The sequence below is a fragment of the Uranotaenia lowii genome, chromosome 3, assembly GCF_029784155.1.
Source record: "Uranotaenia lowii strain MFRU-FL chromosome 3, ASM2978415v1, whole genome shotgun sequence".
NCBI classification, from domain to species: domain Eukaryota; kingdom Metazoa; phylum Arthropoda; class Insecta; order Diptera; family Culicidae; genus Uranotaenia; species Uranotaenia lowii.
Window position 1 is genome coordinate 21,248,834 of NC_073693.1, and position 72,089 is coordinate 21,320,922.

At 32.4% G+C, this 72,089-nt stretch overlaps 1 protein-coding gene and 2 non-coding genes across 3 annotated transcripts; 1 reads left to right on the forward strand and 2 right to left on the reverse strand.

Annotated features, from left to right (window-relative positions):
- Positions 1-16,213: 16,213 nt before the first annotated feature.
- Trnav-aac (transfer RNA valine (anticodon AAC)) lies at positions 16,214-16,286 on the reverse strand. Its single transcript has one exon. It is a non-coding gene; the product is annotated as a tRNA-Val (tRNA).
- An 11,477-nt stretch (positions 16,287-27,763) lies between these two features.
- Positions 27,764-48,817, reverse strand: LOC129755044 (uncharacterized). The gene is made up of 2 exons (XM_055751344.1): positions 47,671-48,817; positions 27,764-30,405 (listed from the first exon to the last, which is right to left on the reverse strand). Exons 1-2 carry the CDS (start codon positions 47,716-47,718, stop codon positions 28,900-28,902), a joined length of 1,554 nt encoding a protein of 517 aa, XP_055607319.1. The 5' UTR covers positions 47,719-48,817; the 3' UTR covers positions 27,764-28,899.
- A 21,784-nt stretch (positions 48,818-70,601) lies between these two features.
- Trnay-gua (transfer RNA tyrosine (anticodon GUA)) lies at positions 70,602-70,735 on the forward strand. The gene is made up of 2 exons: positions 70,602-70,638; positions 70,700-70,735. It is a non-coding gene; the product is annotated as a tRNA-Tyr (tRNA).
- The last annotated feature ends 1,354 nt before the right edge of the window (positions 70,736-72,089 follow it).

The window sequence follows — 72,089 nt, forward strand, 5'->3', positions numbered from 1 at the left end:
CTTCAATTTATAATAGAAACATTTCTCGTATCCAAATACCCTCACATTCCAAATATGGTTCAATTTGCTCGATCAACTCTCCAGTTATACTGAAACTTGTAAGTGAGGTCTCTCCTTCCCCGTTTAATCCACCTTTTTGAAGGATTGAGGGATACCAAATATGCATAGAAGCATTTCTCCAAATATCGTTCCATGCCAAATTTGGTTCAATTTGCTGTTGTAGTTCTCGATTTATGCAGTAAAAACTGTATCAAATTCCCCTCCCTCCTTCATTTCTCCCCGCTGGAAGAAGGAAAGTGTCTCAAACAATCATTAGAACATATCACGTTCCCAAATAACCGCCCACGCAAAATTTGGTTTCATTTGCTTAATTAGCTTTTGAGTTATGTAAAAAATTATAAGAGAGGCCCCTCCCCCCTTTATATTTCCTCACTGGAAAGAAGGAGGACTCTTAAATAATCATAGAAATATTTTTCGTATCCAAATACGCTCCCATGCCAAATTTGGTTCCATGTGCTTTATTAGTTTTTGATTTATGTAAAAAAATATAAAACAGGCCCCCTCCCCCTTTCTATTGGAAAGAGGGAGGGGCCTCAAACAATCATTGAAATATTTTTCGTATCCAAATAACTTCCCATGCCAAATTTGGTTCCAATATCTTGATTAGTTTTCGAGATATATGAAAAATTGTAAGGTAGACCCCCTCCCCCCTTTCTATCACTCCACTGAGAGGAGGGAGGGGTACCAAATATTCGTAGAAACATTTCTCATATCCAAATATCACCACATGCCAAATTTGATACCGTTTACTTGATTGGTTCTCGAGTTATGCAATAAATTGTCATTTATTTGGGAGGCCCCTCCCTCCTTTCATGAGAGAGGGAGGGGTCTCAAACTATAATAGGAACCTTCACCGGCCTCCAATACCCCCACCTGCCAAGTTTCACGCAAATCGGTTCAGTAGTTTCCGAGTCTATAGGGAACAGACAGACAGACAGACAGACAGACAGACAGACAGACAGACAGACAGACAGACAGACAGAAATTCATTTTTATATGTATAGATATTTTATAACATGAAAAAACACACTCAAACCCAGAAATCAAAATTGTTTTGAAGATTTTAGTATTAGAAAATGACATAACATACATTAAAAATGATTTTAATCTTTAAAATGACGATTATAAAGAAAATGGTCAAATTAGCAAAAATTACAAGAGATTACAAAAAGGAAGTATGAAATAATAATGCTGTCAATTTGAATTCTCAAATTCTCAAAATTTCCGGTTATGAAACTTTCAAGTATTCAAAGCATAGAATTGTTAATTTTGGATTTGTCAATCCAAATTTTGTAATTTCATGTTCAATGACAATCTTTTTGAAATTTATTATTTTGAAATTTTCAACTCTTAAATTATGAAATTTTCATCCTATCTTTAAATGAAGCTCAATTAATAAAATCCAAAAATTTCAAATCAAGTTATCGAATTCTTGGCTTTTTAAAGGTTTACGTTTTAAAATTCCCAAATTTTGAATGCTTAAATTAAAAATCGCGAAAACATAATTTATGTCATTTGCTGATTACCTAATTTTACAATCCTCGAAACCATAAATAATAGACTGAGTCGATTTGGAGTCATTTTTGAATTTCTCAAACCCTGGGGTCTTAAAAGCTCCGTCTTAGTCCAAAACTCATCCACGATTTTTTGTAGAATTTTTTAGTAACGTTTACATGAGTAAATTTGAACTTTTAGGTTTGTATGGGAAAATTTAATATTTTATACTGAAAAATCAACATAATTTTTGTTTCTTCTGTGGAACCGAGCCAGTTCCTAAGCGATATTTTCCGCTGAACCACTTTGTCGAAGACCGTAACTTCGTATTCTTTTAGGAAAAAAAAGTTATTAGCTGTTTAACAGGGGTATGTCTTCTCACATTGATAAACAATAAATTCAATTGACATTACTGCTCGAGTCTCGCGAATCATTGCTTGGAAAGTAGTCATGAAATATCTCGCTAGGCACCCTGCAGTGATGTCAATTGAATTTATCGTTTATCAATGCGAAAAGACATACTCCTGTTAAACAGCTAATAACTTTTTTTCCTTATAAGATATGAAGTTACGGTTTTTGACAAAGTTGTTCAGCAGAAAATTTCCTATAGGAATTTTAAAAATTGGCACAAAAACCATACGCTGGCTCGGTTCCACAGAAGAATCAAAAATGATGTCGATTTTTCAGTACAAAATATTCAATTTCCCCATACAAACCTAAAAGTTCAAATTTACTCATGTAAACGTTACTGAAAAATTCTACAAAAAAAAGTGGACAAGTTTTGGACCAATACGAAGTTTTTAAGACCCCAGGGTTTGAGAAATTCAAAAATGATCCCAAATCGACTCAGTCTATTAAATAACTTATTTCTAAAATTCTTCGAAATTCAAAACTTTCAAATTCTTTAGATTTTAGTTCCAAGAACATAAATTTTCCAAATTTCAAGCTCTCAAATTCTTAAACTATCAAGACTTTAATAAAAAAAAATCTCCCAACTCCTAAGCAATAAATTTTAACATTTTCTAATTTCAATTTCTCGCATTTCAGCTTGTTAGTTGTCCAATTCTAAAATTTTTTGTTCACATATCCTGAATTCTAATATTATCCTCAAGTTTCCACATTTTTGATTTCTTAAATTTCAAAATCCTTATTTTTCAAATCAAGTAACGTTAGTATGAAACTTTCAAAATAAAACATATTTAAGGTAATGAATAGTCATTTTTTTTTTTTAGATTCTTAGATTCTCAAATTTCCAAATAATCAATATTTTATTTATCAAATTCTCAAAGTCGTAACAACCGGAGGGGGTCAAATGACAATTTTTAAAAATGTCAAAATAACTAAGATTCCACAAATTACAAAAATTTGAAAAAATAACGAAATTGACAAAAATTACTAACATTACAAAAATTACAAAAAATAACAAAAATTACAAAAGTTACAAAAATTACAAAAATAACAAAAATTACAAAAATTACAAAAATTACAAAAATTACAAAAACTACAAAAATTATAAAGATTACAAAAATTATAACAATCACAAAAATTGCAAAAATAACAAAAATTACAAAAATTACAAAAATTAGAAAAAAGACAAAAAATTACGAAAATTACAAAAATTTCAAAAATTACAAAAATTACAAAAATTACAAAAATTACAAAAATTACAAAAATGACAAAAATGACAAAAATGACAAAAATTACAAAAATTACAAAAATTACAAAAATTACAAAAATTACAAAAATTACAAAAATTACAAAAATTACAAAAATTACAAAAATTACAAAAATTACAAAAATTACAAAAATTACAAAAATTACAAAAATTACAAAAATTAAAAAATTACAAAAATTACAAAAATTACAAAAATTACAAAAATTACAAAAATTACAAAAATTACAAAAATTACAAAACTGCAAAAATTACAAAAACAACAAAAATTACAAAAAAAAACAAAAATTACAAAAACTACAAAAATTAAAAAAATGTCAAAAATTACAAAATTACAAAAATTACAAAAATTACAAAAATTATAAAAATTACAAAAATTTTAAAAAAATTACAAAAATTACAAAAATTACCAAAAATTACAAAAATTACAAAAATTACAAAAATTACAAAAATGACAAAAATTACAAAAATTACAAAAATACAAAAATCAAAAATTACAAAATTTTCAAAAATTACAAATAATACAAATATTACAAAAATTACAAATATAACAAAAATTACAAGATAACAAAAATTACAAGATAACAAAAATTACAAAAATTACAAAAATGACAAAAATTACAAAAATTACAAAAATTACAAAAATTACAAAAATTACAAAAATTACAAAAATTACAAAAATTACAAAAATTACAAAAATTACAAAAATTACAAAAATTACAAAAATAACAAAAATTACAAAAATTACAAAAACTGCGAAATTACAAAAATTTCGAAATTACAAAAATGACAAAAATTACAAAAACTGCGAAATTACAAAAGTTACAAAATAATGATAAAACTTTTATAAATATCAGAAAATAGAAAAAGTACAAAAGTAACTTAAGTTTCAAAAATTACAAAAATGAATAAAATTACAAAAAATACAAAAATTACAAAAATAAATGTATGTATATTCTGCAGCTCTTCATTTTGAGGGTTTTGCAATATTCTTTTATCGCGGGTAACGCTTTTTTGTTTCTGAATTAAATATTATGATTTTGAAAGATTTTAACGTCCAGAATTCAAATATGGTGTTACATTTGAACTATGAGCTCAAGTTTTCGTGTTATAGCATTTCAAAGATGAAAAGTTCGTTATATTAGAGGAAAATTAGCTGCTCATAACTAATAAACAAAAATTGACCAAGGGAAAACAAAAACTGTGTTTTATTTAGTGCATTATTCTTGATGCAAATTACGTTTTAGTTTTGGATTAGATGTTTACATTTCAGAGATATTCTGTTTTGAAAATATTTTACTATAAAGTTCAAGTAATTATTTTTGGCATCACTGAAAATCATTTTTGAGTTTTCAATATTTAAGATTATATCTTACTCAGCAACTTTGTTGAAGTCCGCTAAACGTTTTGACTTATGGTTTAAAAGATATTAGAAATTCATTTTCAGTTTTTATGCCATATTTTGCTTCGAAATTCTAAACGACACAAAACATTACAAAAAAAAACTTCTTTAACTTAGCCATAATTAGTTGTGGTTTTCAAGAAAGTTGGTTCTTGATTAGAAATCGTTAATTCGAAATAATTCTACTATAGTAATATTCTATAGTTTTGCTTTTTTTTCACCCCTCAAATTGACGGGTTCCCGTAAAGATATGTAGGTATAGCTAAAAAGCATGTAAACCTAGTGTTAAACATGTTTTCGGGTAAATTGAAAGATTTATATATTTACTTTAAAGATGTCAATATCTATCATCAAGATATCCAAGCCAATTTGTAAGCCAAATCTTCAGTTTTACCAAGCCAAATCTTCAAGATATCAATGATAAATTTTCGAGATAATAATTGCCAATTTCTCATAATTTTAAAGTTTCAAAATACCCAATTTCCAAGATGTCAATTCCCAACCAACTTTTTTTTAAATTAATCCAAAATCTTCGAAAAATCAATGTCGCTCCTGCAAATAAAACACGGAATTTTCTACACATTAATGCCAAACCTTCAAAATATCAATTTCAAAACATCAAGATATTCTTAAGATACATATCAAAGCCATATTTCCACGATGCCATTTTTTAAAAATATTCAAAAAAAAATTGGCTAATTTAAACAGCGTTTTGTACGGAAATTTGTCGTGTTCCGGCTAATAGTCAAGTTTACTATAAAAAAAATTATCCCAAAGTAATCCAAATGGTTTCGACAGTTGCCTCCATCAAAACCTTGTTTTACAGGTGGTTTTCGAAGATAAATGTTCTCCTTTTGTAGCACGCTATGTTTATATTGAACAATGGGTTTGTTGTTAGTTCCTTGAACTAAAAAAGAAGAGTAGGAAGTCCTTAAACTATGTTTCAAAGCAATTGTGGTGGTTCCAATAGATGAAAAAACGACGCAAACTTAAATTGTATTTATCGAAGTGAAAAAAGCGAGCATAGAAAAAATTCTCAGTGTCGCTATTTTGTATCACATTTTTCGAGTTGAGTTTAAATGAGTTCATCGACCGATAGTCTTCAACGAAATTAAAAGTTATTGCTCGTTCTCAAAGAAATTTGGGGCAGGAAGTCCAATTCAAAACCAGAAGTTCCTTTCCCCTTTTTTGCTAACTTACTATAATCTTAAATTTTTATTGGTGGGGTAGTGAATTCCAAATTCAATCCACCCTAGGGGATTATCAGAAAAAGAACGGAAAAACAAACGCCAACTTTCCACACATGTGAAACTACTTGTTCGTTTCGAGAGGATGGGAAATTTTACTGAAGGCTTCTCCTCGAAAGTCAAACTTCAAACTCAAGCCGGGTTTGGTTCAGTTTCACGTTAACGCTTTTGAGCAAAAGCTCGTTACTACCAAACCATATGAGCTCCTCGTATTGCCTCTTAGCCGATCTCAGCAGAGTGGATAAATATTGAAAAGAATGGATGAAAGAAAGAAAGCAATCGTCTGGTGAAAAAAAAAACTGAACTCCAATTGGGGTGGGTTTGGAGCTGAAAAGCTGCCTGAAGTTTCGAGAAGTCCTTCTTCTTCGGGTGGATATATTAAATGGAGGGAAGCATTCCACCGGATCGCAAAATGCTCCAGTCAGGCAAGCATACATTCGAAGCCAAGCGCCATCCAAGTTGGAGCCTCGAAGATGCCGGCGCAATGAACGGGTAGATATCTGGTTTCATGTTTACTTTCGATGTTGTGCATTCCTGGAATTTTCGGAACATTTCGCAATACAGAGCCTACAGGGAAAGTTAAACCATGCATCTTCTCGTAGGAAATGAAGGTCGACGAACGATAGGCTGTTTGGGATTAACGATTGTTTTTTTTTTTAATGTTGATTTGACGTTCTCAAGAAAAATTGCGTGGATTAATGGAAATTGAATAACGTTATATGGCGACCATAATAAATACATTCCTATTTTAATTTGGAGTATCCATATTCAACTTCTAGAAAGAATCCTGTTTATGGAATTTGTACTAACCATAGTACAAATACTAACCATAGTACATACTAAATGATCATTTCTGCAGTATTTTTAATCCAAACAAGAAACGTTCATATCATATTATGATTTAGTCAAGCTCGAGAAGCGATCATTTGAAAAATACGATTGCTATGGTGATCATGATAAATTTTTGAAAGCATAATTGATAATTTTCAGGTGCATAAAGTTAAGGGCCTCAGCGTTCAAACATACTTAATGCTTTATAGCCAACGAACAACAAATTTCGGATGGAAATCGGCAAAGATCCACGCGACGAAAAGGGACAAGCGATTGGAAACTTGGAACATGGAACTGCCGATCTCTAAATTTTGTGGGCAGTACCCACGGGCTCTCCAACGAATTGAAGAGCCGCAAATTCGACATCGTAGTGCTGCAGGAGGTATGCTGGAAGGGCTCCACGGTACGAACGTATCCAGATGGTCGTGCCATCTACCAGAGCTGCGGCAACACACACGAGCTTGGAACAGCTTTTATAGTGATGGGAAAGATGCAAAAGCGCGTGATCGGGTGGTGGCCGATCAACTCACGAATGTGCCGGTTGAGAATCAAGGGCCGGTTCTTCAACATCAGCATCATCAACGTGCACAGCCCTCACCTCGGAAGTACCGGTGACGACAAAGACGAATTTTACGCGCAGCTGGAGCGTGAATACGACCGTTGCCCAAAACATGATATCAAGATCGTCATCGGGGATTTCAATGCTCAGGTCGGCCAGGAGGAGGAATTCAAACCGACAATTGGAAGGTTCAGTGCACACCAGCTGACCAACGAAAACGGCCTCAGACTTATTGATTTCGCCGCCTCCAAACGAATGGCTGTACGTAGTACCTTTTTCCAGCACCGCCTCCCACACAAGTACACCTGGAGATCACCGTACCAAACTCAATCACAGATCGACCACGTTTTGATTGACAGCCGGCACTTCTCGGACATCATCGACGTCAGATCCTGTCGGGGCGCCAACATCGAGTCGGACCATTATCTGGTGATGGTGAAGATGCGCCCCAAACTCTCCGTAGTGAACGACACGCGAAACCGGCGCCCGCCTCGGTTAAATATCGCGCGACTGAAGCAACCTGAGGTCGCGGCAGACTACGCGCAATCGGTCGAAGCAGCGCTGCCGGCAGAGGGCGAGCTTGACGAAGCCCCTCTCGAGGACTGTTGGGATACCATCAAAACAGCCATCAACAGTGCTGCGAAGAACGTCATCGGTTATGTGGAGCGATCTCGACGGAACGACTGGTTCGACGAGGAGTGTAGGAGGGTGATGGACGAAGAGAATGCCGCGCGGGCGGCAGTAGTGCAGAGAGGCACCCGTCGAAATGTGGAAAATCACCGACAGCGGAAGAGGCAGCGAGTCCGACTTTTCCAGGAGAAAAAGCGCCGCCTGGAGGAGGAGGAGCTCGAGGAGCTGGAGCAGCTGCATCGTTCCCAAGAAACACGAAAGTTCTATCAGAAACTCAACGCATCCCGCAAAGACTTCGTGCCGCAAGCCGAAATGTGCCGGGATAAGGACGGGGGTATCCTGACGGACAATCGTGAGGTGATCAAAAGGTGGAAGCAGCACTTCGATGAACACCTGAACGGCGCACATGCAGGAGATCAAGACGATGGGGGAAGGTACATCGCCGGCGTAGCCAACGACGAAGAGGAGCCACTCCCAACGATGAGTGAAGTTAAGGAAGCCATTCGCCAGCTGAATAGAAACAAATCGGCTGGGAAGGATGGCATCGCAGCTGAACTCATCAAAATGGGCCCGGACAGGTTGGCCGATTGCCTACACCGGTTGATAGTCCGGATCTGGGACATAGAACAGCTACCGGAGGAGTGGAAGGAGGGGGTAATATGCCCCATCTACAAGAAGGGCGACAAATTGGACTGCGAGAACTACCGAGCGATCACTGTCCTCAATGCCGCCTACAAAGTGTTGTCCCGAATCCTACTCCGCCGCCTAACGCCACAAGCAAACAGATTCGTGGGAAGTCATCAGGCCGGCTTCATGGAGGGACGGTCAACGACTGACCAGATATTTACATTACGGCAAATCCTCCAAAAATGCCGGGAACACCAAGTCCCTACGCACCATCTATTCATCGACTTCAAAGCCGCATACGACACGATCGACCGTAACGAGCTATGGAAAATCATGGACGAGAACGGCTTTTCCGGGAAGCTGATCAGACTGATCAAGGCGACGATGGATGGAACGCAGTGCTGTGTGCGGATTTCGGGTGAATTGTCGTGGCGCTAGAAGGTGTTATTCGACGAGCGGTGGGCGAAATGCGGGGCACGATTTTCAACAGATCCAGTCAACTTATCTGCTTTGCCGATGACATTGATATAGTCGGCAGATCATCTGCGGCGGTGGAAGACATCTACCGCAAACTGAAACGCGAAGCAGGAAGGATTGGGTTGATGATTAATACGTCCAAGACGAAGTACATGCTGGCCTGCGGATCCGAGACCGACCGAACCCGCTTGTCCAGTAATAACAAGGTCACGATCGACGGCGACGAGCTGGAGATAGTCGAAGACTTTGTCTATCTCGGCTCACTGGTGACCGCAGACAATGACACCAGCCGTGAGATCCGGAGGCGAATTATCAGCGGAAGTCGTGCCTACTATGGACTCCACAAGCAACTGCGGTCGAGAAGACTTAGCCCTCGCACGAAGTGTAAACTGTATACGACGCTCATTAGACCGGTTGTTCTCTACGGGCACGAGACATGGATATTGCTCGAGGAGGACCTGCGTACACTCGGGGTATTCGAGCGACGAGTGTTAAGAACCATCTTTGGCGGCGTACAGGAGAACGGAGTGTGGAGGCGAAGGATGAACCACGAGCTCGCGCGACTCTACGGCGAATCCAGTATCCAGAAGGTGGTGAAAGCTGGCCGGATACGCTGGGCGGGACATGTTGCGAGAATGCCGGACGACTGTCCTGCAAAACAGGTGTTCGCTACGAATCCGGTAGGAACAAGACGAGCGGGGGCGCAACGAGCGAGGTGGTTAGACCAAGTGGAGCGTGATCTGGCGAACGTGGGGTGCCCGAGAAATTGGAGAACGGTTGCTATGAACCGAGTGAATTTTAGGAATTATGTTCGTCAAGTTATGTCGTAAGACGGAATACTATGTAAATAAAAATAAATAAGAAGTTTAATTTTCAATCTTTAAAAGCTTTAAATTTTACCTTTTTACCTACATTTTAGTTATTTTTTTTATTTTATTTCTTATTTTCATTTTTGTCTTTTTTTTGTCATTTTTGGCATACTTGTATTTTTTTTCGTGCTGTTTTTTGTTATTTTTGCTATATTTGTCATTTCTGCCATATTTTTCATTTGCAGGTTCTTGTTTTTTGTCAGTTTGTCTGATTTTTTTTATGTTTGTCGTTTTTGGATTTGGCATTTCTTTGAAATGAACGTTTTTTTTTGTTTTATTTTTTATTTTTCTATCTGAAATGTGCGAATATATAGATATTGTACTTTCACTTTTAAAGTTTAATTCGGTTTCTGTCATAATTTTATAAAGGCTTTCATATCTTAAACATTTAGTAATCTTATCAAGGAGATTTAAGATTGACATCTTCTTGATTTCACATGAATAGCTTGAAGATTAAACATGACCAAAAAGTTGATTCCCTTGAATATTTGGCATGAATATCTTGAAGATGTAGTACGGATGTCTTCAAGATTTTGCATGGATATCTCAATGATTCGGAATTAACATCTTGAAAATAATACACCTTGATATTCACTACGGACATCTGGAAGATTTGGCATTAATTTCGATAAAATCGTTATCTATAACACCCTGACAACTTTGAGACAATTTGGGTACAATTTGGGAAAATGTTGGGTTAATTTTTAGACCGATTTGTTATTGATTTTAGACAACTCTTAGAGCATTCAGGACTATATTAAGACATGTGAAGACAATTTTGAGTTAGCTTTAAAACATTGTGAGACAGTTTCAGAGAATATTCAGTAATACTTTTGAGAAACTTTGGAAACTTTTTTGAAAGTATTTTGAAATTATTTTAAAACAATTTAAGACATGTTAACACTATTTACAGTCGATTTTCGGACAATTCAGACAGTTTTGCGATTGTTTTGGAACAATTATATGCCAGTTAAGAGTATTTTTTTTTTTTTACTTTTTAAGATTTTTATGAGAAAGATACAGGCAGGCTTGTGCGAAGGACCCGTCCATGGGGGGAGCTTTCGAAATTCAAACTAAGCTTAAAATAATAACCATAAAGTCTGCTTCATTTAATATTGGAACAAATTCTTTTGCTCATTGTGGCGCTCCTAGTGGACGGATTTGAAAACTTTTTTCACCCACGTGTCGGGAAATTCATTACCTTTCACCATGTATTTATGTCATAACACCAAACGATAGCATTTTGTAAACAACCGCCATGGAAGCCGAACGGAGAGATCAAATTGTGCACAGTTTTCTTGAAAATCCATTGTTGTCGGCATCGAAGCTAGCTAAACAGCTTAAAATGCCCAGAAATACCGTATGGCGTGTTATCAAGCAGTACAAGGAAACATTGACGACGGCTCGGAAGCCGCATTCGAAGCGTCGGAGTGGAACTGTCGACCGGAAACTGCGTGGGAAAGTCATCAAGGCCGTCAAGAGGAATCCCAATCTTTCAGACCGCGATTTGGCCAATAAGTTCCAGGCCGCTCACAGTACGGTGCGACGAATTCGTCTCCGGGAAGGAATAAGGTCATTCCGAGCCAGCAAACAGCCAAATCGGACGCTGAAGCAGAACAATGTGGCTAGAATCCGTGCTCGAAAGCTGTACGACCAAGTGCTGACCAAGTTCGACGGATGTATTCTGATGGACGATGAGACCTACGTGAAGGCGGACTTTGGGCAAATCCCAGGTCAAAAATTTTATTTGGCGACGGCTCGGGGGGATGTACCTGCCAAATTTAAGTTCGTGTTTGCGGATAAATTCGCCCGCAAGTACATGATTTGGCAGGGGATATGCAGTTGTGGACAGAAAACCAAAGTCTTTCTCACTGACAAGACAATGACATCAGAAGTCTACAAAAAAGAGTGCCTACAGAAACGGATTCTGCCGTTTATTCGTGCCCACGACCGTCCAGTAATGTTTTGGCCGGACCTCGCAAGCTGCCATTACAGCAAAACGGTTATGGAATGGTACGCAACGAACGGGGTCAGCGTAATACCGAAGGACCTCAACCCCCCAAACTGCCCCCAGTTCCGGCCGATAGAGAAATACTGGGCAATCACGAAGCGGAGGCTTAAGGCAAAGGGAAAACTTGTTAGGAACATGACTCAAATGAAGAACTGGTGGAATCAAATCGCCAAAACGGTGGACGAAAAGGGTGTGCGCCGCCTAATGTGCCGTATTACGGGAAAAGTACGAGAATTTCTTCGAAACAGCAATGAATAATTTTTTTAATTTTTTTTTATGAAAGAGTAAAGAAAATGCTACATTTGTATGAAAAACAAATTATGAATTCGTTAATAAATGACTGAACTACACGCAATTGTTTGTGTTCCAATATTAAATGAAGCAGACTTTACCAAAAATGCACATGAAATAAGTTAATGGATTTCTTTCATCATTTTCTTACTCATAATCATCTCACAAACTCAAAAATTAATTAATTATACTGATAAAATAAATCAAAATTTCCAAAACATTTCACAATGAAAGTTTCAAATCAACAATGTTTCCGGAAAATCATAAAATTGACAAAATTATGTTTCCTATTCTGATCTAGAAATTGGCTTCAAAATAATTTCCAAGCAGACTAGTTTTAAAATTCGAAAAAAATATTCCCAATACACAGATTCAGAAAAAAATAATTCTAGATCAGGTAAAAAATAAACCTTGATTAGTTGTTGAGGAAATAATGATAATTGTTATTTATAAATCATCTAAATTTACATTTCTTTTCTCCATTTTCAACTGAAGAGTTGATTGAAAAAATCAGCTGTAGTGTTTTAAATTTAATAAAATCAAAATTACTGTGTTTTTTAAATGTGAATTTTTGGTTAGGAAAATACCTAATTAAAGCTTTATGTTTCTAGAACACCAAATTCGGTAAATTTACTTAACAGTTGAAAACTTAACTAAAAACTTCGGTAAATTCATTTGAAGTTTAAGTTTTATACCACTTAAAAAGGATTTTTATTTTAGTAAACACGTCCATTATAAAATTTTATTCATAAAATTTAATTGTGAATGTTGGTTAATCGCTGCGATGAATTTTATCGACGTTTTTTGACGAGTTTTACAAATTGAAAAAACGGTTTTTTACCAGTTGTCCAGACGTTTCGAGCTACATTGGCATTCGCTCTTCTTCAGTGGACAAAATTACTGGCTTTCGTTCATACTTATTTGTTCTAGCTCGAATCGTTTGGACAACTGGTAAAAAACCGTTTTCAATTTGTAAAACTCGCCGAAAAACGTCGACAAAATTCAACAATAAAATTTAATTGATAACTCAAGGGAGAAGCATTTTGGTGCTGGTGTTTTAATGATTGATTTGGTAGATTTAAGCATCCTGAACTCGAATCTTTTGTCAAATTTGGACAATCAAATTCAGTTTTGGGGATATGGAGTTGTAAACTTTAGATACACTTTTTAATGAAAACTCATTCTAAAGACGAGGTAGGGTTTTTGTATGTGAAGTTTAGAGTTTTAATACAAAAGGTTAATTGAATTGCAAATCGAAATTTACAATTACAAATTAGTTTCCCTCCGTGAGCGTCATATAGTGTCGAAAAATGAAATATCTCAAACCTAGGGCTATTATATACTAAATTCCGCCAGAGGCGAGCCAAATTTGTTAGCAAGTCACACTTATTGACACTTATTTTTAAAAGATCAAATAATTTCCTGATTCTGCGATGATAATTTTACTTGGAAATGATCTCCATGGGGGAGCGGGGGTTAAACATCTAAATCCCCCCCTTTCGCACGACCTTGGCATACAGGGCTATTTAGAGATAGTTATGAGACAATTTCAAAGAAAATTTTATAATAATTCAAACACATTAAAAGACTGATTTAATAATAAGTCAAAATCACAACCAGTTACATCTTTCTGCACTAACTAGTTATTCAGTTTTATTTTTTTTGTTGAATTCCGTAATAGTAAGCAAATCAAAGATACAATTAAACCTTCCATTCGGACACAACTAGGATGAAATAATTTCAATATCGAGACAACTGTTACAGAATTTTAAGATCTTTCACTATTTGGAGACTTTTTGAAAACCATTTATACTTACTTGAGAAACTTGGAGGCAATTTGGAGACAATTGTGGAAAAATGTTGAGATGATTTTGAGACTATATTGATGCAATTTTGAAGGCAATATTAGAACAAAAAATTACGGGATACAAAATACAATTTTGAGAAAAAAAAAACAAATATTTTTATGGTCTTTTTAGAAACGGTTTTGAAAATGTTAACAACAAAAATTGAAAAAATTTTGGAACCATTGTAAGACATTATTGAGACTTTTTAATAGCTTTTCAGGACATTTTTGGAACCATTTTGAGACTTTTTCAAAGGAAACTTTCAGACCATTTGGCAACACTTTTAAAATTTCATATTTTTTTTATTGATCTAACAATTTAATTAAATTAGTTTTAAATATTTTGACAACAATGAAAATTTTGTCATTTTTGTCATTTTTGTCATTTTGGTCATTTTTGTCATTTTTGTCATTTTTGTCATTTTTGTCATTTTTGTCATTTTTGTCATTTTTGTCATTTTTGTCATTTTTGTCATTTTTGTCATTTTTGTCATTTTTGTCATTTTTGTCATTTTTGTCATTTTTGTCATTTTTGTCATTTTTGTCATTTTTGTCATTTTTGTCATTTTTGTCATTTTTGTCATTTTTGTCATTTTTGTCGTTTTTGTCATTTTTGTCATTTTTGTCATTTTTGTCATTTTTGTCATTTTTGTCATTTTTGTCATTTTTGTCATTTTTGTCATTTTTGTCATTTTTGTCATTTTTGTCATTTTTGTCATTTTTGTCATTTTTGTCATTTTTGTCATTTTTGTCATTTTTGTCATTTTTGTCATTTTTGTCATTTTTGTCATTTTTGTCATTTTTGTCATTTTTGTCATTTTTGTCATTTTTGTCATTTTTGTCATTTTTGTCATTTTTGTCATTTTTGTCATTTTTGTCATTTTTGTCATTTTTGTCATTTTTGTCATTTTTGTCATTTTTGTCATTTTTGTCATTTTTGTCATTTTTGTCATTTTTGTCATTTTTGTCATTTTTGTCATTTTTGTCATTTTTGTCATTTTTGTCATTTTTGTCATTTTTGTCATTTTTGTCATTTTTGTCATTTTTGTCATTTTTGTCATTTTTGTCATTTTTGTCATTTTTGTCATTTTTGTCATTTTTGTCATTTTTGTCATTTTTGTCATTTTTGTCATTTTTGTCATTTTTGTCATTTTTGTCATTTTTGTCATTTTTGTCATTTTTGTCATTTTTGTCATTTTTGTCATTTTTGTCATTTTTGTCATTTTTGTCATTTTTGTCATTTTTGTCATTTTTCTCATTTTTCTCATTTTTCTCATTTTTCTCATTTTTGTCATTTTTGTCATTTTTGTCATTTTTGTCATTTTTGTCATTTTTGTCATTTTTGTCATTTTTGTCATTTTTGTCATTTTTGTCATTTTTGTCATTTTTGTCATTTTTGTCATTTTTGTCATTTTTGTCAGTTTTGTCATTTTTGTCTTTTTTTTCATTTTTGTCTTTTTTTTCATTTTTATCATTTTTGTGATTTTGTCATTTTTGTATTATTTTCCAAATCGACAAAAAAAGGTGTTTTGATTTGACTATTCAGGAAACCATAAAATGTTTCTGGATGCTTCTAGTCAGCCAGATGCTATCAGGGATAAAATTTTGGATTTTGAGCTTTAACGCGTTTTAACACTTCATCGCAACAGCACGTGCTAGTCGTGTGAATCCTCATAGAAAGAAGGAGAAAAAAAACCGTACAAACGTGATTACCGCAAAAATAACTTCGCAGAACATTCTGTCCGAAAACGAACCAAATAGGAACAACCGGAGAACGAAGAAAAATTAACACCACCCAATAACAACCTATATCTGTGGGAAAACTTGAAAGAAAAAGGGTGTGTGTATGTGATGTAGAAATCAATGAAAACAAAGTTTTACGGAATAAATACGTGAGCGCATTAGGTCGGTCTTCGACGATCAACGGGTGAAAAATAACATCGAAAGGTTGAAAAGACCCCCAGCTCAGCTCAAAGCCATAAAGTGGCGTGGGAGCATCTGCTTGTAATGTTTATGGGGAGACAGGAACACATCTTTGGAAAGTGTGGATAGGGAAATTCCGAAGCATAAGGAGTATGTTAGAAAGTTTTATGGGAGCTGTGTGGATTAGCTCATTTCACTCAACTAAGTTTAGGTTTACCAACAAAATCGAAGCTAAAGTTGTAAAAGAAACTAACAATGGACAAAAAAGAATTCCTGTTTCCGCCCGGGATCGAACCGGGGGCCTTCCGCGTGTTAGGCGGATGTGATAACCACTACACCACGGAAACAGTTGGGAAGAGAGGTAAATAGTTAAAAACAGTCCAATTTTCAATAAAATTTTCTCAAAAAAATCATCAGTTGGTTGAGTAAGCCTCATTATTCTGTGTTGGGATTATTTAGGGTTATCAAAGCATTTTTTTTTCTCTACATGTGAATTCCACCCAAAACAAATAATGAAATTTAAATTCAGTTTTGGGATGTCGGCTTGTTGAACGACTCATTCTTTTCGAAAGTATTCATCTCCTACCTTATCAACTAAGATGGGAAAAATGACGACACACCCGAAATCATCCTCATCGATATCTTATCGAGACTCGAGAGTGGTTTGGTGCCCCATTTTACGACCGCGACGCGTTACACAACCATCATTTGATCAGGTTAAATATTATGACACCCTGAGGTCAATGTCATTCTCCGTCCGTCTGGTACCTATAGTTTTTTTTTTCACGTGTCACCACACCAAACGAGTTTCTCGTTTTTTCCCACAAATTGATTGAAGGGAGTGAAGAGACAACTGTTGGGAATTATACGAGCTAACTGAACCCACACATTTCATGTCAGAATTTCTCATTTTCAAAGCAATTATTTAATCTTAAATTATCGTTTGAGGTCTGATACAATATAAGTTAGTGAACAAATCAAGTTCAATATGGTAGTAATGTAGGAAGTTCAATTTTTAAGTTTGGCTAAGAAAATTGAAAAAATAAACAAATGTTCGACAACTGTTAGCAAACAGAGTTGAGAATTTATCGACCTCCTACAGGGAAAATTTCGGCAAACAAACAGCAATATGATCACGTTCGTACCAACTTCTTTCAATCTATCCGGGGAAAACAAAATCCAAAAATAAATTTAAGTTGATCTAAATGTATGGTTTGCATGTTGCAGTGCCATTATGCGACAACGAGCTCTGTTTATGATTTGCGAGAGTTTGCCAATGCCTCCCAGTGAGAATTGTCGAGTATCGAAAAGCCAACGGCCAACGGGGACGACGTTTGTTAGAAAGTGGCAAGAAAATTGAAACTTCTTTTTATAGGTCGAAGCACCAGCTCAATCCTAGAAAGGATTTTTTTTTCAAAGTTCAAAACGTGCAAATAGGCTTCATGGAATTCTGGCATAAACCGGCTTCCTGAATTTAAAAATACATAGTGAGAAATCTGGAAAAACGACAAAAATGACAAAAATGACAAAAATGACAAAAATGACAAAAATGACAAAAATGACAAAAATGACAAAAATGACAAAAATGACAAAAATGACAAAAATGACAAAAATGACAAAAATGACAAAAATGACAAAAATGACAAAAATGACTAAAATGACAAAAATGACAAAAATGACAAAAATGACAAAAATGACAAAAATGACAAAAATGACAAAAATGACATCAATGACAAAAATGACAAAAATGACAAAAATGACAAAAATGACAAAAATGACAAAAATGACAAAAATGACAAAAATGACAAAAATGACAAAAATGACAAAAATGACAAAAATGACAAAAATGACAAAAATGACAAAAATGACAAAAATGACAAAAATGACAAAAATGACAAAAATGACAAAAATGACAAAAATGACAAAAATGACAAAAATGACAAAAATGACAAAAATGACAAAAATGACAAAAATGACAAAAATGACAAAAATGACAAAAATGACAAAAATGACAAAAATGACAAAAATGACAAAAATGACAAAAATGACAAAAATGACAAAAATGACAAAAATGACAAAAATGACAAAAATGACAAAAATGACAAAAATGACAAAAATGACAAAAATGACAAAAATGACAAAAATGACAAAAATGACAAAAATGACAAAAATGACAAAAATGACAAAAATGACAAAAATGACAAAAATGACAAAAATGACAAAAATGACAAAAATGACAAAAATGACAAAAATGACAAAAATGACAAAAATGATAAAAATGACAAAAATGACAAAAATGACAAAAATGACAAAAATGACAAAAATGACAAAAATGACAAAAATGACAAAAATGACAAAAATGACAAAAATGACAAAAATGACAAAAATGACAAAAATGACAAAAATGACAAAAATGACAAAAATGACAAAAATGACAAAAATGACAAAAATGACAAAAATGACAAAAATGACAAAAATGACAAAAATGACAAAAATGACAAAAATGACAAAAATGACAAAAATGACAAAAATGACAAAAATGACAAAAATGACAAAAATGACAAAAAATGACAAAAATGACAAAAATGACCAAAATGACAAAAATGACAAAAATGACAAAAATGACAAAAATGACAAAAATGACAAAAATGACAAAAATGACAAAAATGACAAAAATGACAAAAATGACAAAAATGACAAAAATGACAAAAATGACAAAAATGACAAAAATGACAAAAATGACAAGAATGATAAAAATGACAAAAATGAGAAAAACTACATAAATTAAAAAAATACAAAAATGACAAAAATTACAACAATAACAAAAATTACAAAAATTAGAAAAATTTGAAAAAAATTACAAAAATTAAAATAAATAAAAAATTAACAAAAATTACAAAAATTTCAAAAACTACAAAAAATACAAAAATTACAAAAATTACAAAAATTTTAAAAATGAAAAAATTACAAAAATAACAAAACTTACAAAAATTACAAAAATTACAAAAATTACAAAAATTACAAAAATTACAAAAATTACAAAAATTACAAAAATTACAAAAATTACAAAAATTACAAAAATTACAAAAATTACAAAAATTACAAAAATTACAAAAAATTACAAAAATTACAAAAATTACAAAAATTACAAAAATTACAAAAATTACAAAAATTACAAAAATTACAAAAATTACAAAAATTACAAAAATTACAAAAATTACAAAAATTACAAAAATTACAAAAATGACAAAAATTACAAAAATTACAAAAAATACAAAAATTACAAAAATTACAAAAATTACAAAAATTACAAAAATTACAAACATTACAAAAATTACAGAAATTACAAAAATTACAAAAATTACAAAAATTACAAAAATTACAAAAATTACAAAAATTACAAAAATTACAAAAATTACAAAAATTACAAAAATTACAAAAATTACAAAAATTACAAAAATTACAAAAATTACAAAAATTACAAAAATTACAAAAATAACAAAAATTACAAAAATTACTAAAATTACAAAAATTACAAAAATTACAAAAATTACAAAAATTACAAAAATTACAAAAATTACAAAAATTACAAAAATTACAAAAATTACAAAAATTACAAAAATTACAAGAATCACAAAAATTACAAAAATTACAAAAATTACAAACATTACAAACATTACAAACATTACAAAAATAACAAAAATTACAAAAATTACAGAAATTACAAAAATTACAAAAATTACAAAAATTACAAAAATTACAAAAATTACAAAAATTACAAAAATTACAAAAATTACAAAAATTACAAAAATTACAAAAATTACAAAAATTACAAAAATTACAAAAATTACAAAAATTACAAAAATTACAAAAATTACAAACATTACAAAACATTACCAAAAATTACAAAAATTACAAAAATTACAAAAATTACAAAAATTACAAAAATTACAAAAATTACAAAAATTACAAAAATTACAAAAATTACAAAAATTACAAAAATTACAAAAATTACAAAAATTACAAAAATTACAAAAATTACAAAAATTACAAAAATTACAAAAATTACAAAAATTACAAAAATTACAAAAATTACAAAAATTACAAAAATTACAAAAATTACAAAAATTACAAAAATTACAAAAATTACAAAAATTACAAAAATTACAAAAATTACAAAAATTACAAAAATTCCAAAAATTACAAAAATTACAAAAATTACAAAAATTACAAAAATTACAAAAATTACAAAAATTACAAAAATTACAAAAATTACAAAAATTACAAAAATTACAAAAATTACAAAATTACAAAAATTACAAAAATTACAAAAATTACAAAAATTACAAAAATTACAAAAATTACAAAAATTACAAAAATTACAAAAATTACAAAAATTACAAAAATTACAAAAATTACAAAAATAACAAAAAATACAAAAATTACAAAAATTATAAAAATTACAAAAATTACAAAAATAACAAAAATTACAAAAATTACAAAAATAACAAATAATAACTAATAGACAACAAAAATTACAAAAATTAAAAAATTACAAAAAATACAAAATTACAAAAATTACAAAAATTACAAAAATTACAAAAATTACAAAAATTACAAAAATTACAAAAATTACAAAAATTACAAAAATTACAAAATTTACAAAAAATTACAAAAATTACAAAAATTACAAAAATTACAAAAATTACAAAAATTACAAAAATTAAAAATTACAAAAATTACAAAAATTACATAATCGAAACAAAAAAAAAAAAAAAAAAAAAAAAAAAAAAATTACAAAAATTTCAAAAATTACAAAAATTACAAAAATTACAAAAATTAAAAAATTACAAAAATTACAAAAATTACAAAAATTACAAAAATTACAAAAATTACAAAAATTACAAAAATTACAAAAATTACAAAAATTACAAAATTACAAAAATTACAAAAATTACAAAAATTACAAAAATTACAAAAATTACAAAAATTACAAAAATTACAAAACCTACAAAAATTACAAAAATTACAAAAATTACAAAAATTACAAAAATTACAAAAATTACAAAAATTACAAAAATTACAAAAATTACAAAAATTACAAAAATTACAAAAATTACAAAAATTACAAAAATTACAAAAATGACAAAAATTACAAAAATTACAAAAATTACAAAAATTACAAAAATTACAAAAATTACAAAAATTACAAAAATTACAAAAATTACAAAAATTACAAAAATTACAAAAATTACAAAAATTACAAAAATTACAAAATTACAAAAATTACAAAAATTACAAAAATTACAAAAATTACAAAAATTACAAAAATTACAAAAATTACAAAAATTACAAAAATTACAAAAATTACAAAAATTACAAAAATTACAAAAATTACAAAAATTACAAAAATTACAAAAATTACAAAAATTACAAAAATTACAAAAATTACAAAAATTACAAAAATGACAAAAATTACAAAAATTACAAAAATTACAAAAATTACAAAAATTACAAAAATTACAAAAATTACAAAAATTACAAAAATTACAAAAATTACAAAAATTACAAAAATTACAAAAATTACAAAAATTACAAAAATTACAAAAATTACAAAAATTACAAAAATTACAAAAATTACAAAAATTACAAAAATTACAAAAATTACAAAAATTACAAAAATTACAAAAATTACAAAAATTACAAAAATTACAAAAATTACAAAAATTACAAAAATTACAAAAATTACAAAAATTACAAAAATTACAAAAATTACAAAAATTACAAAAATTACAAAACTTACAAAAATTACAAAAATGACAAAAATGACAAAAATTACAAAAATTACAAAAATTACAAAAATGACAAAAATGACAAAAATTACAAAAATTACAAAAATTACAAAAATTACAAAAATTACAAAAATAACAAAAATTACAGAAATTACAAAAATTACAAAAATTACAAAAATTACAAAAATTTCAAACATTACAAAACATTCCCAAAAATTACAAAAATGACAAAAATTACAAAAATTACAAAAATTACAAAAATTACAAAAATTACAAAAATTACAAAAATTACAAAAATTACAAAAATGACAAAAATTACAAAAATTACAAAAATTACAAAAATTACAAAAATTACAAAAATTACAAAAATTACAAAAATTACAAAAATTACAAAAATTACAAAAATTACAAAAATTACAAAAATTACAAAAATTACAAAAATTACAAAAATTACAAAAATTACAAAAATTACAAAAATTACAAAAATTACAAAAATTACAAAAATTACAAAAATTACAAAAATTACAAAAATTACAAAAATTACAAAAATTACAAAAATTACAAAAATTACAAAAATGACAAAAATTACAAAAATTACAAAAATTACAAAAATTACAAAAATTACAAAAATTACAAAAATGACAAAAATGACAAAAATGACAAAAATGACAAAAATTACAAAAATTACATAAATTACATAAATTACAAAAATTACAAAAAATACAAAAATTACAAAAATTACAAAAAAAACCAAAATTACAAAAAATACAAAAATAACAAATAATAACTAATAGATAACAAAAATTACAAAAATTAAAAAATTACAAAAAATACAAAAATTACAAAAATTACAAAAATGCCAAAAATGACAAAAAAAACAAAAATTACAAAAATTACAAAAATTACAAAAATTACAAAAATTACAAAAATTACAAAAATTACAAAAATTACAAAAATTACAAAAATTACAAAAATTACAAAAATTACAAAAATTACAAAAATTACAAAAATTACAAAAATTACAAAAATTACATAACTGAAACAAAAAAAAAAAAAATTACAAAAATTACAAAAATTACAAAAATTACAAAAATTACAAAAATTACAAAAATTACAAAAATTACAAAAATTACAAAAATTACAAAAATTACAAAAATTACAAAAATTACAAAAATTACAAAAATTACAAAAATTACAAAAATTACAAAAATTACAAAAATTACAAAATTTACAAAAATTACAAAAATTACAAAAATTACAAAAATTACAAAAATTACAAAAATTACAAAAATTACAAAAATTACAAAAATTACAAAAATTACAAAAATTACAAAAATTACAAAAATTACAAAAATTACAAAAATTACAAAAATTACAAAAATTACAAAAATTACAAAAATTACAAAAATTACAAAAATTACAAAAATTACAAAAATTACAAAAATTACAAAAATTACAAAAATTACAAAAATTACAAAAATTACAAAAATTACAAAAAATACAAAAAATACAAAAATTACAAAAATTACAAAAATTACAAAAATTACAAAAATTACAAAAATTACAAAAATTACAAAAATTACAAAAATTACAAAAATTACAAAAATTACAAAAATTACAAAAATTACAAAAATTACAAAAATTACAAAAATTACAAAAATTACAAAAATTACAAAAATTACAAAAATTACAAAAATTACAAAAATTACAAAAATTACAAATATTACAAAAATTACAAAAATTACAAAAATTACAAAAATTACAAAAATTACAAAAACTACAAAAATTACAAAAATTACAAAAATTACAAAAATTACAAAAATTACAAAAATTACAAAAATTACAAAAATTACAAAAATTACAAAAATTACAAAAATTACAAAAATTACAACAATTACAAAAATTACAAAAATTACAAAAATTACAAAAATTACAAAAATTACAAAAATTACAAAAATTACAAAAATTACAAAAATTACAAAAATTACAAAAATTACAAAAATTACAAAAATTACAAAAATTACAAAAATTACAAAAATTACAAAAATTACAAAAATTACAAAAATTACAAAAATTACAAAAATTACAAAAATTACAAAAATTACAAAAATTACAAAAATTACAAAAATTACAAAAATTACAAAAATTACAAAAATTACAAAAATTACAAAAATTACAAAAATTACAAAAATTACAAAAATTACAAAAATTACAAAAATTACAAAAATTACAAAAATTACAAAAATTACAAAAATTACAAAAATTACAAAAATTACAAAAATTACAAAAATTACAAAAAATTACAAAAATTACAAAACTTACAAAAATTACAAAAATGACAAAAATTACAAAAATTACAAAAATTACAAAAATGACAAAAATTACAAAAATTACAAAAATTACAAAAATTACAAAAATTACAAAAATAACAGAAATTACAGAAATTACAAAAATTACAAAAATTACAAAAATTACAAAAATAACAATAATTACAAAAATTACAAAACTGCAAAAATTACAAAAATTACAAAAATTACAAAAATTACAAAAATTACAAAAATTACGAAAATTACAAAAATTACAAAAATTACAAAAATTACAAAAATTACAAAAATTACAAAAATGACAAAAATTACAAAAATTACAAAAATTACAAAAATTACAAAAATTACAAAAATTACAAAAATTACAAAAATTACAAAAATTACAAAAATTACAAAAATTACAAAAATTACAAAAATGACAAAAATTACAAAAATTACAAAAATAACAAAAATTACAAAAATTACAAAAATTACAAAAATTACAAAAATTACAAAAATTACAAAAATTACAAAAATTACAAAAATTACAAAAATTACAAAAATTACAAAAATTACAAAAATTACAAAAATTACAAAAATTACAAAAGTTACAAAAATGACAAAAATTACAAATATTACAAAAAATTACAAAAATGACAAAAATTACAAAAATAACAAAAATTACAAAAATTACAAAAATTACAAAAATTACAAAAATTACAAAAATTACAAAAATTACAAAAATTACAAAAATTACAAAAATTACAAAAATTACAAAAATTACAAAAATTACAAAAATTACAAAAATTACAAAATTACAAAAATGACAAAAATTACAACAATTACAAAAATTACAAAAATTACAAAAATTACAAAAATTACAAAAATTACAAAAATTACAAAAATTACAAAAATTACAAAAATTACAAAAATTACAAAAATTACAAAAATTACAAAAATTACAAAAATTACAAAAAAAACAAAAATGACAAAAATTACAAAAATTACAAAAATTACAAAAATGACATGTTAAAAATAGTTGTTCATAATATTACGATAATAGTCTTTAAATTTAAATAAATTATAGTTGTACCAAAACTCGAAACTCTCTACAACTAGTCAAAAAAAAATTTCAAAACTCCAAGCAATTGTTTTAAAAAACCCTCGTCGGAATCTCAAACTATCCCAAATGATCTGAAATTTGTTGCAAAAATTTTTAAGATAAGACAAAAAATTGTATCAAAATCTCCTTAGAAAGTTTAAAATCAATATCAAAATATTTTCAGAAAGGCCACTAAACTGTTCAAAAACTGCCTCAGCATAGTCTCAATTCGAGACTCTCAAAAGCACTGGCAATAATTGTTTTAATATTGTCTCAAAATTGCTCTTCAATTGTCTTTACAAGTTCTCAATTCTGTCTCCAGGTGTCTCAAAAATGTATTTTAAAGTAATCTTTTAAATCTTTTAAATAATTTAGAATTTGAAAAAAAAACGCTCTAAGAAACGTCTCTAAATGATGTATTTAATGTCCAAAATAATTCCCAAACAAGTCTCTAAATAGTCTTCAACCAATCTCATGATTGTCTAAAAATAGTTTCAAATAGTTTCAAATATGACTAGAAACAGTCTCAAATTGTTTATGAACAATCTCAGATTGTTTCAAAACTGTCTCAACTTGTCTCAAATCTATCCTTAACTGAGTCAAAAGAATGTTAAATTTTCTTAAAATTGTTCAGAAGTATTCTTCAAACAGTTTGAAATTGTCTAGAAATAGTCCCAAAACAGTCAAAAAATATTAATAGTCTCAAATTATTCTTAGAACAGTCTTCCATTGTCTCAAAATGGTTTCAAAGTTGTCTTAATATCCTCTTCAAAATTGTCTCATTATTTTTTTAAAATTTCTCAGAAATTGCCTTAAAACAGTTTCGGTGAAATCTCAAAACTGTCTAAAAATGATATAAAGTTAGTTTGGAAATAGTCGGAGAATTAATTTTCAATTGAATCGAAACAGTTTAAAATTTAATTCAAATAAGTTATGATAAAGTTTTCAAAACAGTCGGAGTTCTCAATAGTCTAAAAAATTTCGAAATTTCCATAAAATTGTTTGAAAATGTTCTCAAAATTGTAATTACATATTCTTAGGACATTCTCAAAAGATCTTAAAATATTCTCAGTCTCCAATTGACTCAAAATTGTCTTAGAAAATCAATAAATTTTCTTAAATTGTTCAAAAAACTTCTTAAAAACGACACGAAATTGTCTCGAAGATGTCTCATAACTGTATCAAAAAAGCCTCATCATGGTTTAAAAATGTGACTCAAAACAGCTCCCGAATTGGTTCAAACATATTTCAAACTGTCCTAATTGTCCCAAAATTGCGTTTCAACTTATCTCAAAAAAGTATACAAATTTTTTCAACGTTTTCGTAAAATTATTTTGAAATAAGTTTGAGGTATTCTCACGTCAGCCAATAATTTTTCTAAAATTGTCTCATAATGGTCTCAAAGACGGAAATGGCCTTTTATTGCCTCGAAATTATCTTGAATGATCCTGGAATTGTCTAACAAAACATAAGTAGTTGCAAAACAGTCTCAAAATCATCTTAATATTGTCTTAAAATTGTTTAAATAAGGTCTCAAAATTAATGCTTCAAGCTATCATTGCCAAATCTTTGATGTGTCAATCTGGAATCTTCAAGTCAAGGAATGTTCAAGACATCAAAGACAAAATATCTGAACGTTTTTTTTATGACAAATATTCAAATTTTAGAAACAAAATCTTCAATATACATATCAAAATCGTGTCAATTCTTTAAGATAAAAGTGAACAATATTTACGATTTAGATGTAAAATCTTTGAAGGAACTTTCAGAGCCAAATTTTTAAGATAGGAGTAGCAAAAATTCTGTAAAATTATCAAGATAAAAAAAAAACTATAAAAATGCCAAATCTTTAACATATTTTTTTCCTGTGTCTTAATTCAATATTCCAAATTTGAAACCCAGAATTCTTGTTGAATGAATTCAAAACTCCAGAGCACAAAATCAAGATTCATCGCTTCGACGTTGCTCTATTAACATCTCAATCTGAAATGTGCATCAAATCAATAACCTCTACTTTCTCACAAAGTCGTTCTCTTATCAACCACAAAATACTTACCGAATCAATCAATCACAATTCGTTCGAAACACGACAGGGCTTCAAACGACCGACAACCGAAACCAAACCAAAACCAAATCCAACGAAGTGGATGAACCGGTTTCAGCTCTCTATCGACAAACTTGAATAACGACCGCCAGACGAAGAATCAGGAATGAAACAACCAACAGTCAGTTGAAGTTGAATTAATTTAGGTGGGACCCCCATTCCATTCCGATTTCCAATCCAGGAATAAACTGGAAGTCGTTCCCACGCTTTCAACCATCCCGAAATAACGTTCAATAAAACAAACACCGAAAATAGAAAACCCGGATAATCGATATCGCCTTCTCGCCTCATAACATCGGATTGTGGTAACTGAAGGGTGTTAAAAACTAGAAACTAATAGAGCTTCCCCCCACAAATTAAAAAGAAAAACGAAACAAAACCGAAACGAAAGAAAGGCAGCAATTAGTTCTTAATAGAACAACAACCAAAACAAAACCCAAAAAAAACTACAGTGGGACTAGGTCATCATCAAAAAGTAAGTGATTGAGTGAGAAGTACTTTAGAGTTTTTTTGAATTCTTGTGTTTGTTTTATTATATAGATTTTTTGTTTATCTCTCTCCCCTTTTTCTTGCCGGTTGAATGTTTTTTCCTGCCCCTTCAACATCATTCTTGTCACACTGGTGTGAATACATATTCTTAACTAACTTTGACTTGATTGTTTGCATTTTTTTAATATTCTTTCTTGCGTAAAGCTGATTTTTTCAAACGTTTTCCTTTCTCTAACTGGGGCTGGTTTCTATTTTTTTTTCTTACATTGCTCTTCACAGATTTTTGTTCTATTTTTCTCTAATTTTCAAAGGAGTTGAAAAGTGGTGGAATATCAAAATCAAGACGTTTTTTTTTATTCTCTTTTGTTTGTTGTTAACATGTTCGCTCTCAAAAACACTACCTTTTTCAATAATTTTGCTTTTCTGCTTTGTAAGATTTGATTTCGAAAAATTTTGTTCTACATTCTCTGCTGTTTATATTACTTTTTTTTTGCTAAATTTTTTGTTAGTTCAAGAATGTATATAATAATGTTGTCAAGGTACTAATGTATGGTAGAGAGAAGAAACTGTCCCGCAAGTGTTTGAATTTCTCTCGATGTTGGAGTTTTTTTTGTCTTGTTTTTTGTTACCATAAAGCAAAATTGTACGTACTTTCTCGATAGACTTAAGTAGGTAGGTACTTAAAGGCTAAACATTCCGTTTTAAAGGGTAGTCACAATATTATTTAAAAAAACTAAAATGAGATCATCAGTTCAATCAACAGAAAATAAAAAATCACAAGAAAAAAAAAACTAAACAGCACAAAACACAAATCAGGAGTGCTACCTAAAGCTGCCGCGCTTAACTTAAAGTTATCGAATGATTGATTGTGTTTTCTTTCTCGAATTATTGCTAATAGTTAAGTATAAATAATTAATAATATCACATGCTTTTCCTTTTACAGTAAACGTTTAGGCGAAGTTGAGAACTAGCATTGTCGTGGCGAAGAAATAAGTTAAGTACTTCCTAAACTTTAAAGGTTGATTTTTTGTTCACTTAAAGCTCACATTGCTGATCTTTTCTGCGACGAAGGCGGAAAAGACACAAGGTATTGCTCTCTCTCTCTCTCATCTGTCTCTAGGTTTCTGACTACTGATTCCGATGATTCTAATCATCCGCTTCCGCCGGGTGTTAGATCTTGAGGGTGGCACAGCGCCGTTCCAGCTCCTCGTTGAAGCTGTTGTCGAACACCTCGTCCTCGATCCACGTCTCGACGGTGCTGGCCGAGGTGCGCCGGGACGAGTTGGACGTCCGCCAGATGACGTCCGAGTCGATTTCGTAGTTTTTGTTGTTCAGGTTCTGCCAGATGTCGGTCCGGACCTGGTAGGGCGGGGGATATGTTTTGTTTTGCTGTTGCGGCTGATTCACAGGGCTGGACGTTGGACTGGAGGCCATTTCGTCGATGAAGGGGTTCCAGGAAGGCCGCTGTAGTGGGGACGGAAGTGTTTGGGTGGGGGATTCGCACTTTTGCGGGTACGAGTCCCAGGGGTTCTTTGAGACCTTGTTCAGCCGATTGTTGAGATTGTAATTCCGCCAGGGGTCGATAAAATCTTCGCTTTTGCTCGTCACCACCTGAGCCAGCGGATGGTCGGAATTGTACTCGAAGCTGAAGGACAGAATACTGTCTGCGGAGTGGGACGCTACGTAGGAACCGTTCTGAGATCGGTTGCTAGCCGTGGACGGAGAACTGGTTTCATTCCTCAGGTAACGCTTGTTCCGATCGAATTTCACCTTCTCGAAGACAATCTCTTCCAGATTAATCGAACGTCGTTCCATTCGGGGGGTTGTTTGAACCTCTGGCATCGGTTGACTCAACTCGAACTGTAACCGGCCACCACTTTCCTGGTGTGAAGAATGCGACCGGAAACCATCGAATTCGCATGCCATAAACTCGTCATCTTCGTCGTCCTCCTCCTCCCCAGGACCAAATTGCGTCTCGATTTGATTGTACTTTTTATGCTTGCCACTCAAAAACAGCGGCTTCGAGATTTTGCTCTTCTCCGACGTCTGCGAGGCCAGATTATTGGTATTAACAACACTTCCTCCGCATAGCTTACCATCATTCGTCTCCACAACCCCACTTCCTCCGGCTACGTGATAAAGCGTCTTGCTGATCTTATCCAATTTAGACGTCACGACGCTGCTATTATTCATCCCGGCACCATCTGCCACCATATCTTTAAACCCTCCGCCGGGACCACCCCTCAACCGGAAGCACTTTTTCAGATTCACATTCTTGTTGCTGCTGATGTTTGTTCTTTTCCTCGGCAAATTCTTCCCATCCCGGGTCACCCGGTAGTTGTTCTGGGTGGCCGGTATCGTCGACTCGTTGACCGCACTCGTCGGTTCCAGTCGTCTCCGCACCGAAGGTTCCTCCTCAACTCCACTGGTCCAACTTTCTCCGGCACCACTTCCGAACCGTTCCGGTGAACTAGGTTGCACTTTGCACCGGGTCGGGGTGCAGTTCCGGTGCAGCTGGTACTTGCTCGTCGCTCGGTTGTTTAGCAATATCGACCGACCTGACGTCGGCCCACCTCCCTTACTTGACTTTGCCGTCACCGCAGTCGAACAGGACGGGGAGGATGTGGAACCGCTGCCGCTGCTGCTGCCCGGTTGGAAGGAGAATTTCCGGATAATCTGTAACACAAACGAAAAAAGAAAAAAAAGAAATTAGTTTCAAGTCGTGTGTGTGTTTACGACGCCCTTGACGCTGGCCGGACAGGGCTGCGATGGCTTGCTTGGATGGAACCTTTTATGGCGCCACGAAAGTTTTCGCAAACAACCGTTGTTGTTGTTTTGGTGGGAGGGGAAAGCAACACTAGAGAAATCGCATGTGTGAACAATTAACGGTAATTAACCTGCCCGGGGAGATGCTGTTGGAAAGTGGGGATGGAATCAAACTGAGAGTTTCCGACGAGGAGAAATTTCTTTTGAAGGTACCTAATTAGGATTTTTTTACAGTCAAACTTTTCTAATTATTCTTTCATTTTTTATAACCCAGCATCCAATTTCTACAGAAACAAATTTGAAGTGTGAAGTGATCTGTTGCGCACTTGCTGTAACCGACAAAAATTAAATTTAACAAAACATAAAGTTAGACCTCAGTTTTAAGTTCGAATAAGTCGAAATCTTAGGAAAAATCCAAATAATCTAACGATCAATCATTTCCGGTTTCAGATAACGCGCAGATTTATATATACCAACCGTTGGTTGGCTGCGTCCTGTTATTGTTTATATCCGATTGCTTGTTTCTTTAATCGTTGTGTGAGCAGAAGCTTAAAAACACGTGGCCCTACATGCCCATGTTTGGAGAAAAAACTAAAGGTAAAAATATTAAGTTTAACTAACTAACTTTTCTATTTGACACTTCTTTTTAAAGGAGTAGCATCCTATTCAGATAGCACATGGAATTACAATCAAACTTTGGCTGCGTCCTGCCATTGTTTACATTTGGATGTTTAAAAATCCAAAGTTTTATATGAAAGTTGGAAAAACAGGATCGCCAAGTGGTCTTTCGATTAGAAAATTAAGAAACTGAAGATGAAAGATGGTGAATCCTAATTTTGTGCTGGAAAACTTGATCACTCAGTGGACAAAAAGATCTACGATTGCGTGATTACAAGCGACTTTTGTCCGCTAGGAGTACGCGATTTGGTAGAAACACAGGTAACTCAGCAAATTACTTGACCATAAAAAGAATGGGTCTAGAAATCTCTTTTAGACTTTGAAGCCAGAACAATTGAATTTGAATATAAAAGATTCTAGAATCCAAATTTTGCATCATAATTTGAAATTTAAAACTGACAAGTTCTGAATCAGAAACATGGATCTTACCACTAAACTTAAATTGGAGTCTGAATATTCAATTTTGAATTCTGAATCTTAACTACGAATCCTGAAATCTGAGTTCAAAATTCTCAATATTGAACTCTTAATTCTAAACTCACCGTTTTCAAATAGAAATCCAATCCTGGGAATACTAAACAATTTTCAGCTGAGAAACTCAACTCAGAAATCTCAAATCAGAATTCCCAACACAAAACGAAATTTTGAATTCTCAACTCTGAATTGAGAAAGATCTCGTGAGTTAAAAAAATCAAAGATCTCTTAAAGATATTGCGATGTGATCCTGAACCTTCTTTTTTGTTAATTTTCGCCTTACCTGAGGATCAAATTTCCAATTAGTAAACCGTCACCACCTCTCTCAAGACAAAACCACACACAACAGTTTTTCTAAAAATAAAAATAAAACCGCTGGCATCGCCGCTTTCATCTGCGGTCTTTCCCAATTACCATAAATCACCCCCCTGAATTCGTTCGGAGAGTTTCCAGTTCCCGGTATTGTCCTTCTCGAAGCCGCGCCATATCTGGTGGGATTCATCTCTGAAGAAAAAATCCGAAAAAAAACATACACAAAATAAAATCTCTTCAAGTCATTTCCTGTTTGGTTGCTGTTCCCTTGAAGAGGGCTGAAGCAGGAGGAAAAAATATCCAAAATGCTTCAAAACTCTCCCAGGCTCCCAAATATGGACCTTGAGAGAGACGAAGTGGACAGACGCGAAACCGGGGAGACCCCCAGCCAGCTTTGCCAGGCTGATACACATCAGCAACAGCAGCGATCCGTTGAGTTTTTCTTTTACTTTATCTTTAGAAGACTCGCTGTTGCTCCTTTTGAGGGACCCAAAAAGAAAGAATAAAAAAACAACCGCTTGGAGTTATGATGCTTAAACATTTTCCCATCAAAACAGCGTCGTCATCACCGCAATCATCATCATCCTTGGTAACGTCGTCATTGTAAAGTCATCATCATCATGAAAGTTGCACAAGCATAAACGATAGAAAAGGATTTCATCAGGAACTGGTTCAAAAATACGAACGAAACGGAGGAAAACAAGCAACGCAACAACATGACTTAATTTTGTCTCCACCTCCGGGGAAAATCATCCCCCCTTACCGTTAGTGGTTTTTTTCCCTCTCTTTTCTTTCTTTATTTCATTTTGAAAGTTCCGATAAAAATAAAGCCATTGCTCGGTGCGTTTCGATGGTTGTTGTTCGTGATGAATAAAAACATAAAACCTGGGCACATACGCATCAGAAATCTCTGAACATGACACAGGCTTCCTTACCCTCTTAGCTTAGCTCAAGAAGGAACATTCCCACACATAAATCTATCGACAATCCACCACGCGCCAGCTGCCGGCCTCTAAGGCCACCTCGTAATGCAGCAGACCTCAAAAGGCATAAACCAAAAGTTCTAAGACCCTGGGAAAATTCGGATCATCACACCTGTTCTCGTCCGAAATCACTCAACGAGAATGGACGAGAGAGATAAAGAAGGAAAATCCTTCAGCAGCCACCAGAAACCCAAATTCGAAAGAGAGACCCACAAAAAAAAGAATAACTAGAAGTATACAGAATAAATTCACTCGAAACAAATCCATGGGAAAGTAAACTTCCACCGAACCGGAGTGTGTTGTTGATTCCAATAACAGAAAAGAACCAAAATAATAAAGAGGACGGCGACGACGAAGACCGTTCGTCCGCTGGTTGATCGCATATGGCAGGGATGTGGGTCCTGTATTTTTTTTCTCTGTTTGTAATGCTCTCTCCTGGTAAGGTCGTTACTTCCTTTTGGCGACAGCCAAGAAAAGGACCACGACGAGACGTTCGATATGTGTGAGCACAGCAGCTTTTTTGTTTGATTTTCTTTCTCGGTCCAAAGAACCGAAAAAAACCCCCGGCAAAACGGTCACGCAGTCGGCAGATGACGAATTTCGGATTTATTTTATTCCGATCAAGCGACCATGGTCCTTACATGGCTTTTGAGATTTATTATTGCTTTTTCAAGCGTCTTGGAGTGTTGTCAGGAAGAAGACGAATGATGGTGCGATACACGGATATTAAAAGTCGCACGCACGGGTTGAATCTTGATTTCGCTTGAAGGTCTCTCTAACTAGACTTTTCGGTTGAGAACGTTTAAAATGAAATGCAATCATCGCTCAAACATGTCCAAACTCCTGCTGAAATCCTTTGTTTTGGCCTTCCGGTGGAAAAAGACGGAATTGGCTTAGAAAGCGCAGATTTGTAAGGCTGCTGCTGATTGTTTGTGTTGATTTGGCCTTCCGGTGGAAAAAGACGGAATTGGCTTAGAAAGCGCAGATTTGTAAGGCTGCTGCTGATTGTTTTTGTTGGTTTGAATTTGCGGTGGAAAAGACGGAATGGCTTAAGAAGCGCAGATTGTAAAGGTTGCTGCTATGATTGTTTGTTTGATTAGGCCTTCCGGCGAAAAAAGACGGAATAGGCTAGGAAGCGCAAATTTTTTGGACTGTTGCTGATGATTGTTTGTTTTGATTTGGCCTTCTGGTAGAATGAATTAGCTTAGGAAGCGCAGATTTTTAAGGCTGTTGCTGCTAATTGTTTGTTTTGATTCGGCTTTCCGGAGAAAAAGAAGGATTGGCTTAGAAATCGCAGATTTCTAAGGCTGTTGCTGATTGTTTTTGTTGATTTCACTTTCCGGTGGAAAAAGACGGAATTGGCTTAGGAAGCGCAGATTTTTTGGACTGTTGCTGCTGATTGTTTGCTTTGATTTGGCCTTCTGGTGGAAAAAACGGAATAGCTTAGGAAGCGTAGATTTTTAAGATTGCTGCTGATTTTTTGTTTTGATTTGGACTTTCTATGGAAAAGGACGGAATTGGCTTAGAAAGCGCAGATTTTTTAGGCTGCTGCTGATTGTTTGTGTTGATTTGGCTTTCCGTTGAAAAAAGATGGAATGGCTTAAGAAGCGCAGATTTTTAAGGCTGCTACTGATTGTTTGTTTTGATTTTGTTTTCCAGTGGAAAAGACGGAATGGCTTAGAAAGCGCAGATTTTTAAGGTTGCTGCTGATTAAATGTGTTGATTTGGCCTTTCGGTGGAAAAAGATGGAATGGCTTAAGAAGCGCAGATTTTAAAGGATGATGCTGACTGTTTGTTTTGATTTTGTTTTCCAGTGGAAAAGCCGGAATTGGCTTAGAAAGTGCAGATTTTAAGGTTGCGGCTGATTGTTTGTGTTAGTTGGGACTTCCGGTGAAAAAAGATGGAATGGCTTAAGAAGCGCAGATTTTTAAGGCTGCTACTGATTGTTTGTTTTTATTTGGCCTTCCAGTGGAAAAAAAACGGAATGGCTTAGGAAGCGCAGATTTTTAAGGCTGCTGCTGATTGTATGTGTTGATTTGGCCTTTCGGTGGAAAAATACGGAATGACGCGCAGATTTTTGAGGCTGCTGCTGATTGTTTATGTTGATTTGGCCTTTCGGTAGAAAAAGACGCAATTGGAAATTCGGCGGAAAAAGACGGAATTGGCTTAGAAAGCGCAGATTTTTAAGGTTACTGCTTGAATTTGCGTTAAAAAAGACGAAAATGCTAAAGAAGCGCAGATTTGTAAGGCTGCTGCTGATTGTTTATTTTGATTTTGCCTTTCGGTGGGGAAAAAACGGAACTGGCTTACGAAGCGCAGATTTTGAAGACTGTTGCTGCTGATTCTTTGTTTTGATTTGGCCTTCCGATGAAAAAGACGGATTGGCTTAGAAATCGCAGATTTCTAAGGTTGCTGCTGATTGTTTGCTTTGATTTTGCCTTCCGGTGGAAAAATCAAATATAATATAAAAATTATAAATCACGTTTCTGAGGGATTTTTATTGATTTTAACTTCAATCCAACCCAATCGAATCACCTTTTAGAGCCTTTTAAAGTCAAAGGTATCATACTTTCCCCAGAGATCCGCAACATTAAACCGCTAATAACCCCCTATAAAAATTAAAAACCCAATAAACAATCGAAAACGGCCAATGAATGAATGAACGAAAATCCCTTCCCAAATGGATGGATGGATGGAATCGATGGGTCAACGATTTCCCCGTGTGTTTATCTCCTGCCTTACTGCTTTATACGAGCTTTCGTACGCGTAGGAATCGATCCTTAATTGTGAACAGTTCCCACAGGTCAGTTTCGGCTGAAAATCGACAGCAGCACCAGCATAATCATCATTATCAATGAAAGGTTCCGAGACCCTCGAGAAGAAAAAACGTAAAAAAAACACATTCGCACTCGCGTGGTTTTAATTTGCACTTTTGCCCGACTCGACTCGATTCCAGTAAGACCGCTCTGGGCTCTTACTTTTGCATTTAATTCGCTCCCTGGGATGGGAACAACCTTTTCCGATTTTTCCTTTTATTTTTGCTACCGTTTTGCTGGTTGTTTCCTTTTATTGAGGTTTCCAAAACAAGAAAAAAATCGAGGTTCCGATGATCCGCTGCCAAATTTGGCAGCAGTCAATATGCCAAAAAAAAGTTCGATATTTTTCCCCAGCCAGACACCGCTCTCGAATTCGTTCGTGCCTTCCATATTGATTGTTTAATCGCTCGAAGGGCCAATGCGGTGTCTGCTCGTTGATTTACGTAAGAGTTTTCCCACAGTTGTCGAAGAATTGGGGCGACGTAGTGGTTTAAGGGAAAAAATAACTAAATAAAACGTCTTTCTACTTCCACACCTTGAAGATGTTTGACAAAAGGATCGAAACGTCAAGTTGTGATTTTTTTTGGATTTTCCACCTTAGGAAATACAAATCACGGAAGGCTTTAAGCTCGTTGTAGTTTAATATAAAAATAATAAATTGACGTTTCGACCCTTTCTTCAGTCATCTTCAAGGTTTCAAACGTTTTAAAAAAATCAATTTTCGTTTTGAATTTGTTTAGCTGTTGAAGGCTTTGATTTCTGATGATTTTAAAGGTAAGAAGGAGAAACTAAACATATTGAGGTTTCGACGTTTCCTTCTATCATCTTCAAGGTGCGAAAGGTTATTTTTAAACAAGAACGTCCAAACTAATTGTGTATTGACCTAGTCAATTTTTCTCGCAACTTCCCCACCGGTTTTGCGGGAAACACTCAAAGTTCTCACCGTCAATTTGGCTTGGTTGCTTTTCGGAATGATGGACTTTCCGCTTTTCGAAGAAGGGTGATTGGCGGGGAGACGATGATAACGATTGGCCTCTGGTGCGCGTTTTACCATTCTGTTTTTTTTTTTGTATCTCCTTTTATCTCCTCCGGATACGTGGGAAAGTGTCTCGCTGTTGCGAATTTTCGCCCAGAAGGAAGGCAGAATAATAAATTCGCAGAACGAAACAGACGGGGAAAAAAAAGCTCTGAATTGGACGAATCGAATCCGATGGCAAAAAGATAAACACATAAACTGACTGAGACGGAAAAAAAGTTGGCAGAGGGGGGAACCAGACAATGGAATCAACGCTGAAGGAAGAGGCTGAAGTATCGCTACGTCGTCGTCGTTTGTTATTATCATCGCCATCAGCGGCAGCACCACCATCATTTGGGACATTATATCATATATGAGTGTTGTCGTTTTTTTCTCTTTTTTTTTTTTGTTCCACTTCATCACAGTAGCAAGCGAATGTTTTCTCCTTTTATGAAGATTTGCTTCGCAAATATGTCCCAGATTTGGTCAGACCCCAGGGGGAAACAATGGTGTTAATGCTGGTGGTCTTGAAGACAAAAAAAAGAATGAAAACAATAACGATCATCCACAATTATTGTAATTTGGACGACGATGCAGAAGTGATTTTTAAAGTTGATGATCTGGTTTTTGGAGTTAAATTTGGCTCAATTGGGCCTCAATGTGATGTTAATTTTCCCCATGAAGAACATCACAGCACAATACGTTGCCTACCCAAAGGCGTTTACAACTGTCTTTTTTGTGGTAGAATATAAATTTAGGCGTTTACGGTGAGCGTCACAGTGACGTTCAATGTATTTTTGAGTAGTATTCAATTGTTAAAAATTTACAAGGAAAAGTGATGATCGAAAAATTGCCACCCAGTCTAATTAAGTACTAACCTTTAAACATAAAACGAAGACGGTTCCAAAAATAGGCCTCCAACTTAAGTCACACTGCTGCAGGGAATTAAAATTGCTTTCGAATAACAAGCTCCCTCGAAAAATTCTAAAAATTACGAAACCCATCTATTTCGATCGCTTCGAGGCGCCAACAAACTGAGGAAGCAAGAATGGCTAAATTTTCCCGAATTAATTCGAGGAAGACGACGAAGGCGATGCGACCCGGCAAACCAATTATCGATTCGGGGGAAGGAAAGGATTCGAGACGAGAGGCGTTTGGAGGAAAACATCCTTTTCGGAATAAATAGTATCACTCTGGGGGTGATACTCACTCAATTACGACGCACCACTGGTAAAACGAGTGGCGGGCGTCTAAAATTTCAAAATGTTGCTTAAAATAGAAGCGGTACTTACGTTTTGTCAAGTCAGTTGTAGAAAATTCTGTTTGAGGCACTCAATAGTTTTCTGTTTCTTGTGTTGTTTTTATCGAAATTTGTGTTTAAGCAACCGTGAAACGCGCTTCATTTATTTTTAAACAACAGTCTAACAAAGAGAGTTCAATTTTTAGTTCATAAGGTCGAACTCAGCTTTGCTGCCTCGCCGAAGGAAAAAAAAGGGATCAATTTTGAGCGCGCAGTTCGAACTCTGTTTTGAACCATCGCAAGGAGGAAAAAGGGTACTTAACTTTAAGTTTATAGAATCGAACTGTGTTTTGAACCTCGGTCATACCTAATTTTGAGTTAAAAAAGGGAGCGTGTACTGGCTGCGTCCTTTTGTTTACTCATTTTTGTAACGTGCACGTTAGCGTGTGATAACATAAAAAACAACATTTAATTTGTGATTACATTTCAAAATGCGTGGTCTTACTCCGGAGAAAAGAAAAAGTATCATGCACTAGTGGTGTACTATGAGTGGAATCTTATTGAGAAAATTTGCCAAAGAAGAGGATGTTAGCGTCGATGCGGCACGGACAGCTATTAAGAAATATGGTGAACATTGTACATTTGATGATGAACCGAGGAGTGGTCGAAAATCTGGTCCTGTAAGTCCTGCTATCGACAAAAAGGTCAGGGATGCCTACTAACAGAAACCATCGGCTTCCGTTCGGGATGTGGCGAGAAAAGTCGGGACTTCGACGTCTAACGTGATGCGTGCTAAAGTGCGACTTGGGCTCAAGACGTACCGGAAGAAGAAAAAAACTAGAAGGAAGCCAAATCAAGCCGCTTCTGTCAAACCAAGAGCCCGGAAACAGTATGATTCAATATTTTGCAATAGTTCTGGGTGCATTATCATGAACGATGAAATATTTATATATGTGAAAATGAACTATAAAACCCTTCCTGGGCCACAATACTTCAATTTACGCAAGGACAAGGATATCCCCGAAACGGAAAAGGCCATTTTCGCCGAAAAATTTGGCAAGAAGGTGAAGTTGGTGAGTTGGTGTGGCAAAATATCTAGCTCGTACGTCACATCGGAAACAATGAACACCAGTGTTGCAAATTATCTTCAAGCACGAATGATACTGACTGTGATTTTCTATCAGTGTAAAAAGCTTCATCTGAAATGAACGGAATAGAAAAGTCAACAAATATAAAAGCTTCTGATCGGCTCGGTCATCCTCGTGCCTACAGAAAGCTGTGTGAGTGTGTCTATCAGTCAGTAGAAAGCTCACTCGTAAGAGCAAACGCACCAATAAGTGAGTATACGCGGCCCGGTTTTGCTCATTTCAGCGGACCGGTTTTGGGATACACACTCTTTCGCGCACCGGGCGGTAGCATAATTGTTTTTAAATTTAGCATTGCACTGAGAAAACTTTTGAAGAAAATCTTAATCTTAAATTAATACGGACCGAGTAAATTTTCGGAGTCGTCCACCAAACGGCTCTTCTTATGTTACATGATCATTTTTGGTCATAAAATACGATGCTTCGAGTTTGTTTATCTGAAATTGAGTGAGAGAGTCCTGAACAATATAAAATACAAAATAAATAACTCACCATCAGAACCAGCAATTGCACTTTCTCGTTCAATTCCTGGATGAACCCGAAAAAATGTAACGAAATTGCGAATTCAACTGGTTATTTAAAAAAAAAAACCCTTCCACAATTTTAATCTCATATATACACATTTTTTCTTAAAATGAATATCAACAAACATACACACGCTGCGACGTCGTTTGTTTAATTCTGCTTAAATCTTTAACTTCTTTTTCTGTCCAACGTGCTGACTGAAATAGTTGCCGTTCCGAAAAACTGGGTCCCATTAGTTGCAAACTTATTGAGAGACCTCGTTTCGAAAGCCGAATTGGTAGGGACAGTAATGGAATGCCACCCATACGGTCGGATACAAAAATCCTGCACAGCGCACTGGTCTCGATTATTATTACTCCGAGAAAAATCCTTGAAGCTTCACTCAAGGTTGTGAAAGTCAGTAAAATGTTTACTACACGGAATGCACAATCAAAATTTTCAGAAAGCAATCGTCGGACTTGAAGGGCTTTTCGGAAATATTTCATGGAACTAGTTTTTGCGCAATAAAAAAAAGTTTCCGCTTTCCGTTCGTTTGTTTAATTCTGCTTAAAACGGTAGAATTTTTTCAGTGCATGTTTGATCTCGCCCCTTCCTAGTGAGCAAATTTGGTGATTTTGTCGGTCCCGACGGCAACGGCCCTATTTTGCTCACCTTCATACTAACCCCCGGTGCGGTATGGAAGTGATCAAACTCGTGAGCATTTTCACTTTGCTCGCGATTGCTGCGGATGCCCTAAACCCGAACTAACTTGTTTCACTCGAAAGCTACGAAAGCGTCTTTCGCTTGGGCATTTCTGTCGCTTACTGTTTTTGATCAGTGACTGCAGCTTAAGTATTCAATCAGTGTCAGCGAAAGTTGCTGATAATTTCAGTAAGCATTTGTTTTTGCCATTTTGGCAAATTATGAATTGGGATTCAAAAAGAAAACGCGAATTGAAAATCGCTGAGACTATACGTTTACTTGAAGGGGGACAAGAGGATGGATGTATATAAAAAAAATTGAATTTATGGTAATTAATAATGACAAAAATATGATAAAATGAGGTCAAAAAATGACAAAATTATTACACAATGTGATAAATATGTTGAAAACATGATAAAATTTTGACAAAAGTATGAGAAAAATCTGACAAATATGACTAAAATTTGACAACTAAATGACATCAGTCAAACAATTATGTCATAAATATGATAAAAAATTGACAATAAAATGACAAAACATAACAAAAATAAGACAAAAATCCGACAAATGAGACAAAAATGTGACAAATGTGATAAAAATATGAAAAATAACACAAAAATGAAGCAAATTATTTACAATTCAATGACAAAACATGACAACAAAATTATAAAATTATGACAAAGTCTGACAAAAACGACATAAATTTAACAATAAAATGATTTAACTTCGAGAAAACTTTGTCAAAAACATGTGTTATGTGATGAAAATAAGACAACGTTATGACATAAATCTTATTATTAAAACAAAATTATCACAAAAAATTGACAATAAAATTATTTATGTGGTTAAAAAATGACAACAATCTGGAAGATTTGTAATATTTAATCATTTTGTCAAATTTTTACATAGTTTGACGACATAGTCGTATTTTTGTTCTTTTGATATCAAATTTTCAAATATATAAATTTGTCTGACTTCACAATTTCATGTCATGATTTTGTCAATTTATTGACATATTTTTACCACGCTTGTCATAATTTTGTTATATTTGTCATATTTTTGTCAATTGTTTACGACATTTGTCATTTTTTTTGCCATGATTTTGTCTTTTTTGTCATATTTTTGTTAAAATATTGTCACATTTTAATCAGATTTGTCATATTTTCGACAGAGTTGTATTAGTAAATATTTTTCCATTGTATTGTAAATTTCATTCCTATTTGTCAGATTTTTTTTTGTCATAATTTTGTCATACTTTTACCACATTTGTCATGTTTTGTCATTTTATTGCCAACTTTTTGTCATAATTTTGTCCCCCACATTCGTCTACACGCTCCCTCTCCAGCGTTCGTCTCGCCAACCCGAACACTCATTTCTAAACCTTCCCACCTCTTCACACCATTTGAAACAGACGTATTTTTTATCAAAATCCTTCAAAAATAGCGATCTCAGCAGTAATTCTGAAATTTGCGCATGTCTAGCGAGTCGAAGAATCTTTGTCACCATTCAACTAAACTTAATGATAATAGAAGGAAGCTTTTTTCTCTTTCAGCAATGTTCGCTTGAAACTGAAAATGAAGATTGGATAACCTCATGAACCTGCAAAGAGCCTGAATGTATACTAAGCACCGATTTTGCCGATTGGTGAATAAGTGTGCAGAGAACTTTCAGGACTGAGCTTTCAGTTCATTCTCGTATGAATCTAGTTGGAATTGAACTGACCGATACACTGCAATAAAGTCAGCTGATAATTTCTCACTGACACTGAAAATTTGCAGCACTGATGAACACCCAGAACTATATCAAGGAATGCCCCCAGATGCGTTTATTGCCGATGATCAAGCAGCATGATGGACCCGTCATATTTTGGCCCGATTTGGCATCATATCATTACGCCAAAGACACACAAGGGTGGTACAAAAGACAAAACGTCTGTTTTGTGCCAAAAAACTCTTTGAACGTTTTCAGGGGCAGCAGCCTCAATCTTCGGTGTCTTCTTCTATAAGTCGGAGCAGCTTTTCGTAAAGGATATTCCTACATTCTCGGACATTTTCCATGAGCAGAAGTCTCAATGTAGTTTTTATCATACGAAAGTTTGAATTTCCCGAAGTTGCTCGGCAAAAAACATATCGTGTTCCTGACAACCCTACCAAAACAATCCGGAATATGTCTGTCATCACCCTCTGGTAACTACACTTGAATGTCAAAAGTTCACCTCCTACTCGAGGGAGCTATTTTGTCTCAGCTCAGTATTCCTATACACAAAACCCCATGAAAAAGCGGAAGCCAAACCCAGAGCCAAATGTCCGGGAAAATAGAATAAACACACTTGAAAAATTGCAGCAGCAGCCAACAGCAAGTGCTCGCTCACAGAAGGAGGAAGGATGTGACGATGGGAAAAAAAGGAGGAACTAACAACAACAGCAGACTGCTGAATATGAAACTGGCTGAAGGATGACTTCTGAGACCGAGCGAGAATATGAAAAATGAAACAAACAAAAAATTATGTGAGACCGTACGGAAGTTCCAAACTTCTAGGGATGTTCCCACGTTTTGGTTTTTACTTTGTTTTTTTTTTCTTCTTTCTTTAGTTCGGCGTTGATGAGCATATTTTACCATACATCATGGTTGTTTCTGTCAAACCGGAAAAATGCCACGACTGCCAGGAGGGTGAGTGAGCTGCAGGACTTGCTTCTGTTTCGGTTTTTAAACAGAACCAAAAGAAGCTGAGGGTGGCAATTAATTCTAACAAGTTGTGTCAGTGTGTGCAGGTTAACCCTTCTCTGCTCTGCTGAAATCCTGGAAGCGAGAGCAAAGGGCGATAGTGTGGGAACCCTTTTTTTCCTCAAAAAAAGATTACTCCCCCACCATTTGATTCTTGAAAGTTGGAACACACAGATGGGAGCAAGTTCTTCCATGGAAATTTTCATGAATGCATCAGTCAGGAGGATCAACATCACAAAACGAGCCTTGTGAGGGGGTTAAATTTTTGACATCGGATGAAGAGTCAAGTTTCGGAGTTGGCAGTCAGCTGAGTGGGTGGTAGGATGTTTATGATGCGTTTTTTTTTTCATTCGGTGTATGCTTCTATTATTACCATACATAGCGTGGAAATTACGTCGGGTCGGGTAGTTTCCTCCCAGATCGATGTGGGATGGAGTATGCAGGAGTAGGTGTATCGTCCTGCTTTGTGACGTTTTTGCTGCTTCCCACGTAATTGTCGAGTCGGGGGTTACGCCGAGCAGTGATTACTCGCCATTCCGACCGGGACCGGGAAATTGTGACCGAGATTAGTCCCGGTTGAAGTGGAGTGTGGTTGGGATTTTCTCTGATTATATATCTGATCTTAACTCTGGAGTTATTTCCAGAGCTTGAATTTTGAGCTTTAAAGCTGAAATGTGATTTTAAATTCGTCTCATAATTCGGTTTAAATTTTTAACTCTTTACTAAATCTTAAACTGATTTTGATTTTTATTGGGTTTCGAGGATCAAAGCAATTTTTTGATCAGCAGAAGTCTCAATCAACTTGTTTCAACCCATAGAAGTTTATTCAATATTTTCTATCAGCAAAAGTCTTAATATGCAGTTTTTCTATAACTAAATGTTGAAATGACTTCAAACATTTGCTGATTAAAAACGTCATGTTCTAACACGATGTAGACTTCCGCTGATAAAAATCCTCGAAAGGAATTGACACTTCTGCTGATGGGTAATGTTAAAATGAGTAGAACTTTTAGTAAAGACAAACGTAAAAACTCTTAAAAATCACCAAAAACGATTGAGACTTCTGCTGAGAAAAGGCTTCGATAAGGTTTGACACTTCTGCTTAAAGAGAACGTTCAAATAATTAGAACTTCTTTTGATCAAAACTGGCAGCTTCTTAAGTGTTTTCATAAAGGATACAATGCTGATACAATATTTTAAAATGAATTTAGACTTCTGCTAGTAGAAAGAGTAAAATTGAAGCAACATTTTCATGGATACAAATCGAAAAAATCTAGCAAAGAATTTTAGACATATTATATGTAATTTTTTTTTACCTTTTTTGTCGTATAAGTCTTTCTTTTCTGTTTATTTGCCATTTTTATAATTTTCGTAAGTTTAACCATTTTCGTAATTTTTGTAAGTTTTGTGTCATTTTTCTGTCATGTTTAAGTAATTTTGTGTCATTTTTTTAATTTTTTTTTTTTTGTCATTTTTGTGTCATTTTGTGTCATTTTTGCGTCATCTTCGTGTAATTTTTGTCATTTCTGTTTCATTTTTGTGTCGTTTTTGTTTCATTTTTATGTCAATTTTATGTGTCATTTTGTGTCATTTTTATGTCAATTTTATGCGTCAATTTTATGTGTCATTTTTGTGTCATTTTGAAGTCATTTTTTGTCATTTTTTTTCTTTTTTTTGTCATTTTGTGTCATTCTTTAGTAATTTTTGAGTTATTTTTGTGTCATTTTTGCGCCACTTTCGTGCAAATTTTTGTCATTATTGTGTCATTTTTGTCTCTGTTTAATGTCATTTTTATGTTATTATTGTGCCATTTTTGTTCCACTTTTGCGCCATTTTTGTATCATTTTTGTGCCATTTTTGTGTTACTTTTGTGCCTTTTTGTTGCTATTTTTGTGTTATTTTTGTATCATTTTTGTGTAATTTTTGTGCAATTTTTGTGTAATTTCTATGTCAGTTTTGTGTCATTTTTGTGCCATTTTTGTGTCTTTTTTGTGTCATTTTTGTCATTTTATGTCATTTTTGTGTCATTTTTATGTCATTTTTGTGTCATTTTTGTGTCATTTTTGTGTCATTTTTGTCATTTTTGTCATTTTTGTGTCATTCTTGTATCATTTATGTCATTTTTGTAATTTTTTAAAAATTTATAATTTTTGTCATTTTTGTCATTTTTTTTTTATTTTTTTTTATTTTTCTAAGTTTTGTAATTTTTGTAATTTATGTCATTTTTGTTTTTTTTTTGTAGTTTTAGCAATTTCTGTCATTTTTTTTTTTCATTCATGTAATTTTAATAATTTATATAATTTTTGTGATTTTTGTAATTTTTAATTTTTTTTTTATAATTTTTGTCAATTTTGTACGCTTTTAATTTCTGTAAATTTGTAATTTTAGTTATTTTTGTAGTTTTTGTATTTTTAAGTAATTTTTTGTAATTTTTGTTATTTTTGTAATTTTGGTGTTTTTTATAATTTTTGTAATTTTTATTATTTTTGTAATGTTTATAATTTTTGTAATTTTTGTAATTTTTTGAAGTTTTTGTAATTTTTATAATTTTTGTAATTTTTGTTATTTTTGTAATTTTAGAAATTTTTGTAATCGTTGTAGCTTTTTTTTGTGATTTGGATATTTTTGGAATTTATGAAGTTTTTGTAATTTTTGTATCTTTTGTAGTTTTTGTAATTTTTTAAATTCTGTATTTTTTTTTTTTTTTTAAATTTTTGTAATTTTTGTGATTTTGTCATTTTTGTCATTTATGTCATTTTTGTCATTTTTGTCATTTTTGTCATTTTTGTCATTTTTGTAATTTCTGTAGTTTTTGTAATTTTTGTTATTTTTTGTAGTTTTTGTAATTTTTGTGATTTTGTGATTTTTGTCATTTTTGTAATTTTCATAATTTCTGTAATTTTTGTCATTTTTGGAAGTTTTGTAATTTTTGTAATCTCTGTAATTTTTGTAATTTTTGTAATTTTTGTAATTTTTGTAATTTTTGTAATTTTTATAATTTTTGTAATTTTTGTAATTTTTGTAATTTTTGTAATTTTTGTAATTTTTGTAATTTTTGTAATTTTTGTAATTTTTGTAATTTTTGTAATTTTTGTAATTTTTGTAATTTTTGTAATCTTGTAATTTTTGAAATTTTTGTAATTTTTGTAATTTTTGTAATTTTTGTAATTTTTGTAATTTTTGTAATTTTTTGTAATTTTTGTAATTTTTGTAATTTTTGTAATTTTTGTAATATTTGTAATTTTTGTAATTTTTGTAATTTTTGTTATTTTTGTGAATTTTGTAATTTTTGTAATTTTTGTATTTTTTGTTATTTTTGTAATTTTGTAAGTTTTGTAATTTTTGTAAATTTTGTAAATTTTGTAATTTGTGTAATTTTTCTAATTTTTGTTATTTTTGTCATGTTTGTAATATTTGTAATTTTTATAATTTTTGTATTTTTTGAAATTTTTTGTACTTTTTGATATTTTTGGAATTTCCGTAATTTTAGTCCTTTTTGTTATTTATGCCATTTTTGTCATTCCAATTTTATTGAATCCAAAAACTTTTATTTTTTCAACTTTGGATGGAAAAATGCTATACAGACCCCGTTCGTTTTTGGCAACATTCGATTTTGGCAACATTCGATTTTGGCAACATCCGATTTTGGCATATGTGCCAAAATCGAACGGTTTTTAGAAGCGACATTACCTTTTAGTTTTCTCTTTAACAGGGCCAATATAATTGAAAAAAATATCATCAATACGTTTTTATGTTCTTAAATTGTGGCTAAATACAACAACAAAACCAAAAGTTTTTTTCAAAAAATTATAAAGTACTCAAAAATGACAAAAAGATAAAAATTTAAGAAAATTTAAAAAAAATTCAAACAAAAGACTGGAAGTGACGAAAAACAACTAAAAAATGATGAAGAATTGCAAAAACAGCAAATATGACAAAAAAAAACCAAGATTACAAACAAAGCAAGAATAGTGCAAAATGCATCAAAAACATGAGAAAAAATTATAAAATAAATTACTAAAATGGTCGGAAATTGACTTAAAGTAATGTTAATAATAATGAAAATATTAATTTTGTAAAAATAAATGAAAAAAATTGAAGAAAAAAATCCGTTCGATTTTGGCAACATTCGATTTTGGCAACACAAAATATTCGGGCATGTTGCCAAAATCGAACGGGGTCTGTAGTTTGAAAAATTAGGTAGGAAAAATCCAAATATTTTTGGAAAAAGTAGAGGTCAATTCAAAAAAAAAATTGCTTCAAAAAAAATTGGAAGGAAAATTATACCAAACTAGCAACCCTATTTCACCTCCAAACCAGGAGTGCGGGTAATGAAAACCAAACACGCGCTTTATGACATTTCCAGGATATGACACTCGTTTTGGAATTTGGTGTGTATATGCAACGACAAAACCGTTTCAAGTGTCACCCATTTAAAAGCGAGGGTGGGGGAGTGAACTTTTGAGGCACCGGAAGGCAAACAACTATAAGTTTTGATTGAGAGAAAGGAAGAATGACGGGAGGAAGGGTCAAAGTCTGTTTAACTACTTCATGATACAAGGGAGGGGGTTTGCTAACTTACCTTTACACAACATTTCTTGGTTTGCTTCAGGATTTGCGACATTGTCATGCTGGGATGGCACCAACTGCTTGCTATTGCATCCGAATTTTAACTGTCAGGTGAATCACCACCTTCTGGCCAATTTTTGGGGCACCTCACGTTCCCAGGAAGGTTACACTTTAATCCGTTTAAGCTTCACTAAGCACTCCGGTTAGATTACTTTCCGCACACACTCTTCTCTATGTCATTAGCCACACTAATCCACTTTACCGCATTCGAGTAACTTCCGTGAATGGAAGAGGAAATTCCAGTCAGTCGGTCAGTCAGGACACGGAATGAAACACACCTGACTGCGGCAGCAGGAACTAAATTACTCGTTCGTTCGTTCGTTCAGGACAATGAATGGAATGGAATAAAAGGTCACACACGGACCTTTTACAAGCACGGTTGATGTTTCGCCAACCGACACACACACCGCGCGAACATAAAAGACGAAGAAGAAGAATCGCAATTTACCGTTAGATCCTTTTCATTAATCGAATCCTCGCTTCAGTTGCTCGCTCGCCATTCACAAAATAGCGAAAGACGAAACACACACGGACGGACGGAAGCTTTTGTCTTCGGGAACCCACAATCTCCGAACATACACACAAACACCACACGTTAGATTACACCACTCTAATTGGGTTGCTGCTGCTATCGTTTGATTCGAGTTTAGGGGTTTCAGGACCTTCCCCACTTATTATCAGTCGCACCGGCAAATCGGTGCCGTCACATGGATTTCGATCCGATGTTATGTAGCTGAACGAGCTGAGCTGACGCTGTTACGTGCTTCCGTTTTTTTTTTCGGGCGTTGTTGATTGATGATCGGCGAACCGAAAGGCGCCCACCACCCTCGATTGAAATCGAATCGAATTCGAACACGTTACACCAGAATATTCAACCGCAATCGAAGCAACAGAAGGAAAAAAAGAAACAAATCAACGCAAATGTTCTGCACTGTAACTCACACACTAGGTATAGGTAACTATGCAAGCGCCGGTTGTGGCTCTCACAAATCGCGTGTATGGTCCTTCTAATATGAAGCGAAGCACTTTCTTAGGAATCGGTACGTACGTACGCCTCGACGTTGGGCGATCAAGTGAATGGAATAGCAGCACACACGGATGATTCGAGCTGCTGCTTGCTTGCTGGCTTGAATGGTATCGAGAATCGGGACGGACCTGTCGTCCTGCCACCAGAAACCAGCACTAGAAATAAAGTAGGAACCAAAAATTCTCTCGCGAGAGAATTCTTCAATCATTCCTCGAATAAATCCTCTCCTACACACAACACAGCAAGCTTCGCTCTTCGATAGCGGTTTCATTCGTAGCGTAGAAGGTTTTGATTCAAGAATGAAGGAACCGTAGCAGAGAAGAGATTTTAATTCTCTTTTTTCAGCGACTCTCTTTAGTAGGAAAAGCAATTTTCCCCTTTTTCGTCAAACCAACCCAAGATGAACATCAACAAACCTCACAAACTTGAATGGTGAAGAGTTCATTCGATGCGTATTCGAAGGATGCGCTGTTGCGACTGTTGCAGTGTTTCTCAACAAATATATTTTAACAAAAGACGGCTTTCCGTTTGCTAACGTTGCCCAAAAAAGAAAAAAAAAGCCTATTTGTGTGGCACAAGTGAAGATTTCGGTTCCAAGGTACCGGTACCATGTTGGATGAAGAAAAAAATACCGAACAAAGGGAATGTCAAAGCAGCCCCAACCAATAAGTGCATTTTAGAAATATTCAACATTTGCGTAAAAGTTAAAAGCTTTTCCAAGTAGGTTTCATATAGTTTTATAAAAAATCTTGGTTTGTTTATCTTTGTTTTCAGTTTTGCCGATGTGTTGTTCTTGAATCTTCCCTCAACCAAGGCTACAGTGTACAATGGTTTTCGAATATCCATGGCTAATTTCGGAAACCGGAAGTTGAAAACAGCTCGCAGAATAATGCGAAAAACAAAGAAATTGGAATAAATTGCACGGAAGCTTGTATGCAACAAAATTTTATACTATATCGTTGCACAATATCTATAAATCAAGTAATTTTTTATCGAATAATTCAATTAAATCAAGAAAACAAAAAGTAAAATAACTCTCATCTTCTTAAATTTGTTTTTTGGTCTTTCAGATATTGGAATTTTTTATCAAAATTATTTCAGATATTGAAATTTTTTATCGAAACTATTTCAGATATTGGAATTTTTTTATCTAAATTTACATGAATTACTTCAAACTTTATTTATTTTCCCCTTCGAGTTTTATATTGAATTGAAATTGATATTTGTTCCGGCCTTATTGGTAAATATTACTTAATCCCCATCTGATTTTTAGCCATCTGGATGCACTGCTGGTTGCAGAGAGAACATGACGATGAATTCCTCACTTGAAGCACGCGCGGGAGCAAAATCTTTTCAAAACTGACAAAATGGAGGACTTTCTATCATATCTGATTTAAACTGACTTCAGACGACATTTTATACGATCTTTTTCCTATGCAGTTGGAATTGCGATTCGCTACACCATCGTAAACGACTTAACCATTTCTGACACGATTTCAGTGGTGGATCGCTTTCGTTGAGATGTGGAGTGATTTGGGACAGCGGAATCTGCTCCAAACCTTGGATATAGCTCGAAGCACACAGTCTCATGCAGGGTGGCCACCCATCCGGGAAAAGCGGGAAAAAGACGGGATTTGAAATCCAACGGGAAGAAAGCGGGGAAAAGCCGTGAATTTTTTTCGAAAAGTCGGGAATTTTTGGTTTAGTGAAAGTCTGTTCAATGAAGTTTAGTCGAAATAGGTCGAAACAAGTGGAAATTAACAGTTGATCAATGATCACCAGTCTCTTTCCATCCAATTGACTTCAACCGATTTCTACCAGGTCGAAACGAATCCTCCTACCGAGCTGGATCGTTTTCAATTAGTTTGAACTTGCTTCATTGAATAACGACCTGACTAGTTTCGACCAAAACATTGGCTCATTGAACTTATTGACAGAAACCATGTTGAAACCGATTTAACGAAGCTTCAAGTTTTTTTAGTGCATGCTTTGCGTTGTGTTGTTTCATTCAAGCTACGCAGCTGATTGTTTCGTCGGTTAATTTCGAGGAAAAGAGAGAGCAGAATGTTTCATGCATACGTTTTTCGTTTGTTGGAATGAGAAAACATACTTTCTCAGTTTCAGTTTTGATTTTTCAAGAAAGAAACAAAAACATTTCAACGATTAAAAATGCGTACGTGTAAAGCCTGAACGACTAAACGTAAAATCAAAAACACTTATTGGAATTGAATTCTCAGAAATAAATCTTCTAGCTCCTGGAAGCTTAGAAATTGGATTCTTAACTAAATCGGCAATTGAGAAAGCTAAAAAGTCTGGTCATATTTCCGACAAAGATATCCTTGTATTCAGAAATAGCTGTCGTTTGTTTTACTGTGGATTTTTGAATAAAATGTCTATACGATCTTCCTTGGCTTATTCCATCACTCAGTATTTATCGTGCGTTAATCCCGATGTGATTGCACACTATCCAGATATTGCCAAAAAAACGTTTAGACCTGTGTCTAGAAGTACTTGTTGACAAGCAGTACTTCAGTGGAGCTTGTGCCGATTAAATTAAGGACGCATTCGGACAATTACAGTACCGTTCGTAATTGTATAGAAATTGGAAGCACGAACACTGTCACTTAGAAGTTCATTCCATAACTTTTAACTCTAATGGCATTTTTCGATCAAATTTTCTGCGTAAGATAGATCAACTATCACACTATTATATCACAAGATTTAAGCTTTCTGAAGACTGTATGGCCAGAGACACAGTAATTCTACGAAAATCGGATTTTTTGGACTTTTAACATTCAAACTGCAATATCTCAGAAACTACGCAACGCTTTTTATTGAAATTTTGCTGAGTGATTGTTGAAGTATAAAGTTAACATGTCTGAAGTTTTTCAAAAGTTATATCGATGGGATCAAAAGTTACGCGATGTACGATATTTTAGGCATGAACCTAAAAATGCGATTTCTTTAAAATTTTGGACGGAAGCGAGGCAGATGCAGAAAAAGAGGCTAAAGAACTGGAAGCGAAAAATATGGAGGTGCTGATCTAATGATTTGTAGGTTAATTGGTAAACAGAACTGAAACAAAAATCTTTTAAAGATCATTTACCACTAAAAGAAAGCTTAATCGATTTTCGTTTATATAGTTTCAAAAATGAATATTCGGAATTTAGTTTTCTGTTGTATAAAACCGGGAATTTAGTGAGACCATGCGGGAAAAATGCGGGAAATCAAAAATTGATTTAGAGTGGCCACCCTGCTCATGGGCCTATAAGGCTATAATAATTGCAAAATCTTGTAAGAAAATCATTAATTTACTCATTTTAAAGCTTTTTGCTTAAGAAAATATACTATGCACGTCTTTTTCTGATAAAATTTAATTTTGATGTTTAAAAATACAGAACAAAATGAAGCTTTTTTGGAAGAGAGCGATTTGGTGGATGCATGTCAATTCAGGGGGGTGAATGGGTCTCTTAATGAGGGTAATCGATAAAAACCAAGTATATTAATGCTCGACATACTTCAATATTTGTCAGTGAAACAGAGAAATGTGTATAACAGTTAGATTTTTTTTATGTATAATGAAGTACGGAATATTACCGGCTTACTTAATGGACGGTCTGCAGTACGGCAAAGATGTACATTAGGGTGGCCCAAAATTGCCTTATGTCTGGAATTCTGGGGGCTCAAGCTCCAAATGGTAGCTTAAGGTGTAAGAAACAAAATTTATATGGCGATAACTCAGAAAAATGATGTTTAGAGGTCGCACTGGGTCGATTTTTGAAAAAAAGTCCTTTTTTGTTAAATTACGTAATAAGAAATTTTTGATTCAGAAATATTACACTAAACATATAAGTTTTATATTTTTTTAATTTTCTTTAGGTTACAAACTTTATGTAAAAAATAAAAAAAATTCAAATTATGTATCACAGGTTTTTTAAGCATGGTTTTTTTCCAATATATTTTTTTATTTTATCGATAAATCGTCCAGAAAGTGTACCTTACGTTATGCTTTTTGAAAACCAAGACCACCAAAAGATGCGCATTTTTGTGTACAACAAATTTGCTGAAGAAAGTATGTTATTTATTTAAACATTAAAAAAGTTATTGATGGATTAAAAATCAGTTTTTTAGAAAAACACGTTTCTGCTAAATTCAGGAAACTATAGATTTATTATAAGGAAACTGGACAATAATAGTAAAAAGAGAAAGAAAACTTATAAAAACTAGTATTATTGTCAAATTAAGGAAGTAGACAATAATAGTCAAAAAATATCCAAATTCATTATATTCTCCTGCTATTCCTAAGGCCCGTTCTGCAGGATCATTAATGACCGATAGACTTAGGCATTTAATTTTAGCAGCTTTGTAATCGCTTCTTGACTCCCAAAATTTGGGCTCTGTTTCCCAAAGAAAACGGTGATGTGGTTTTCATGGTTGAACCGATACGAGCTTATAATATCCATCCCTGTGGGCAAATGGTTCCTAGGAAGGTTTTTTCTAGCTACTCCACAGATCATATCAGCATTCAATTTCTTGAGCCGCATGACTGGTATTTTTTGCACGTTTTGTGGGCTTAAAATTTACCTCAAGATTTGTTAAAAAACTAAATACACTAAAAGAAGGGAAATGACTTACAATTTTGGCGTCAATCTTACTTTGGCTTCTTCAAAAAAAAATTCTCAACCTCCGTGTTTAACTATCGAGAAATAATCTTTTGAAAGTTCTAAAAATTCTTGATAATATTTGATGTTAACGAAGATGATACCCAATATAATATAGATAGGTAAATAATCAAAGATTTTACGACAATGACTAACGACTCATCAAATCTTTGCCTGCGCTACCTAACAAAAACCTTTCTATCAACCGGTAGCCATAGTGACGGTTTCTTAGACCTAAAAACACCAAGCGCCGGAAGAATTTTCCAGTAGGAAGTCCATGTGTTGTCGAACCGCTGATGGTTGGTTTATTAACTCCGTAATAGATTTTTTCTTCATAAAGGTTGCCTAGCAGTACATCATCAATAACTTTTTCAATGTTTAAATAAATAACATACTTTCTTCAGCAAATTTGTTGTACACAAAAATGCGCAGCTTTTGGTGGTCTTGGTTTTTAAAAAGCATAACGTAAGGTACACTTTCTGGACGATTTAAGTAAAAATTCATCGATAAAATAAAAAAAATATTGGAAAAAAACCATGCTTAAAAAACCTGTGATACAACATTTGAATTTTTTTTATTTTTTACATAAAATTTGTAACCTAAACAAAATTTAAAAAATATAAAACTTATATGTTTAGTGTAATATTTCTGAATCAAAAATTTCTTATTATGTAATTTAACAAAAAAGGACTTTTTTTCAAAAATCGACCCAGTGCGACCTCTAAACATCATTTTTCTGAGTTATTGCCATATAAAAGTTTGTTTCTTACACCTTAAGCTACCATTTGGAGATTGAGCCCCCAGAATTCCAGACATAAGGCAGTTTTGGGCCACCCTAATGTACATTCATAGCTACAATACGAGAAGAGCCCATGATTTCAGATTACCGAATACGAGAAAGGAAATGACAAAACGATCAGTTTTCTACAACGGTCTAAAAATGTTGAACAGCCTGCCGTAGAATATCAAAGACAGTTCATACATAAACACTTTTTAGAAACTGGCAATTCAACACGTTAAACAGGCAATTTGAAATAATGACTAATCCTAAAAAGGATCATATGCTAGTGATGAAGATCTGGCGAAATACCTGATATGAAGTTGTACAGTGATGGATATACGCGGAAGTTGGACAAAAAAGTCGTACAGAATTTGATAAAATAATGCAAACAAAATTATCCATAGGATAAACTGTCTCTCCTACTTCTAAAGAAGTGTATGGGGTGGAGGAAGGACCCAAATTCGCTTGTGGGACCATCACAGAAGAAAAAAATTAGGTGTTGAGGATAGACAGGCTGCAAAAATACTTATTATAAACAATCTAAAGGGTCGTAGCCACAAATCAGTACAAAGATATATTCTGACAATTTCCACGGAAGTTGGAACAATGTAACAGTAAAACAATGTACGGTATATTTGTCCATTTATGAGCAATTTTACGGAAATATAGGCGAAAACTGTTAAACTCTTAATGGCTCAAAATTACTTGATGTTTTTAAGGTGGCCAAGTGGGCCGCATGTAGCTACGTATTAGGTATCAGCTCCATCGGTCCGGATGTTAAATTATATGGTACTGTTTCTTCCTATGGCCGCATGAGCGCGAATTTAGTTCTGACCCCTGCCATCTGAAATATTCGTTAGCGCAGGAGGAAAAAAAGTGATGTTAGTTTAAGGATATTGGACTTATGCCGACTTCTGAGTCGCTCAACTCACTTTATGGTCCTGGCCGGTGGACGTGGGCCAGTTCACGGCGCGCAAGAACGATGATCGAATGGAATTCAACGACTGTTTTTCTGGCGCGATGACGTTGCCATCGCGCAGGTTCTTCGTGCGGAAAAGGTACTGAATCGTCTTCCAGTATTCCTATTCAGTATTTCGTGCTAAGTCAACTCATCTTTTTTTCAGCCGGTGCACCGACCATGGTCTGAGCAAACCTTTTATGGTCAAAGCGGCATCCTGCGAAGAAAAACAACACAAAAAAAACAAAGTTTAGTAAATTTGGCGAAACCAAATCATGTTGAACATGTTTTTAAAAGTATAGGCGATTCAAGAATAAACTTTCTCTTACCACATCCTCCAATTCCAACTGAATAAATACTGCGATTTTTGAAAAATTGTCTAAACTACTACGCGTTTTGACACTTGTGTCCATATTTAACATCACCATTCTGATCGCAAGGCCCTCTAAGAGTCGTTTTGAGCTGCAAATGGCCAATAGCGTTTGACTGGATTTCGAATAATTTATTTGAAACTTCGATCGTCGTTATCTGGTGGAAAGAGAAGCGCCTTGTATGAGTTCTCGTCAGTTCGGTGATTACATCAGGAGCTGGCGTTGGGCCAGATCGGTTAATTTGATGGCTGTCATAGAAAAACACGTTAAGCAAGTCTATGTCGAATCCTTCATCCTTTTCGAAGTTGGCTCTTCTTAAATTCAGCCGCCGGCCGTGGCCTAGAGGATAGCGTTCCAGTCTTCTAAGCCAGAGTCCATGAGATCGAATCCCGATCACGGCACACATAGTACTCTTTCTATGGACTGGTGGTTTTAGCATTTGTAAGATGCTAGCCATAATATCCTTGAAAGATGTACGCCTTAGAGTTAAGTAAATTAGATCTCTTCAAAGAAACATGAAGTTTCACTGAGATCCTATATGTGTGTGTTCGTTTTTCAAATTACTCCAGATTTATTTGGGAGAGATATTACCAAAAAGCAGCGCTCTGCACATAGTACTTTGAAATATACAAGGTAGGCAATTCCGCTCTCTTTAAACGTATTGGTAAGAGGCCCCGGAAAATAGTTGTGGAAAAAAACTGGCAAATGTATGGAATTTTTCAGAAAATCAAATTTTTCTACAAATTGGTAATCATTAAAATTATGAGAAAAATATGCACTGATGCATTTTAATGTAACAAACAATATTTAACTTTTCGGCACAGCTAAAAGTAATGTGCAATGAGCTTTTTTGATGATCCAAAATCAAAATTTTATGATATTTTTGTCTTGTGTGGTCTTTTTCTTGTGCGATTTAAATAAAAGCTTTTTAGATCATTCATCAAATCTTAACCATAAATACAAGAAAATATCAACAACAAAGAGGGACGGCGATGAAAATTAATCTTACGCACTTTTCAAAAGAATCAAACGACGAACGTCGGAGCAATAAATAATGTTGATTTCCATTCTATATAAGGGTTACCATACGTACTCTTTTAAGAGTACATGTACTCTTTTTCGATCGAGAAATGACCGTACTCTTCTTTTTGTGAAATCTAGTAGTTTGTACTCTTTTTTTTATTGAAAGACTTTTTATCAGTGAAACGAACTTATTTCTTCCAGTTCTTAGATTGGTGTTCCTATATTTACAAGAAGTCTAAAGAAATGCAACACTTTAAGCATTCATGGCACGGTACTTAAGGTTTCTCTACTTGGTTGAGTTTTCCAAACGATGAATTAAAATGGAAAGCATCACAAATCGATTAAATTATAATCTTTTCGTTCAAAACAAGTTTTCTTTTCCATCAGCAGTACTTTCCTATAAATAATAAACCATTTTTGAGAAAAGCTTCTCCCAGGCCTCAAAATAAACTGTGCAGGCAATCGCGTCTTGGAATATGCAATAAGCGCTCAAAAAGCTGGCAGAGAGCACAACAACAATTTGAACTCATTTTGAAATGCAGCATTTTATCCTGTTTGCGATGTTTTGATCTCTATCTCTTCGAATAATCCAACGACCCTTTGACTTTTTACTAAAAATCTGCAAGAAAATGAATAGAAGCTTAAAACGATAACTTTCAATTTGTAGAAGTATTTTTTTGGAGACATGATTGCTAGGTTAATCACATAACTAACTACTAATTGTCACTAATTTGCCTTGAATTTCCTGGTTTCTCCCGTTTCTCCTAAATATTTTGATTTCATCGTACTCTTTTTGGCGTTGAGGGATATGGTAAGCCTAATCTATATAAAACTGCCAAATTTTCATAACTATTTATGTTGGTATACAAGCATGCTGTGTACATACACGGAGCTTTGAAGTGAGGTTAAGCACAATGGCCTACCTGTTATTTTCCATGTACTATGCGCTCTGCATATCTTTTCTTTAGCATTTGAGATAAAGGAGTTCACTCTACTGTTCTCTGGTATATTCCACCCACTGGACGTCTCCTTTGAATCTGTTTGGATTCCTTACATAGAGGGAACATGCGAGGTCCCCAACTGCAATTGATCGCTTGTTTTCAAATGTGATCCATGGTGTCCTTCTATGTCTAAAGATAGTAGTGCGCTGGGTGTTAAGAAGAAATTTTAATTCGGCAGTAACCTGTTGCGTTTTCCTGTCGATGTCGAAAGTATAGTAACATGTATTAAAACAACGAAGAAAAATGGTCTAAGACGAGTCGCTACAGTGTTGTTCTCGGAATCCGATAGTTGATAGGCACTATCTTAACCTGTGATTCAGTTTTAATGATATACATAATGTCATGGAAACCACTGCTGTTTATTTATCATCAATCCGATCAATCCTCGTTAAAAGGTTCATTCGAATGAACGGATGAACCGATTTCCCCTGCACCAGCACATCATATCCACGATATCCATGGTCAGGTTCACGGCACCCTCTCGAAGAGGAAGCGCCAGCTGCACAACGTCATATTCCCATCCTGAGAAATGCATCAATAATTTTCCTTCCCATACCATGGCCTTATCCCATTGTTGTTGGCACGGCACAAAACAGAAAAACTACTGTGAGAAAATTGCGACAAGGAGGGAAGATTGTTCTCTTTCCTTCTCGCTCCCGCTAACCCACATCATTCGGGGCACGAGGTGCATTTGAGAAACAAGTGGGTATAATCGTCCTCCGTCGCACTTCCCGCACACTTTCCTCCCGCTGTGAGGAGGATACAACCAGGAGGGGACTTATAAAGGAACATTAAAACCCCGAGAGGGAACCCGGGTTGCTTCTCCTGGCCCTCTTCCCCTGGCCCACGATCATTCAACCTGGACAGGAATCGTCGTGGAAACAAAGTTGCAAGTTCTGGGACTCGTACTTCAAAAACTTCTTTTGTACCTTCGGTTGGGTACCTCAAGTTTTTTTTTCCTGCTGGCAAGCTACCTACCATCAGATCAAGTGACGTAATGGAAAATCCGCATCCCGAGAACCGGTGTGTCTCGCTGCTGGCTGATATCGGTAGAATAAAGATTTGGAGAAGGCAGCAGCAAGCAACAAAAACAAAACCTCAGCAACAGCAACCAAAACAGTAAGAACAACAACAACAACAAGTTGCTGCAAAACTTTTGCGCTGGCTTGCTCGCTAAACCTGGAATGGGATGTTGATGATGATCTGGGACTTTCTGTTTCCCACGATACTTATCGACGCATTCGGCATCCCCACCATGTTCTGGATCTGGACACGCTTTGAGCTGAACCAGGCTTATAATGGTATGCGTCCTGCTTCAGGCTCCTGCTGGTCCATCAGCGTCCCCCGGAGTCCGGAATCAGCTTATGGAAGGACTTCTGGATATTTGAGGTAAGCATAAATGGAAGAAAAAACAAACTTCCAGAACCTCGCCATGGGGTAATTCGACAATGATGATGAGTCGCACTCTAATCGACTTAATACTTTCGACTTCGAGAAGTCATCCAACAGGTTTTGGAAGGCATCATTTGAATGAATTTAAAATTTTAGGACTGTAATTATACTCATCATTTTATTGACAAACGCCATAGGTTGGTGATAAGTTGGTAATTAGGAATCAGAATTAAAAAATCAAACGTAGAATTAATTGGAATCTTGGGAAGAAAAACAGCTCGCGGTTCAATACCTTTTTTTTAAATAAAGAATTCGTGATTCATTATTCAAGTTCTGATTTCATAAATCGGATCGTGGAAAGCCTTATTTCAAAGTTGGCGGATCACACAAAATACCTTTTTTTGTAGTTTTGGTCAATTTTGTAAATAACTTAAATCATGTACCTAATATTTTCAAAATCATGCAATGTTGCCATTTTCTTATTTTTGTAAATTTTGTCATTTTCTCAATTTTGTAGATTAAGTCATTTTTATCTTTTTTGTTACGATTGTATTTCTTGTCATTTTTATCATTTTTTTTGGATCAAAGCAATCGAAAGATTCCTTTTAATTCAACCACGGTATACCGTTGTTAATTTAAAGGAAATCTTTCGATTGCTTTGATTCAGTTGAATTATTCAACCAAGTAGGCTGACAACACATACTAGAACAATTTTGTCATTTTTGTCAATGTTGTCAATTTTTCGTTTTTGCTATGTTTGTCATTTCTGGTATTTCTGCCTATTTTGTCAATTTTATCAATTTATTCGTTCTTATCATTTGAGTAGATTTTGTCATTTTAGCATTTTTTTAAAATTTGTGTTTCAATTTTGATAATTTCATATTTTTTTTAATATCACATTCTATCAATTTAACCATTTTTTATCAGTATACTCAATATTGTACCTTCATTTTGCCAATTTATTTATTTTGTCAATTTGAGAGATTTAAGTTAAATTAATTTTGGGTTTTTTTAATCACTTTAAACAATTTTATTATTTTTGTTAATTTAGATTATTTGTTTTTGTATTTTTCAATTTTGTTAGTTTTTTATCTCATTTCTGTCATATCGATGTCATATCTTTGTCACATTTTCGTTATAGTTTTTCATATTTTTGTCATAAATTTGCCATATTTTTGTCACATTTGTCAAACTCAAGTAACACTTTTTGTGTATTTCTGTGTTATATCCTGTAATAAATTAGTCATTTTTTTAAAATATTGTCGTGTTGTTCTATTTGTGTCATAATTTGAAACAATTGTTTCACATTTTGGTCATATTTTTGGAACATGTTTTGATCACTTCTTCGTCACATCATATCACATCATATTGTGTAATTAGGGTGTCATTGGATGTATGGGAAAAAAATTCAAGGTGGAATTTTGAAAACCGAACGTATACATTTTAGAGATTGGCCCATGAGAAAACTAACCTTTGCCAAATTTTAGCTCAATCGGACTTGATTTAGAGGTGCCTCAAAGCGTTCAAATTTTCGGTTTTTGTCCCCTCAAAAAATCACCAAAGGGGGGGACAAAAGGAAATCGGAAAAACCAATTTTTTATTTTTATGCCAAATGACTTAAAAATGCATGTTACGTCGAGATCTGGTGTAATCTCGGAAAAAAATTCCAAAATTGGATTTCTGGAAATCTGAAAAAAAGAATTAAGATAACACCGGCTCTCGACATTTCATGCATTTTTAATTCATTTATCAACAAAATTAAAAATTTTCCAACTTCCTTTGGTCCCCCCTTTGATGGTATTTGAATATTTTTACGGTATTTCAAACCGAAACTTTTAACGCTTTGAGGCACCTCTAAATCAAGTCTGATTGAGCTGAAATTTTGTACAGGTCAGTTTTTTGGGCCAGTCTACAAAATGTATATGATCGGTCGGTGAAATTCAACATGACCAATTTTTCTGCCAACCTAGCGGTAATGTATTTGACTTATTATGTCACATTTTTATTTAATTTTAGCAATGTTTTTGTAATGTTCTTGTAACTTTTCTGTCATATTTTTGTCACTTTTTCGGATATATTTAAAAAAAAAATTTCACACATTATCATTTTTTTCGCATCTTTGGTCATTTTTTTTTATTTTTGGTTTTATGGCAACAAAGTCACATTTTCGTCATTCTCAATAATTTTTTTTTATATATATTTTCATCAGATCATTCATATTTTTGTTTTATTTCCATTATTTATTTTTTTTTGTTTCATTGTTTTCATATTTTGTCATTTTTTGTCAATTTTCTATGTTTTTCTTGCCAATTCTTGTTACATTTTAAATTCTGTCATGTTTTGTCATATATTTTTTGTATTTTTATCGTATTTCTGTAATAATTCAGTTGTCATAGAACTGCGGAGACCATTTATTGTGTCTGATTCTTTCTGAGAATACCTTTATAACTCATTTTATGCACTTCAGTGCTGAAAAGTAAACTTTTCGACACTACAACCACTATCGAATGTCGAGACCGACCGAAACTTCCGCAATTTTCTCTGAATTTTTTGAACACGAGGCATCAACGCGATACGTCTCTCAAAAAAATGGTTTGTTAACTGCCTTATTTTCTACATTTCACTCAAAACCAGGGGTGCCAGGTGGTTTCGTAAAAAATCAGGACAATGCAAAGCAAAAAATCAGGATTTTTCAGGACACCTCTTGATTCATGGATATCACAAGTAGCTGTGCTTAGATTACTTAAATAAAGGCGAAACACAGGAGCTGAAAACGCCTTGATTTATGCAATACCAGTAAGCAGTATATTGGCTGGCCTGCAGTTCATATCGAAACACACCATTTAAATATCATCTGAACCGAAGATTATCATCTCTTAAGTGGGTTTAACTATTTTAATACAGATTTATTCGATTTTTTCAAAGTTTTACTATAAATTCGATTATATTTGAGATGTTTTTATGAAAATCAGGAAAATTCAGGATTTTAGTGACAAATTTTCAAAAATCAGGATAAAGCGAGAGTTTTTTAAAAATCACGACGGTCTTTTGAAAATCAGGACACTTTTGCCCAAAACTCTTGCTTTCTGTCATTTTCAAGTTGCTATTTCCCAAGGAATATTTAAAGAAGGTGGACGTTACAATAATGAAAAAATCTTTTGATTCACAAGGAAACTTACACTTTTCTTTGATAACTCGAGAATCAGCTAGAAATTTTCCCCTTTGAAAGCATGTTATAACAATGATGCTTGTTCTTCAAGTTTGGTATTAAAAAAGTTTGATTTTCGAGTAATTTTTCTATAAAAAAGACTTTTGAAGTTCGAGAAAATGCTAACACAAATTTGCAAAACTTTAGATCTAGTTCATAATATTCCATAGAAATGTTCAAGTCTGTTCAGTTTTAGCTTCTTATTACAAAAAGTAATCCAAAAAACAATTATTACTAACGAAACCAAAATCTTTTACTGGTATTTTAGTAAACTGAGTTAACAATCATTTATTGATATTAATAGTTCTACAGAAGAATTGTATATGATATGGCATGATTTATGGATTGATGGCATGATTTTTGCCAATCAGTTTAACACCCGAAAATTATCAGCTAAATCTTTTTAAAGCTATTTTTTTTTTTTTCATTTTTGCACGTTTAAGCTTTAAAGTGACGCTGCATCAATAATAAAATAAGAAAAAGTACATAATGCAATCTTTAAAGGACAGATAATTTTTATAACATAATTAATTAGAGGCCGAGATTTTACAGACTTTCAAAATTGAGTGATTAAATCAATATTAATGTACCGGATATGATACGTAAGTGACAAATTATAGAAGATATCTCGCGTAGATGCACTGATATGTCACCAATCACGAAATAAAAATTAATTTTTGAAATAAGATCGGTATAGTAAGTGATAGCAAACAGTGTTTTATATACTTTTAAACTCGAAAATAACCACAATACAAAACCGAACTAAAACAAACCTACAAAACCTACCCCCCCCCCCCCCCCCCCCACTCACACTCATTACCAAAATTTTTGTTTGATAGCAAATTTACAAATTTGTGATCTTTCTTCTGCACAGACATACCCAGGTTTTTTTTTTTTAATTGCCCAGATTTTTTAGCCGCAACACCTGGCATCCCTGCTCTCCCGATGTAAACAGTGTTGCCATTATTTTAAATTTTTTATACTTATCCTCATTCTTATAAAAAAATCTTTAATTTATCTTTTACTAGCTGACCCGGTAAACTTCGTTTTACCCGTTCTTTGATAAATAGTTGGAAAATGTTTACAGTTCTTTAATTACTTTGTGCTCGTGAATCAGTTTTCGTTAAAATCGTCTTCAAGTTGTTCCAGTTTTATCCCGTTTCTAGTTGATTTTGTATAGGAGCCCCCCTTCCATAAAAAGTGAGATTCTTGAAACTATTATACAAACCATCCCTGGCCCGAAAAACCCTCGGATACCAAAATTCACTTAATTCCGACCGACCATTCATACGTGATGGTGTTACAAAGAAAACGCCTCCATTTTTATATATAAGAAGATCTTACCTTTCTTTCCTATAATTTATTTATGATTTTATTTTCAATTTGTGTTATGTTTTTTCTCATTTCAATCTGAATTCAATTAATTTTTATTATAGTGGCTATTCATCCTCACCTTTGTTCGCTTGTGTGTTACTTTTTGTCCCTGTTTTTTTTTGTTTTTTGTTTGTTTGTTTGTTTGTTTGTTTGTTTGTTTGTTTGTTTGTTTGTTTGGAAATGTCTGATGAAATTATCTGAAATTTTCAGTTACAGGCAAATACGCTTCTTTGTTGAGATGTGCTTCTTTTAGGCTGATTAATAGATTTTCAATAGGAATTTTCCGAATTTGCATAAAATTTTAAAGCAACTCGTTGCAAAACTCGATGTTTTCAGTACTTCGACGTAAGCCTCGTTTGACAAATTAACGACTCTTGCTAAAAAAAATCCCCTTTTTGCAACTTGTTGCATAAATAACTATTGGTTTGGGGCTATCGTTTTTAAAGGGTCTATTTCTATTTTGTGTGTTTATAGGATTTGAACTACTCAACATCCCAAACAACTCAGGTCCTAATTTTAATCCGCAAAGTGTGACCATTTTTTTTTACTTTCAACTTCCCAAATAATCATGTTCCACTTGTGCGTTTTTTTCTTCATTCAGCATTGTGCAATTGCACTGAGTCGCCAACAAAGTGGCACAATGCCTAATGTTTATGCTTCGTGATGAGTCCTAAAATGCTTCCTCCCGGAAAACCACAGGACAGGACGACGCCGGGAAATTGTATCTTGATAACAATTTATGGACGGACGTACGCCAGGCACAACGCCGACGTCACTCATCAGTCATTTTTCTATTAAATCCATTGAAAGTGTAGCCAAGTTTTGTGCCATTTTTCCAGGACTCCCAGGTCCCATCATCAACCTCACCGTCGTTGTCGGTCCGTGACATGGAAGAGTGAAGATTTCAAGTGGCTTCGCATCCATGCCCCACCCCCAACAAACTAAGCTCAGAGGACACTCTCGATGAGTATCTATTTTCTACCGACACGCCGCCGTCCTACTTATATGAAAATGAAATTATGGCCAAAAGTGCAATTAGAAGAGGAAACTTGCTACGTGTGGTCGGCCACGTGGCAGATTCTCGATTCTATTCAACGATGAGACTCCAGGCCAGGAACTCCCGAGAGTGGTGATGATGTTTGTTTTATTTCACAATTTCCTTCTGCCGTTCGTTCGAACTTTTAGTGCTTTAGATGGAGTGACGACGATCCATAATTGTGTTTTTTTGCTCGTCCGTTCATTCGTTTATGCATTCAAGTGGTTTGATCGAGTGAAAGGAGAAAAAAGAATGCTGCTGCTCCTGTCATGTTAATGTAATTATGGTTTGTTTATGGAATTATTTTCCCACGTGCATCACCTCAAACGAAAAAACCAACCCCAACAAGGATTTGAAGCCACAATTTCATTTCAAATCAAATCGATGTCGAAACGAGCATGAACGTTGTTGATAATCACAAGGGAATTTAATTCCCTCCCCCTCCCCCTGAAAAATGACAATAACGCAGGCTCACGTTCCCCTAACAATAAACATTAAATATTCAATGAACAAAATAATGCCCCCAGAATGGCAAAATTAAAAAGACTGAGAAAATTATCAAAAAAAGAAAAATAACAGTATTGAAATATTTAAAAATATTTTATAAAAAAATGGAAAAAATGACAAAAATTTTAAACGTTTTAAAAAATTGACAAAAATGCGAAAACGCAAAAAAAAAAGAGAAATTGACTAACGAAAAAAAATTGACGAAATATGCGAAATTTTAACAGATTGACAAAAATGACTCAATTGACAAAATTGAAAAAAATGAAAAAATCATAAAATTGACAATAATGACATAATTGACAAAAATGACCAAAATAACAAAAAGGACGAAATTGAAAAAAATGACAAAATTGACAAAATTGACATAATTGACAAAATTGACCGAATTGACAAAATTGACAAAATTGACAAAATTGACAAAATTGACAAAATTGACAAAATTGACCAAATTGACAAAATTTACCAAATTGACAAAATTGACCAAATTGACCAATTTGACAAAAATGACAAAAATGCCAAAAATGACAAAAATTGACAAAAGTTACAAAATTTCAAAAATTACAAAAATGACAAAAATTACAAAAATTATAAAAATTGATTTACAAAACTAACAAAGATGACAAATATTACAAAAATTACAAAAGTTACAAAATGACAAAAATGACAAAAATGACAAAAATGACAAAAATGACAAAACTGACAAAAATGACAAAAATTACAAAAATTACAAAAATGACATAAATTACAAAAATTACAAAAATTACAAAAATTACAAAAATTACAAAAATTACAAAAATGACAAAAAATGACAAAAATGACAAAAATGACAAAAATGACAAAAATGTCAAAAATGACAAAAATGACAAAAATGACAAAAATGACAAAAATGACAAAAATGACAAAAATGACAAAAATGACAAAAATGACAAAAATGACAAAAATGACAAAAATGACAAAAATGACAAAAATGACAAAAATGACAAAAATGACAAAAATGACAAAAATGACAAAAATGACAAAAATGACAAAAATGACAAAAATGACAAAAATGACAAAAATGACAAAAATGACAAAAATGACAAAAAAGACAAAAATGACAAAAATGACAAAAATGACAAAAATGACAAAAATGACAAAAATGAGAAAAATGAGAAAAATGAGAAAAATGAGAAAAATGACAAAAATGACAAAAATGACAAAAATGACAAAAATGACAAAAATGACAAAAATGACAAAAATGACAAAAATGACAAAAATGACAAAAATGACAAAAATGACAAAAATGACAAAAATGACAAAAATAACAAAAATGACAAAAATGACAAAAACGACAAAAATTACAAAAATTTCAAAAATTACAAAAATTACAAAAATTACAAAAATTACAAAAATGACAAAAAATGACAAAAATGACAAAAATGACAAAAATGTCAAAAATGACAAAAATGACAAAAATGACAAAAATGACAAAAATGACAAAAATGACAAAAATGACAAAAATGACAAAAATGACAAAAATGACAAAAATGACAAAAATGACAAAAATGACCAAAATGACCAAAATGACAAAATTGACAAAATTGACAAAATTGACAAAATTGGCAAAATTGACAAAATTGACAAAATTGACAAAATTGACAAAATTTACAAAATTGACAAAATTGACAAAATTGACAAAATTGACAAAATTGACAAAATTGACAAAATTGACAAAATTGACAAAATTGACAAAATTGACAAAATTGACAAAATTGACAAAATTGTCAAAATTGACAAAAATTGACAACATTGACAAAATTGACAAAATTGACAAAATTGACAAAATTGACAAAATTGACAAAATTGACAAAATTGACAAAATTTACAAAATTGACAAAATTGACAAAATTGACAAAATTGACAAAATTGACAAAATTGACAAAATTGACAAAATTGACAAAATTGACAAAATTGACAAAATTGACAAAATTGACAAAATTGACAAAATTGACAAAATTGACAAAATTGACAAAATTGACAAAATTGACAAAATTGACAAAATTGACAAAATTGACAAAATTGACAAAATTGACAAAATTGACAAAATTGACAAAATTGACAAAATTGACAAAATTGGAAAAATTGACAAAATTGACAAAATTGACAAAATTGACAAAATCGACAAAATTGACAAAATTGACAAAATTGACAAAATTGACAAAATTGACAAAATTGACAAAATTGACAAAATTGACAAAATTGACAAAATTGACAAAATTGACAAAATTGACAAAATTGACAAAATTGACAAAATTGACAAAATTGACAAAATTGACAAAATTGACAAAATTGACAAAATTGACAAAATTGACAAAATTGACAAAATTGACAAAATTGACAAAATTGACAAAATTGACAAAATTGACAAAATTGACAAAATTGACAAAATTGACAAAATTGACAAAATTGACAAAATTGACAAAATTGACAAAATTGACAAAATTGACAAAATTGACAAAATTGACAAAATTGACAAAATTGACAAAATTGACAAAATTGACAAAATTGACAAAATTGACAAAATTGACAAAATTGACAAAATTGACAAAATTGACAAAATTGACAAAATTGACAAAATTGACAAAATTGACAAAATTGACAAAATTGACAAAATTGACAAAATTGACAAAATTGACAAAATTGACAAAATTGACCAAAATGACAAAATTGACAAAATTGACAAAATTGACAAAATTGACAAAATTGACAAAATTGACAAAATTGACAAAATTGACAAAATTGACAAAATTGACAAAATTGACAAAATTGACAAAATTGACAAAATTGACAAAATTGACAAAATTGACAAAATTGACAAAATTGACAAAATTGACAAAATTGACAAAATTGACAAAATTGACAAAATTGACAAAATTGACAAAATTGACAAAATTGACAAAATTGACAAAATTGACAAAATTGACAATATTGACAAAATTGACAAAATTGACAAAATTGACAAAATTGACAAAATTGACAAAATTGACAAAATTGACAAAATTGACAAAATTGACAAAATTGACAAAATTGACAAAATTGACAAAATTGACAAAATTGACAAAATTGACAAAATTGACAAAATTGACAAAATTGACAAAATTGACAAAATTGACAAAATTGACAAAATTGACAAAATTGACAAAATTGACAAAATTGACAAAATTGACAAAATTGACAAAATTGACAAAATTGACAAAATTGACAAAATTGACAAAATTGACAAAATTGACAAAATTGACAAAATTGACAAAATTGACAAAATCGACAAAATTGACAAAATTGACAAAATTAACAAAATTGACAAAATTGACAAAATTGACAAAATTGACAAAATTGACAAAATTGACAAAATTGACAAAATTGACAAAATTGACAAAATTGACAAAATTGACAAAATTGACAAAATTGACAAAATTGACAAAATTGACAAAATTGACAAAATTGACAAAATTTACCAAATTGACAAAATTGACGAAATTGACAAAATTGACAAAATTTGCAAAATGACAAAAATGACAAAAATGACAGAAATGACAAAAATGACAAACAAAAAACATTTAAAAAAAACAAAAATAACAAAAATTTTAAAAATTACAAAAGCTAAAAATTTACAAAATGACGAAAATAACAAAAATAACAAAAATTACAAAAATTACATAAATTACAAAAATTACAAAAATTACAAAAATTACAAAAATTACAAAAATTACAAAAATTACAAAAATTACAAAAATTACAAAAATTACAAAAATTACAAAAATTACAAAAATTACAAAAATTACAAAAATTACAAAAATTACAAAAATTACAAAAATTACAAAAAGTACTAAAATTACAAAAATTGCAAAAATTACAAAAATAACAAAAATGACAAAAAATAACAAAAATTACAAAAATTACGAAAATTACAAAAATTACAAAAATTCTAAAAATTATAAAAATAACAAAAAATTACAAAAATTACAAAAATTACACAAATTACAATAATAACAAAAATGTGAAAAATTACAAAAATTACAAAAATTCCAAAAATTTCAAAAATTACTTAAATTTCAAAAATTACAAAAAATTACAAAAATTACAAAAATTACAAAAATTACAAAAATTACAAAAATTACAAAAATTACAAAAATTACAAAAATTACAAAAATTACAAAAATTACAAATATTACAAAAATTACAAAAATTACAAAAATTACAAAAATTACAATAATTACAATAATTACAAAAATGGCAAAAATTACAAAAATTACAAAAATGACAAAAATTACAAAAATTACAAAAATTACAAAAATTACAAAAATTACAAAAATTACAAAAATTACAAAAATTACAAAAATTACAAAAATTACAAAAATTACAAAAATTACAAAAATTACAAAAATTACAAAAATTACAAAAATCACAAAAACATAAAATTTCAAAAATTACAAAAATTACAAAGATTACAAAATGCAAAAATTGCAAAAAATAACAAAAATTACAAAATTTGCAAAAATTACAAAAATTACAAAAGTTACGTAAATTACAAAAATTACAAAAATTACAAAAGACACAAATTAAAATGACAAATTAAATCTTCCATTTAAAGTTTCCAGTTAATAAAAAACTCTAATTAAGACCTATATTTTGAAGGATGAAAGCAAATCGACAACCGTTTTTGTGTCATTACAACATGAGAATATCCTTAATTTCGTTAATTTCGTTGGGGAAATGTCCAACTTTCACCATTTCGTTCCTAAGAAATGGTTTCGAAAAGAAAATCAATGAAGAAGCATTTTGAGTTTTAATTTTCATCATTTTTCCTCTCTCACGTTTGTATGTAGTGTATGCCTATATATTATATTGGCAGCAATCTCGGCTTGGAGCCGGTTTTTTCTCAATCCCATGGTGTATTAATTGAACAACATCAACTTAAATTAATTTATGGGACACACGAGGTTGGTGCAGTTTTCAAAACGATGCAATTAGCTGCTCTTTCTCGAAGCAAAAATCTGACCAGTTCGAAATTGTTTTTATTTTGCTCGTTACATATTTTTTCCATTCGTTTCAAGTTCAGCATTTTGTTCCGTGCAAAATTGGACCAGATTTGTTCCCGAAAAAACTACTTTTCGAGATGGGCATGTTTCATTTCCTGTGGACAAACCCATTGGAAGTGATTTGTTGCAAATTTGTCGAGCATAATTTAAAAATCATTGGCAGTCGGGAATGTCAAGTGCATATCGAAGCAAATCGAAAATGGAGCGTGAGAGCTTGTTTCTTTTGGAAAATGACGCGTCATAAATTAAAAAAAAACTGTGTTCCTGAATTTAGTTGGTTTCTTGTTTTTAACGACGTGGGGAAGATGCTACGGAATATATCGATTGTATTATCAGTAAACTGTGAGACTATTTATAAACACCGACGCTATCATCGCTTTTGTCTTCCACTGCTTATAAATTTTATTTTTTTTTAGTGAATCACTCAGACGTCGCTCGATGCTAGCGGAAAATAGCCTTTCCAACAACCTTCGATAGCTCAGTTGGTAGAGCGGTGGACTGTAGAAGCAGATAAGCGGACAAATTCTACTAGAATTTGACCTATCACTTATCAAGAGTAGTAGTAATCCATAGGTCACTGGTTCAAATCCGGTTCGAAGGATGGATTTTTTTGTAAGTGATTTTTGGATGTCCAACTTAACAGTTAGAAAATTTTCTTTCACACGAATTTTCTGAGAAAATTTCTCGAGTCGATTCCCTAGAGAAGTGAATCGCATTCTCACAGGAAAAATTTCACCCTCGTTGAAGCTCGATAAAGAAACACTTAGGCTGCAATCGAAGCATTGACAAAGTGAGGAGGTGGAAAAACGTGTTTGAGGCGGAATGACGGAGTCCAGATCAAAACAATAATTGTCACCATCACCGGCGACCACCGGAGGAATCAGGAGGGTGGGTTTTAATCGCTTAATAAAAACGGTCTCCCTTCAATCGGGGACTGGCTCGGTGTAAAAATTGAAGCTCACTTTCGTTCGGTGAGAATGGAGATTTTTTCACTTGGATAGGTATTTGAATTTGATGCCTCAGCAACAACGGGAACCTGGAATAATTATGCCAATCCCCGAAACTTCTAACCGGGGGTGAAGGGAACGCCAGAACAACCATCGAATGAATGAACGCGATGTTTTAAGGGAATTAAAAGATTGGCAAACATTGGCTTGTGAAGCAGAAGCAAGGGAGGAATTTTACCGGCCCTGGGGATGTATTTCTGAGATTGATATAAGCTGAGTATTTTTGACTAATCGTGGAAAGCAATACCGGGAAGTGTTCTCACCATACGAAATAATTGGGAAGGAAAATTATCTTGAGCTGATGCTTGCGGTAGCTTCAAGAACTGATGGGAAATTCGAAATGTCAGTTTTCCCAAACAAGTGTAACATTTAAGTCAATATATAAGAAAACCGATTGCCGAGTTCAAATTTATCATCCAGAATTCAGATTAAATATAATATGCATAGCATAGTTAGCATAGCATTGGGTGACTACCAGGGATGGAAAAAAATCTCTTCTAGCGACTTTTGAGCAGGGAGCGACCAACCGTAGGACACATTCAAATCGCCCTAGCAAGCGATACTCTCTGCTCTGTTACTGTTATGTAGGGAGATCTCCGAGAGTGACGAGTTACCACAATCTTAAAAAAGCAAGATAAAAAGAAAGTCCTTGATGAGCGCACTCGCTATGCCTTCCAATATCGTACATACGGATTGTTGTGAGTGGTTGCAACAAAATGCGAATCTCTAAACGTACAGATCCTGACTTAGCCCAGATCGCGATATGTACAACATGCGATCGGATCCCATCATAGCGTTAAGATTGTGATTTTTCGGAAGATTCAAAGAGTAGCTCTTGCTCGCAACAACATTTGTGTGTTGCTTGGTCGTTTGTTTGGAAAAGTACGCAACGGCAATTAATTAGATAAGCCTTGGAATGTAATATAGTAAAAGATGGAAAACAATTCA

Excerpts from the sequence above, each read along its gene's own strand:
- LOC129755044 (XM_055751344.1), bottom strand. The coding sequence starts at position 47,718 with ATGACAATGTCGCAAATCCTGAAGCAAACCAAGAAATGTTGTGTAAAG. Across the intron at positions 30,406-47,670 it reads CCAAGAAATGTTGTGTAAAG|ATTATCCGGAAATTCTCCTT; the intron begins GTAAGTTAGCAA and ends TTTGTGTTACAG.